The 72,089-nt window shown below is 45.9% G+C and overlaps 1 protein-coding gene and 1 pseudogene across 1 annotated transcript; both read left to right on the top strand.

The window, feature by feature from the left end:
- The first annotated feature begins 21,400 nt into the window (after positions 1–21,400).
- On the top strand, positions 21,401–22,375 carry LOC147697247 (uncharacterized; annotated as a pseudogene).
- Positions 22,376–23,600: 1,225 nt separating this feature from the next.
- LOC147697248 (uncharacterized) lies at positions 23,601–27,025 on the top strand. Its single transcript, XM_086933317.1, has one exon. The coding sequence runs from the start codon at positions 23,601–23,603 to the stop codon at positions 26,214–26,216; it is 2,616 nt and encodes an 871-aa protein (XP_086789443.1). The 3' UTR covers positions 26,217–27,025.
- Positions 27,026–72,089: the final 45,064 nt, after the last annotated feature.

Consider the following 72,089-nt stretch of genomic DNA (forward strand, 5'->3'; position numbering starts at 1 on the left):
TGATCACAAGGGTGCAGTCAGACAGAGAAACAACCTTCCAACCGTGTCACTGCCACTGCGCCCAAATAATAGATCAATTAGCTACAGTTCCAACCATAATTACCGAATTATTGGGGGTTATTAGGGTTACCCCTTCAAAAATCAACTCACCAGCAGAGAGATCAAAAGAAACACAGAGGGAAGAGGATCAGGCCCGCCTGAGCCCTTGCAAGGAGGAAAATGTAGGAGTCGCAGAGATTAATGCAGCACAAACACCGGGTATTACCAACATACTACAGCAATCAAATTTTACGGACAAGAGACACTCCTTGGCAGTTCCACAAGCGGATAACTGTCACGAGAGAAAGGCAAACCAAACAAAAAGCATGGCACCTCTAAGCAAGCGAGAGAGAAAATGCCTGAGAAAGGCCAGAAAGGGAAAAAGGATAAGACAGGCCCAAAACGTAAACTACACCACGTTAGAGCCAGAAGCGACACAATACGAAGCTAATGCTACAAGCACAACCACTGAGAACGCAGGCCCAGTGGCTCATCCGACCGTATCAACTCAAAAGCCCATCACCTCGAAAAATCTGAGTCAATCAACAACGGAAAATTGCCAGATAGCATATTTAAGCCTTTAGAGAAGGGAAAGAAACGGCTCTCAACAACTCAGGCTACATAAACTATTAGAACATCACCCCCACTAGGGCCTAGTATGATGGAATCTACCGCAACCAGCATTAAAGGAGTCAACCTGCCTAAGGAGGGCGACAAAGAGGAGGAGGGGAGTAACCTTGAACTTACAAATAGACACCATATGGGAAGTCGCCTGACACCACCGGCTAAGGCCATTGACATGCATTTACAAAGAAATACATGTAATGTACAGCAATTTTGTGGAACGTCCTCGAAGCGTATTGCGGAGGTGAAACAAAGTGAAATCAGCACAGATCGCAAACAAAGGCCGGACAAGGTCGACAATAACATTAAGTTGGAATTTATCCCCCACTATGTCTCGAGGGGAACTCAAGATATCCTCAACAGAGGCGTACTATTAAAATTATTTAAGGCACTTCCTTCACTGAGTCATATCGACACCTGTAATTTGGAAAGTATAGAATTCAGACACAGTTCAGACTTAACGGGCCATGAAATCACTAGAGCTACTTTTTCCAATATTTCCATCGCTGAGCAGATTTGGCAGCAACAAGACGCATTTGCCAAATGGGGTATAGAGATAAAAAAGCTTGCTCCGCCCCATTACCCAACACCGTTACAACTACCAAACCTACAGAAGGGTATGCTGAGAGGTGCGAAAGGTCTGCATCAACCTAGCCCAAGCAATGACATAGTTCAAACCGGTAGGAAAATTACCATCACCATCGTTCACCCCGCAGCGGACAATCCCCTGGCACACGGGCAGAGGAATCAAACTGGAACCAATTACGGTATGGCATGAATAAACCCATCCAAAGCATTAAAACCAGCTAATTACTGCATCATCTGCTCTTGGAATGTTAATGACCTAAGCGTAAAATTAGAAGTTCCAGACTTCTTGGAATTCATTACTCAACATGACCTACTCATCCTCCAAGAGACATGGCAGACAAATCCAACATCAATTGTGGTATATAAAGAGTATCTCAATCCAGCTAAGAGGGATTCCAAATATGGCAGAGCAAAAGGAGGTCTCTCCAACTTTGTTTCGACTGACCTTTCTTGGGAAGTCTCCGTAGTAGATCTCGACTCGACCTGGATGTCATGTATCAAATTAGTGGCTACATCCTCTTTTAGCTTTATTATATTGAATATTTACATCCATCCATCATTCAAACAAAAGATGTCAAGGATAGAGAAACTAACAGAAACAATAGCCACTCTTAAACTTGCGCATCCACGTGTTAACATCATTTTGTCCGGAGACTTCAACATGAACCTTTTAAATGTCAGGAAAGGAAAATCAACAGGCTACATACAACGAAGCAAACGAAGCAACACACACGGTGACAGATGTGCACTCCTGCTGAAAAAGCTTTCATTGTGTGCGCTCAATGGATGAGTTCCGTTAGAAGGCTCCCCAGCATACACCAGGGTTACTCAAAAATCAGGCTCTATCCTTGACTACACATTTATAGATCAGGACATTCTTCCATATATTGCAAACTATTTAATAAAAGAGAGAGCTGAAAGTGATCACTTCCCCCAAACTTTCACCTTGCTTATAAGCATGGCAAACCCCAAAACAGACAATGCAATGTCTCTACCAACGCAATGTTACAATCTAAAACGACTTACTTGGAACAAGGGGAAAATAGATGACCTCATGGCTACATGCATTACTCTTCTCGAGAATTTCAAAACTGAACCATTGTGTCCAAAGGCTTGGGCATCCTTCACTTACGACCTAAACAATGAATTCTCAAGAAAAGGTAATGGACGCAAAGGAGGAAGACCAGTAGGGGCTGCTTGGTTCACGAATAGCCTAAGGAAACAAAAAAGACAACTAAACAAATATTTAAGACAACTCCGACTCCGAGGCCCAAATCCCTATCGCGACATCTTTGCCCTAATTTCAAAAACAAGAAAAGAGCTAAAAAGAGACATCAAGGTGGCCAAGAATGATTATAGTGAAAATCTCTGGGCAAAACTTTTCTACGCCAGTAAGCAGAGAGACTCTAAGCTGTTCTGGGAAGTTATCAACCAGTTATCAAATGGCAAGAACCGGCACTTCAACTCAGACATAACGGAATATACCTGGAGAGACCATATTGATCAGACATATAACGCCACTCCACACTTAGGTGCAATAAAGCAGAAAGTTCCCACACCAGAAATCACGTACAAAACACAAAAGTCCGAATCTTCAGAACCTCCGTTACAGATTACACAAGACCAGGTTCTTAAAATTATAAAAAATGTAAGATCTGAAGGAGCACCAGGTCCTAATGGCTTGCCAAATGCACTCTTCCGGCACGACCCTTCATTTTGGACTGGCATTCTAACTACATTGTTTATGCACACGTTAACAACTGGCTTGATCCCTGACTCCTGGCGAGGAAGCATTTTAAATCCTATATACAAAACGGGTTCACGCGCAGACCCCTGAACTATAGATTGATTGCACTGATCGATGTGGAGGCCAAGATATATGCTGCAAATCTTTTGGCAGATCTAGAGGATTGGGTCAAATGCATAAACCTGATACCGAACACCCAAACTGGATTCCGGGCCGGAATGGGCACCCTTACCAATATTTCTGCTGTGACACTACCAGCCAATCAAGCCTACGCAAAATCTCGAACCTTGTACGCATGCTTTATCGACCTTAAAGCAGCGTTCAACAAGGTTCCGAGAAAGAAGCTGTGGGCCAAAATGCAAACCTGGGGGGCACCACCCAAACTTTTAGAGGCAATAATCAATCTTTACTCAAACACGTGGGTGCAGATAAGGAAAGGAGATGGCCGCACCATAACAAACAAGATCCCAACATCAAATGGTCTTAAACAGGGGTGTGTGTTGGCCCCCTGTTTATTCAACATCTACACAGCCGATCGTGAGAAGTACCTCCAACAAGTGCAAATTGACCCACCAAAATTAGGCAAAACACCGATCAGGAGCCTTCAATACGCAGATGATATTGTGCTCCTAGCACAAACACCAATAGGCCTGCAGCGTTCAATGACACAACTAGGATCTTATATCACTTCTGCTCAATTAATAATAAACCTTAAGAAAACCAAGGTATTATGCTTTAGTAGTCATCATAAAATAGGGTCAAAGGGGAAATTCACCTGGAAACAAATACCTAGGGTTCCAACTTGACAACACACTTAAATATAAGCAACACTTGGACCAAGGGAATACTAAAGCAAAACAACTCCTGTATGCTTTCAAAATTTTACAGAAGAAGCTAAAAGATGGTCCAACAGGCCAGTTGCTTAAGAAAATCGCAGCAAAATTTTTACCCTCAATATCATATGGGTTGGAAATTATGAATACCAAAGATGCAGCCGCCTTAAACCTAGCCCAATCGAGTTTTTTCAAGCGCCTGTTTTTAATTCCTCGATTTAGAAAAGGGGGTGGTGATGAACAGAGCGTCTGAGTTAAACAGACCACTCTTACCCAGTCCAAAGATCAGGGCTTGATCCATCACCGTTATTTATCTCACTGCCCCATCCCAGCTCAGAACCTGGCTATATGCAAATCAGTCTGTCCCTGGCCCAGTGCATCATGGGAACAGGGCAGACTAAACTACCAAGCCAATTCTTCACCAGAAAGGAGACAAGCTACCGGGGACCGGTTTCTGGCATTTCAGCCTTCTTCGGCCCGGCTTGCTTGAATCCTGATGGAGCAGTGAGAAAGGGACTCATGTCTGAGTATACCCTGCCACACCTATAGTGGCCAAAAACGATTTAGAAAAGGGGGTGGTGATGAACAGAGCGTCTGAGTTAAACAGACCACTCTTACCCAGTCCAAAGATCAGGGCTTGATCCATCACCGTTATTTATCTCACTGCCCCATCCCAGCTCAGAACCTGGCTATATGCAAATCAGTCTGTCCCTGGCACAGTGCATCATAGGAACAGGGCAGACTAAACTACCAAGCCAATTCTTCACCAGAAAGGAGACAAGCTACCGGGGACCGGTTTCTGGCATTTCAGCCTTCTTCGGCCCGGCTTGCTTGAATCCTGATGGAGCAGTGAGAAAGGGACTCATGTCTGAGTATACCCTGCCACACCTATAGTGGCCAAAAACGATTTAGAAAAGGGGGTGGTGATGAACAGAGCGTCTGAGTTAAACAGACCACTCTTACCCAGTCCAAAGATCAGGGCTTGATCCATCACCGTTATTTATCTCACTGCCCCATCCCAGCTCAGAACCTGGCTATATGCAAATCAGTCTGTCCCTGGCCCAGTGCATCATGGGAACAGGGCAGACTAAACTACCAAGCCAATTCTTCACCAGAAAGGAGACAAGCTACCGTTCCCATCATGCACTGGGACAGGAACAGACTAATTTGCATACAGCCAGGTTCTGAAACTGGGATGGTGCAGTGAGCTAAAAAACGGTGTTGGATCTAGCCCTGATCTCTTGACTGGGTGAGAGTATTCTGTTTAATTCAGAGACTCTGTCCCTCACCACCCCTTGTTGTAAATATTTTTGTCCACCCTAAGCGTGGAAGGGTATACTCAGATGTGAGTCCCTTGCTCATTGCACCATCAGGATTCAAGCAAGCCGGGCCGAAGACGGCTGAAATGCCAGAAACCGGTCCCCAGTAGCTTGTTTCCTTCCCAGTGTAAGAATTGGCTTTTGTAGTTTGGTTTGCCCTGTTCCCATCATGCACTGGGACAGGAACAGACTAATTTGCATACAGCAAGGTTCTGAAACTGGGATGGTGCAGTGAGCTAAAAAACGGTGTTGGATCTAGCCCTGATCTCTTGACTGGGTGAGAGTATTCGTTTAATTCAGAGACTCTGTCCCTCACCACCCCTTGTTGTAAATATTTTTGTCCACCCTAAGCGTGGAAGGGTATACTCAGATGTGAGTCCCTTGCTCATTGCACCATCAGGATTCAAGCAAGCCGGGCCGAAGACGGCTGAAATGCCAGAAACCGGTCCCCGGTAGCTTGTTTCCTTCCCAGTGTAAGAATTGGCTTTTGTAGTTTGGTTTGCCCTGTTCCCATCATGCACTGGGACAGGAACAGACTAATTTGCATACAGCCAGGTTCTGAAACTGGGATGGTGCAGTGAGCTAAAAAACGGTGTTGGATCTAGCCCTGATCTCTTGACTGGGTGAGAGTATTCTGTTTAATTCAGAGACTCTGTCCCTCACCACCCCTTGTTGTAAATATTTTTGTCCACCCTAAGCGTGGAAGGGTATACTCAGATGTGAGTCCCTTGCTCATTGCACCATCAGGATTCAAGCAAGCCGGGCCGAAGACGGCTGAAATGCCAGAAACCGGTCCCCGGTAGCTTGTTTCCTTCCCAGTGTAAGAATTGGCTTTTGTAGTTTGGTTTGCCCTGTTCCCATCATGCACTGGGACAGGAACAGACTAATTTGCATACAGCCAGGTTCTGAAACTGGGAAGGTGCAGTGAGCTAAAAAACGGTGTTGGATCTAGCCCTGATCTCTTGACTGGGTGAGAGTATTCTGTTTAATTCAGAGACTCTGTCCCTCACCACCCCTTGTTGTAAATATTTTTGTCCACCCTAAGCGTGGAAGGGTATACTCAGATGTGAGTCCCTTGCTCATTGCACCATCAGGATTCAAGCAAGCCGGGCTGAAGACGGCTGAAATGCCAGAAACCGGTCCCCGGTAGCTTGTTTCCTTCCCAGTGTAAGAATTGGCTTTTGTAGTTTGGTTTGCCCTGTTCCCATCATGCACTGGGACAGGAACAGACTAATTTGCATGCAGCCAGGTTCTGAAACTGGGATGGTGCAGTGAGCTAAAAAACGGTGTTGGATCTAGCCCTGATCTCTTGACTGGGTGAGAGTATTCTGTTTAATTCAGAGACTCTGTCCCTCACCACCCCTTGTTGTAAATATTTTTGTCCACCCTAAGCGTGGAAGGGTATACTCAGATGTGAGTCCCTTGCTCATTGCACCATCAGGATTCAAGCAAGCCGGGCCGAAGACGGCTGAAATGCCAGAAACCGGTCCCCGGTAGCTTGTTTCCTTCCCAGTGTAAGAATTGGCTTTTGTAGTTTGGTTTGCCCAGTTCCCATCATGCACTGGGACAGGAACAGACTAATTTGCATACAGCCAGGTTCTGAAACTGGGATGGTGCAGTGAGCTAAAAAACGGTGTTGGATCTAGCCCTGATCTCTTGACTGGGTGAGAGTATTCTGTTTAATTCAGAGACTCTGTCCCTCACCACCCCTTGTTGTAAATATTTTTGTCCACCCTAAGCGTGGAAGGGTATACTCAGATGTGAGTCCCTTGCTCATTGCACCATCAGGATTCAAGCAAGCCGGGCCGAAGACGGCTGAAATGCCAGAAACCGGTCCCCGGTAGCTTGTTTCCTTCCCAGTGTAAGAATTGGCTTTTGTAGTTTGGTTTGCCCTGTTCCCATCATGCACTGGGACAGGAACAGACTAATTTGCATACAGCCAGGTTCTGAAACTAGGATGGTGCAGTGAGCTAAAAAACGGTGTTGGATCTAGCCCTGATCTCTTGACTGGGTGAGAGTATTCTGTTTAATTCAGAGACTCTGTCCCTCACCACCCCTTGTTGTAAATGTTTTTAATTCCTCAGCACATTTCTCAGGCACAAGTTCGACTGGAATACGGGCTGAAAAATCAGAAACCTGCCAGACAAGGGGCGATGGTAAAATATTACTGGCGGATGACGCAAGCGGAAGACGACACTTTAGCCCACTGCTGTTGGGAAGAAATCAAAAATCAGGCGAGGCAAAAAAACTCCATTGTTGCAGTCCTAAAAGAATCACTCGTTGATTTACATCTTGAAGAGGCATGGCATACAACAACATCATATTCCGGGTTCAAAAATATGGTAAACGGGGGGGCGTGGCTAGCGGCCAACATGGCGACAGCTTAAAGTGAGAGCTCCTGAAGGCACTGCGGCCTAATTACTAATCCGACGCACTTATCCGCTACATCACCCACCCGAAGCGGCAGCGACCGGGTCCGGGGCCGGAGCGGCACCACCGGGTTGAATTCTGGCGAAAACCGGAGGCCGGAACCCACCGAACCACGCACTGGCGCATTGGGGCCTGTAACTAAGAAGGAAGCAACGACCTTGAGTGATCCGCCGGCCCCGGCAGAAGTGAGACCGGGCCGGCCTGAAGGGAGAGGCACTTCCCGGCGCCCCACTGGGAACACTCAACCGGCCAAAACGTACACCGGAGCAGCGGAGGCGCCCTCTGAGAAGCGGCCGACGAAGATATTCCCCATTACACCTGCCGGCGGCGAGAAAGAAAGGAGCGGACTCAGAGACGGAGGCAGGGCGGAGCGGCCGCGGAGCACTGCGAAACGGTGAGCCCCCCCCTGGGAGTACGCGATCAATCCAAGACGTCCGGGGCTAAAGTCTGGCAGCCACGTCAGGAGAAACTCACCCCACTTACCCCCCGGGATAGTGCGTCTGAGCGCACCAGCGGGAGTCCGATTGCCGAGAAGGTGAGTGCCCCCGGGGGACAGAGTAAAGCAGCATCAAAACACATGAGAACGCGGGGGTAACCGGCAGCACCCGACCACACGAAGCAATAGTGGCTGTCCTGACCCACTAATAGTAGCACGATCTCCACAGCCACAGTAAAAGACACCCTGAAGAGACCTCGACCGCGCCATTAATATCAACACCATAAGGGGCACATAGAGGGAATTGAGTGCAACCGATAGGATACTCTACCTGGCCGACTTGACCCTACCTGAGAGACCTAACATGAGTCCATCCTGTCTAAGACGCAACCAATGACTGACAGCGACATAGTGCATTAGCCACTAGAAGTAGAGGATTGAAGCACCGCAGTCACTACGGCCGCTGCAGCAGCCTTCCAGACGGCGACAGCGCAAGGATACGTACTTACTGGCCGGAGGCGTCCTGCACTAGGGTCGGTGTGACGACAGTGAGGGGGTGAGAGGGACATCTTCCCAGGCAAGCATAATATCAGAGTGCACACCCATCCACGGTCCCCTGACCTACACGCCAGGGAAAGTACTAATCATCCAACGCAATCCACAGCACAGAGAGGGGCGGCCCCAGTCTCCACAAGTCGCGACGCCATGGCGGGCAAAGGAACCAGGAGTGGCTCCACACAGGCCAAACTGGATAAATTTGCATACAGCCAGCACGGACAACCGCAAAACAGTGGGCGCAACTCCACAGGTGCTACCCCGGAAACAGAAGGGACCAAAAAGATAACGCTTGAGGACCTTATGAAAACCCTTACTGAAGTCAAAACAACAGTGGGCTCCATCTCCTCTGAAGTCACGCTGCTACGTGCGGACTTCCAAAAAATGACTGAAAGAGTATCCCAAGTGGAGGTGGTCACGAAATCTCTGGTGGAAGACACGTCAGAACTACAAATAGCCATGGAACGCATGGAGAAAGTCACCAGACTCCTGCAGGAAAAGTTGGACGACCAAGAAGGGCGTTCTCGAAGGAATAATGTACGCATACTTGGACTTCCGGAAACGGAAGGGAAGGGGGCTATGGACCTCTATGTCGAAGACCTCATCAAGACCAAACTGCAACCCAAAGGACGATCCCACTTCTTTTCAGTTGAAAAAGCACACAGGGTTCCGGGCAGAGCGCCCAAGCCAGGGGCAACACCGCGGCCTGTGCTGGCAAGACTCTTCAATTTTAGAGACAGGGATGCAATCCTACAAGCAGCGAGGGTCTCCCCACCTGTTAAGATTCAAAACACAACCTTATCCTTCTTCCCGGATTACACGGCGGAGGGGGCCAGATGCCGCAAATCATTCACGGAGGTAAAAAAACCACTACGAGACAGAGAATTGCCATACTCCATGCTATTTCCCGCCAAGCTACGGATAGTAGCTGATGGGAAGGCGTGGTTCTTCGACACACCAGAAGCGGCCCGCGACTGGGTGGAGGGTTGGAGGCCAGTGGGGCAACGTCAACGTCCACACAAGGATCGGACTAATCACCGCAACGGCACGCAAATGGACAGCCGGACCAGCCACCCGTCTCATCAGGATGGCACGACGGCAACGGAGTCCGACTCGACACAGGATCCGCTGGACTCTGGGCGAACAGCACCGATCTGAAGATTGACTATAAATGAGAAGACCTGAGGGTGCCGCGGTGGACCCTGGACTTGGTGCGGCTGAGTAAGGTGGACGCAATTAGTGCCTGAAGGGGACTCACCTACCCCACAAGCAAGTAAGATAGTTGGGGGAGGACTAAAGCACTCTGCGATGTTGGGGAAACGGGCGGGATTTTGTCCGTGGAGCAGGGGAGCAGGGAGGGGGGATGGGGATACAGTTTTATTGTTCACGTTTTTGTTTATGGTCATCACTCACTTCACACGTAATGCTACCACCCTAGATAGTGGCATACTCCTAGGCCTCATCACGAAAGACACCGACACGTTGCTCACGCCACTATTCCAACGACTACATGGCCAACCCACTTCAGGCCGCACCCACTGAGAGTGCCACGGTAGCGGTAGGGGTGCCCCCTTTGCGTATGTTAACTTGGAACGTCAGAGGCCTGGGAGACAAAATAAAAAGGGGCCTGGTGCTGCAGGCTATTAAACGCCAGAGCCCGGATGTGGTTCTGCTCCAAGAAACACACCTTGCAGGGACGACATGCAAAGCGCTTGATAGGCGCGGATATAAAATGGCAACACATGCAGACTTCACTTCTGGTTCCAGGGGGACAGGGATACTACTAAAAAAGTCATCACCCTTTATAATTACACAACATGCGACAGACGACCAGGGACGATTCGCAGCGATACATGGCCAGTGGGAGGGTAAGCCGCTTAATGTGGTGTCAGTATACATCCCCCGGCACTGCACTCCGTAGCGTTACCTGCACTGGGCAAATTCCTCCTGGACCTCCCTGAAGGTGACACAATCATTGGGGGTGACCTAAATGCAATAATAGACTCTGCGTTGGACGCCTTTCCCACCAGGGCCCGCACAAGAGGAACTACACCACTCCCTGACTTTTTAGACGCACTGGGCATTGTGGATGTATGGCGGCATCAGCACCCCGCAGCGACCCAATACACTTTTTACTCCGCCGTCCAAAACAGCCTGTCTCGCATAGATTACTTTTTGTTCCTGGGGGTGGGACTAGGTTCGGTAGACAAGGTTGACATCCTACCCAGAGGCATATCTGACCACTCACCAATCCTTCTCACCCTTACCACTAGAGAACAGAAATGCGCTAGGATCTACCCAATTTACCCCAATTATTTAAAAGTCCCTAAAATATGAAAGAAACTAAAACTAGCGACGACACACTACTTTGCAGAAAACGATGGGACGGTGGCCTCACCGTCAATTCTATGGGAGGCTTACAAGACCGTCCTACGAGGGGCTGCAATAGCAGCCATCACGGGACACAAACGGGATTCCCGGAAAGAACTTACAGAACTAGAACTGGTACTCCACGATGCAAACACGGCGCATATGGCAGACCCCTCCCCGACTACGACACACACACTGCAACTACGGCAACAACAGTACCAGGCCCACCTCAAAACAACAGTGCAGGGCTACATCGCAAACACTAACCATAGAATTTATGATGTGGGCGACAAGGCAGGGAAAATGCTGGCATGGCTAGATAAGAGAGAGGGAGGCGTAAGAGGTATTCAGAGGCTAAGTACTACAGACGGCCAAGTACTAACACACCCGGAAGACATTGTGCGCACTTTAGCAAACCACTTTCAAACCATATACACCCCGGATCATATCATCACTGCACAAATGGCGACAATCTCACTAGCAGACATTGTCATCCCCAGCATAACACCAGAGACTGCACGAGACTTAGAGGCAGATCCTTCAGAAGAAGAAATCCAACTGGCGATACAATCGCTACAATCAGGCAAAGCACTAGGGCCTAATGGACTGCCTGTGGAATGGTATAAAACAATGGCCTCAGAACTCAGTAGACCCCTATTGGACATGTATATGGAGAGTAGGGAACGGGCAGAACTGCCGCTGGATCAATGCACTGCCACGATAGTGGCGATACCTAAGCCGGGTAAACCCCCAGCCGAATGCACCTCATATCGCCCGATATCATTACTAAATGTGGAAGCCAAGGTGCTGGCTAAACTTTTAGCCAATCGTCTGATGCCGCACCTGCACACCCTGATCCACCCCGACCAATCAGGCTTTATGCCCCATAGAAGTACGGCGCTGAACCTCCGGAGGGTTCATGGGGTACTGGCTCGGTCGTGCCTCCTCTCAGAGAAGGCGGTGATCCTCTCCCTTGACGCCAAAATGGCTTTTGACCTAGTAGAATGGGAATACCTCTTTGAGGTGCTTGCGCGTATGGGCTTTGGGTCGAAATATATAGCCTGGATACGACTACTCTACACAAAACCAGTGGCGCAGGTGTTGGAGTAAGAATTTTTACCTGCACAGCTATCCAGGGACACACCTGTCACCTGCACAACATAACCCCTGTGTAGGCCCTGCTGTTTAGAGGTTACAGGCCTCAGTTACATTGCCCTGGGCACTGCCATTTTCTCTTAGCTTAAACAGAAGCAGAAAGCAAGTCTGACCCAAGATTCACCCAGCTGCTCTTGCCTGCAAGGACCCGCACCCCTACCAGGCCCCACCTCATTGTATATTTCTCACAAACAGCAGAAGTCAAGTTCCTCTATAAATCTTGCAACATACCCCACGTCCCCCACCTAAGGCATGAATAGAATAAGGGAAGTTCCCACCACAGCTACGTCAAGCCAGATATCCGATAAACTGAGGCTAAGGGTGGCGAAATAATATCGCAGACTGCCTGACTGACACATGAATAGGACCCCTCGAAGCAATACTAACACATTTCTGTCGTCTATTGATAGTTTATTCTTAAACTTCCAGTCAAATGGCAGGTCTCAGTCTAGACTGAAGTATGTACCACAATTACAGGAAAAAGGCCATACCTAACCCTATGGGTGGGAAAGGTAGAGAGCAGTCCAGTAAATGGACAATGGACAATGGACGGGTATGTGATACGTGGTGGCGTGGGATGACGTAATTATCGTCTCACGGGTTTTAGACAGTATAAGAAGGAGCCCCGCAAGAACATCAGCGGGCAACTCCTCGTCTGTTTGTAGGTATTCAGACCGAGAGTTGTCTCCAAGGGCCCTTGATCAAATGTTCATACTTTTGTGCATGTAAATATTTTACTTATGTTATGTTTTAAACTGCTTTTTAGATAAAGACATTTTATATCTGCATATGTACTTTTTAACTTGTTCTCTACATTTAAGCATGTATACTGTGGTCTTAGGACAACTCACTGATATAGCATTTTGAGTGTACCTAATGATAAATAACATGTACTCTGCATTCTAATGTATCTTGCAGGATTAACACTTATGAGCAAATGTGAGTATTCATCTATGTGAACAAGCACAACCGTTTTTAATCTGCCTCAGTACTCATAGGTGCACTCCAAGCAAAATCTCTCTCTCTCTCTTAGCCATAGCAAATGTTGAACTGTACGTTGTAAAATTAATCTGGTCCATGTGACTTTCAAGAGAATGCTGGGTACAGGACCAAGTACTATATGATTTTTATGTTATCACTGATTATTTCTAGAAGCTGTGTCTTCAAATAAATTGTACAACTCCAAGCTTCAGTCTCCAAAAGCTCATATGTATGTTTTTTCCTGTTTTAGAGCAAGAGGTCCAGGACAGCCCCGGTGCACTTGAAGCCACCCTATTCCCCTTAGTTTTCACTCACGGTCTCGTCAGCGCGGCTTCTGAAAGCTGTGCACTGAGTCCCCCTGGCCCCTCCTGTCCCTAATAAATCATCCCCTTCAACAAGTGGTGACCTTTCGACGTGATAATAAGGAGTTAAACTGACAGGATGCAGCTGGTTCCTAAGGAGGAAGTACTAAACTGCTAAACGACTCTGCAGCCATCCTGCTGGACCATTGTGAGGGAAACACTGCGCTGAGGGTAAGCATACATATTATTGTGTCTGCCCGCCGCTGCGCTGTCTCTCTCTCTTGGGTTTGGCCGAATGGTGGGCTTTGTTGTGATACAGTGGTACATCTGCCAAATGGTCCAGGGGTTTCCTGTCTATTAACCTTGTTATTTGATTCCGCGCAAAGGAAGGGATTGTGTGCTATTTGGAGATTGAACCTGACAGTTGGGTAATTACTGAGATACATGTGCTTTTTTTTGCTAAAAGTAGCTTCATGTTTTTGCTGTTTCTTCTGTGATTGCTAAGAAGGATTGTAGCAGTCGAATTGTCAAGGCTTATTCTATATTTACTCTTAAGCGCGGTGCCTCTCTAGAGGGAGGGGACCTTTAATACATATTTTAGGCTTTTTTAAGTGACCCTCTGAAGTTTCAGGGAAGGAGGACCGCACGTGGCAGGTCTCTCAGCTATTGTGAGCCTCTCCGCAGGGGGAGGGCCTTTGATACATCTGCAACAGGGTGTCAAGGAAGGAAAGGGTTGCGTCTAGCATCTTTTTCAGTATATTCATGCAAGAGATCCTCTGTTTGATAGGAGTGACAGAGACGAGGTAATCTCTCATGTCAGTAGTCCATGAGAAAGAAGGAGTTTCAGCAGGTCCGATTAGCTACCGTGACCTTTGATCTTTCCTTAAATTTAGCGGTGATATCCCCTACTGTATGTCAAGGGAAGAGTTCTGTGCGGGACTAAGAAGTTTATATGCTCATGTTGTAGGCATTATATTTTTTGTCAAGCTAGACGTGGTTTATTAATTATTTTTGGTTTGCCTCACGTGTATAAAGAGCACTCTAGCACACTCTAGTGGCCATAGAGCGTGATTTTTGTAAAAGAATTGTTGAAGTGTTTACATTTTATTTTTCTTTTTTAGATACCTGTTCAGGCACAGACCTGTATGATAGCGCCTAGTGTTTAAATGTTGAATATATTTCTAGGTTCATAGAACTAACTTATGTGATCCTTGCTGTTTTCATGGTCTCTTTTGTTAGGAGTCACTGGCTGGCACAGAGGCTGACTATAGCGAGACTATACTATTGATACCTAAGTGCATTGTGATCGTTCATCTTTCCTTGACTGATTATAAACTGTGAACATCGAATTTCTGTAACAATTGCTGCTAGTATATTTTGTGACCATCACTTGAGAACTGTTCTTTTAGCGAGATTCAATAACTAGGGAGATTGCAAATGCATTTCTGTGTTTCCTATGTATATTGATCTGCCACTGACTAACTGAAGAGAGTCTATAAGCTACGGCATTTCGAGCCCCACGGTTGTCACATATATACATATTTATTGTTTTCCTTTTTTTCTTGCTGCTATTAAACTGCGTGCACTTCTGGCATTCAGGATTTCCCCTTCCCTCTACAAGCAACTGCAGGCTTCACAAGGGAAGTCTCAGGGAATTGCTCTGCGTTATTTTTAGACTACAGATCGTTTAGAAAAAAAATAAGAAATGTTTCTTTTTTAGCTGCATTCCACGTTAGGAATAGGATACATGAGTATAAGAGGTATCCAGTCATTATAGAAGCATTGTGCTTGTGGTAAACTGCCCGACCCCGAAAACAACTGACAGAAGGTCAGCCTGTTTCGAATACATATATACACATATAAACAAAAGAAGTACAGATGAGCCAAAGTGGGCAGAATCAGATTGAGGTGGTCCTGCACATATTGGACGATAAGATAGTGGCAATACAGAACACTGACGCGCGAACTATAACTAAACTTGACAGACGCCAGATCCCCTTGGTAGCTAAGGCGTGGACACTGCTGGGACTCCCACTCACGCAAGGCACAGAGATAAAAATATCTACACTACATCTGACGCGCCTGTGCCTCCCAGTGCAGACTCAGACACCCCTCGTTGACAATAGTCAACTCGTGCGTGAAGTGTCACAGAATTCCACTTCATTGGTAGAGACACCACACATACCCTTGCAAGTGTCACAAGTGTCCCCACCAGTACCACATACTGTTGAGGAAAACTCTATAGAATTAAGTCATTCAGTGGAGAGTTTAGTGAGTTGCAGAACTATTGACCTCACCGTCCCGCCCTTGGTGACCTCATCGTCCCTGAGCACAAGCTGCCAGGGAAGACAGGAAGACCCACACGTTTTCCGTACCTCATCAGACTGCGAATTCTACACATTGCTCCTACAGGGACTGTCCATTCCCGACTTGCCCCTGGCCTGTGAGCAACACGCCCAAGAGCTGCACGTGCAGCTGGGGCAGCAGCCTTCACCCAGCATTGTTGAGCAACTGCAGAGACTCCCCTTCACAACACATTGCCCTTTATTGTGGGCATATTTACAAAATCGCATAGTAAGCAGTGAGCACAGTTGTCAGACTTCTCCGCCACCACTTGCCCGCCCCCCAAGATAACTCTAGGATATGAACAAACAGCCCGCACAAAATAATAGATTTGACATCACAATACATTTAGAGAACGGGCGCGTTACTACCATTACTGAGGATCCTTCAGTATCCTCAGCCCAGGTCCCACCCCTAGTGGGTACAGTTATATTGGCACTAATATCTACTCTGGGAATAGACACAACAGATTTACAGACGGTGACTCTGACTTTAGCCCCCAGTGGAGGTACACCTTTTATCACTTTCCCACCCCACGCTGAGTAACAATGACAACGCCCCTGGAACACGTGATAAAAAACTTTACAGACCAGGAAAAGCGCATTAAAAAACATTGTAATGAATTGCATGAACTTACACGAAATGCGCCACATTCCTGGCCCAGAGAAGGGACTTTTGACAAAATAGTGCTAGACCATGCGAGAACTTTCTTGGAAGGTAAATACTCTGGTAATAGACTCAAAAAGCGTAAGGACACCCTCGCTATGTGGGCTGTCTTTAGGGAAAATGACACAAGTACCCGAACACCTGAAGCACCCACAGCCCAAGAACCCACAGCCCAAGCACCCACAGCCCAAGAACCCACAGCCCAAGCACCCACAGCCCAAACACCCGAAACGCCCACAGCACCCCCACCTGCCTACTCTGAATCTCGAATTTATCCCGAACTGGTTCTTAAAACAGACCTAGAACAAACTACAAATGATAGGGCAGCCGTAGGCTATGAAGATATCTCTGTCCCAGACCGTGATGCCCTCTCCCCAGACTTTTTAAATGGTCTGCAAGGAAGTAGACAAGATAGTGCGCAAATGCACCAACCGCTGAGACCCCAAGTCCAAGTGATGCAGGGTGCCACATCTGGAACATCAGGTCAGATTGCAGGACAGATTGATGCACAGTTTACTATAAAGATGACTCCTGCATCCAGTACCCCAGGCCCCCAGCTAGATGAAGATGGAGAGAGTGATAGGATCTCAGGTGGTTCACAGCACAGCTCTCACATGCCTCTCCCCAGACCTCACGGCCCAGCCCCGATGTCCATTAGAAGGGAACACAGCACATCTGAGGCCAGAATTAGACATTATGGCCCGTTTCTGACCCCCATTCAGCAGAATAGCGAAGCACAAACACTCCAAGAGGAGTGGCGACCCCTTAATACTAGTCCCAATAGACAGGAAGAGCGCCAGATACAGTTTCTTGAAGAGAACAGGGATGGCGAACAACGTATCCCTGGCATAATGAATGAAAGAGATATTGTTAGGTGGAGGACAGAACAGGACTTATACCATGAAGCAGGTAGAACAGTTGGGGACATGCCACTCGAGCATTGCTTAGGAAACGCCACTGACAGTGCACTAACTTATCAGCAAAGGCCCTTACGAAATGATAGAAAAATTGAAAGAATGACAGAACTGATGGGTGGGTTGGGCCAGCTGAGTGAAAGGCAACAACCACCGACACTCAATGAATTGGCAAGAGGTGCAAATGATGCAAGGCAACACAGTGGTGGGATCCTAACAACAAGGCCACAGCAAAGGCCATGGATACAATTAGACTATGAGGCCCAGGGTGAGGCCCCACCACAGAGCAACACAGCAGCTAACATAACACAAGCCCCTCGCGCATTCCCTAACTACAACCCCCAGAGGTCACTACCACAGACACCTGTGCGCCAGGCATCACCTCCTGTAGCCGCACCACGCAGGGCCCAACTCAGAGAGGTAGACATTGATAACTTAGGACTGTCCAATGTGCTTGAACGGGCAGAAAGGAGGTACAGGCAAAGAAGGACAGAGGTAGAGAATCTCGCGGTGTTAGGTAACCATGGGAGACCTGACGACATCCCAGAAGAATATGATGTAACAGGTAAAGCACGCCTGCGCACCACCAGATCTGGAGCACTGTACAAGATGGCCGTTAGTAGGCCAGGACGGGTGTCACCTGAAGATCTGACACCATATGAGATAGTGGTGCTAGGAGAAGGGAGTAACTATTATGCCGACAAATTCACAGATGACTTGGCAGAATGGACAGAAAGTAAAGATCCCCAAATGATGGTGTGGCCTCGAGAAGGGTCTTTCCACCCTGAGGACATGGCAACAGCTGAAGACTGTATCTTGAGGGGGGAGGGACATGAAGACTGGGATTACAATTACATGCGCAGAGGCTTGAGAATATGGCAGAAATACGCACGCAGGTATGACAGCACAAGGCCAAGAGGGGTGCTGCGCCAGCTGCCACTGCTATATAAAAATATCGAGGACCGTCCCATCTACACCCCTTGGTCCCTTATGGACAAGGACAATTTAAAAAAGCAACTTCCGCCCCTCACAGAGGGTGCTGGGAAGTGGATACAAGCCTTTGAGAAAAACACTGCAGGGGTGCCATTGGCTGCTGGAGATGTGAAAAGTCTGCTTGTTTCCCTGATTGGAGAGGATGCAGAGGAAATGTTCACACGCATTGACCACAGACTTTCCATCACAAATTTGGAATTGGATGGCAATCCTTTTAATACAATAAGGTCTGCCCTGTGGAGTGAGCTGCGTAGAAAATTCCCTGATATCCCAGATATCGGGTCCCTAATGTCTCAGACATGCAAAGCAATGAAGATCCTGCACAGTACATTACTAGAATGAAGGAAAAGTGGCAGCAGGAGTTAGGAGAGAAATGGGATATAACAGGAGGTAATTGTAGGTTCTTCTACCATACAATTAAGAAGGGACTGCCAACTGCTGTGCAAGAAAAATTAGATGGAATAGTAGCAATGGAATGCAAACCATGGGCAGAAATACAACACCACATCATTCACTACTGTAAAAAGGAGCAAGAGCAGGAGAAGAAGAGGCAGGTGGCAATTGAAAATGCGGCAGCTAAGTTGGTGCAACAGAAATTAAAGAAAAAGGAGGCTGTGGACACAATAATGGTAGCCACACCAGTGAGTCAAATGACTACTGTCACCCAATTTCCACAAAATGCCCAGAGCGCATTACAAGGAGACACGCAGGCAGCAGTCCAGCAGACACAGGCACAGCACCCCAGAAACAATCAGAGGCAACAACAGTATTATGATAACAGACAAACAAGGTCATCAGGAATGCGAGGAAGAGGTAGGGGGATGGGCTATCAAAGACCCACACAGCAGCCAGGACCCCCACTGTGCTACCACTGTCAGCGACCAGGACACATGATAAGGGAATGCCGCACTAAAATGTATGAAGAATTAGCAGGCAGAGGCCAACCACAGCAAGTCCAGGTACCAGTGCAATACGTTCAGCAGCAGACACAGCCACTGCAGCCCAACGTAGTGTACACCTACCCGTCTGCAGGACAGCAACAGCCAATGTTGCAGCAAGTACAATTACAGACACCAGTCCAACAGATACAGCCACAACTGGTTCAACAACAGGGGCCTGTGTACCAAATGGTGCCACAGACACAGGTTCTTGTACCTCAGGGAGCCACAGTACTGCAGCCCGCCAATCCGGTTCTGCAGGGTACTATCCAGCAACATCAGGCTGGAAGGTACACCAGCTAGGATAGCCCACAGAAGACCCTAGTGTGTCCCTTGTTGTCGTGCCTCACAAATATTAGAGAGGACCCAGTTGTGTATGTCACGATCAACAACAAAACGTATAAATTTCTGATTGACACAGGTGCAACATTTTCCTGTATAACAGAGGGAGCACTGCCTATTTCCAATCAAAGTGTAGACACACAGGGTTTCTCTGGGGCAATTACAAGGGTCCCTTTCACCAAGCCAGTACCAATGAAAATAGGAGGCAAAAGCATTCAGCAACGACTGCTTTACTCGACAGAATCCCCCGTAAATTTATTGGGCCGTGATCTTATGGCCAAATTAAACATGACAATTCATTTTGATGAAAAAGGCACAATGACTTGCTCCATCCCTGGCACATCACTGACAAGAATGATGGCTGTCACTGTGGACTCTTCCATGAGAGACCAAATTAGAGCTCGCCCAGTGGATGAACTAGCATTCTTCACAGCTGTGCAAATGGTCATTGCCAACTCACCAGAGATGGCGGGGCGCACTGTACAGCTACCCAAAGAATTTCTTTTCCGTCCTCAATTACAGGACATGCCAGGCCCAGACAAAAATATGATCCTAGGAATACAATGCTTTAACATGACACCAACATATGGTGTCTTTATAGCATGTGATGACTATGGCCAGTCATGGGCCTGTGTCATTTTTATTGAGCCTGGACATCGGGTAAGAGACATTACAGATCAGGAATTATTTGGTGATAGAGAAGACATTGTATACCAGATTCCAGTCCCCGTGTCAGTGACAGTTGAAATCAGAACACCAACACAACCCACAGTAATTGATACAGCACGTGACTCAGACCTAGCTCAGGTGCCCAACATCCTTTGGACTACAGGTCCCAATGATGTGGGGCTCATTCGATCAGCAGAACCATTCAAAGTGACGCTGAAACCTGACGCCATTCTTCCCAGAGTGCGCCAGTACCCTTTGTCCAAAGAAGCCGAAGAAGGAATAGCCCCAACAATTCAAGCATTACTGGATCAAGGTGTGATATATCCTTGTATCTCACCTTGCAACACCTGTCTTTTTCCTGTGAGGAAGCAACAAACAAATCAATGGAGGCTAGTACATGATCTTCGCTCGATTAACAGCATAGTGATACCTGAGTTTCCCATCGTCCCTGACCCTTCAGTGATCCTTACTAACATCCCACAAAATGCAAAGTACTTTTCCGTCATTGACCTGAAAAATGCTTTTTTCAGTGTCCCACTGCATCCTGAAAGCCAGTACCTATTCGCATTTTCATTCAGACATAGGCAATTTTCGTACAAAAGGCTCCCTCAAGGCTATTGTGAGTCCCCCAGTGTGTTTAACAGAGTTGTCAAGGATGACTTATCAAATTTCCAATGTGACAGCACCTTGCTGCAATATGTCGATGACATACTCCTCTGCAGTGCGACAGAGCAAGAGTGCAGAAAAGATACAATTGCTCTGCTTACAACATTAGCACATAGAGGATACAAAGTAGACAAGCAAAAACTACAATACTGTCAGGAAGAAGTACAGTATTTAGGTCAACTGATTTCAGCATCAGGAAGAAGAGTTACACCAGGAAGAGTAGAAGCAATAAGGAATACTCCAGAACCACAGACAGTTAAGGACATGCAAAAGTTCCTGGGACTAGTGAACTATGTCAGACAGTGGATCTTTGATTATGCTACTATAACTGGACCACTCTTGAAAGCTGTCAAAATGGCTAAGGACAGGCATAACAAGATTGACTGGACACCTGAAATGACATCAGCCTTTGTAAAATTAAAAGATGAGATTACAAATGCACCAGTGTTGGGATCTCCTGATTATACAAAGGAATTCTATCTGTTCACACATTGTAATGGACAGGTCATGACAGCAGTCCTCACCCAGAAATACCCCTTGGGTCCCAAACCAATTGCATACTTCAGTGGCATGTTAGACTCAGTGATGAAAGGCCACTATCCTTGCGAACAGGCTCTTTCAACAGCAGCATTTGCCGTTGAGAAAAGCACCCCCATAGTCATGGGCTCCCCTCTGACGCTGTACACTGAGCATGCTGTCTTTGCAATAATACAGAAAGCTAAAACAACTCTTACCACACAGAGAGTATCAGGATATGAAGTCATACTGTCATTGCCTTCATTGAAGGTTGTAAAATGCCACACTGTGAATCCAGCCACGTTCTTTGCACATCCGATTGCGACAGCTGACGATGACACCCATGATTGTGCCACATACTGCCCAGATGAGTCAGGCACAGCAAAGGAAGACCCATTACCAGACAGTGTAATTTACTTTGTTGATGGTTCTTCTACGATTGATCAAGAGACAGGGATCAGGCATACAGGGGCAGCTGTAGTCAGAGCACAACAGAATAACTCCTCAGACACTCTGGACATTGTACAGCAGATCACATTACCACCCCATTACTCAGCCCAGGCAGCTGAGTTGGTGGCATTAATAGCCGCCTTGAAGCATGGAGCTAATGAAAGAATTACTGTGTACTCTGATTCAGCATATGTCACCACAACAACGCATTCCAGCATATTGAGATGGAAAAGGCGCGGGTTTCTTAAAACAGATGGCACGCCTGTAATGCACAAACAGTTACTTGCAGAACTAATTGACTCCTTGACACTGCCAGCAGAAGTAGCAGTAGTGAAATGTGCAGCACACACGAACGGCCAAGACTTTGTTTCCAGAGGAAATGCAATGGCTGATTGGGCTGCTAAAGCAGCAGCAAAAGGCCAAAGTTGTACACAACAACCATCCCCGACACAGACTGACTGCACCCCCATCTTGCTTGCCAAAAATACACCCCCAATAGCGCAGGAAGATATGCAAAACACAGATGAGGACACCAGTAAGTCACCACTCCCAGATACACCCGACCCAACACTTCCATATACAATTGATGACACACAGCAGTTTGACATCATTGCACAGTTGCACCTCAGAGAGATACAAGAAAGTGCCCAAGCTGAAGAAAAAGAGTTATGGAAGAAGAGGGGAGTACAACAGGATGCCTCAGATTTTATTTACAGACAGACAATGACGGGGAAGCCTGTCATGCCACAGGCTCTTTTGCAAATAGCACTTACCCAGCTGCACCTTCCTACACATGTCCCTCGTGATATCATGTCCTCTAACTTGCAGGCAGAATGGTTCATCCCCAATGCACATGAGCAGATACAACTCTTTGTCCATCAGTGCCTTATCTGTCAGCAGTATTCACCCAACCCAGCTATGAAAACAGTTGCTTCAACAATACCAAGGCCTAAGGGTCCCTTCAGGGAACTCCACATTGACTATGTGGACATGCTTGACAGATGTAACAACTACCGATACCTCGTCGTGGTAGTATGTCCCTTCTCACGATGGATTGAGGCTGGACCATGTGTCCATTGTGACGCTAAGGCCGCAGCTACCTTCCTACTTCGTGAGGTCATATGTCGCTGGGGATTACCAGAATCTATCCGCAGTGACAATGGCGGGCATTTTTCAAACTCCATCTTTGAGACGATAGCCACCATGTTAGGACTAAAACATAAACTTACTTCAGCCTATCACCCACAGAGCAATGGTATTTGTGAGCGCCTCAACGGATTGCTCAAAGCCAAGATCAGCAAAATAAGTGCCACTATTGGAAAGAAATGGCTCTATTGCCTCCCAATTGCTTTGTTTGCACTCAGGAACAGCCCTAGCTCTGATCATCACCTCACACCTCACCAGCTTGTCACTGGCAGATCAATGAATATGGTTGTTCCTTCCACCAGACCTAAAGTAGACAATGAAACGTCTTCTGAGATTGTGAAAGCTGAATTATTTGATTATTTGTGTGCCCTAACCCGTGCTGCTAGGTTTCTTTCCATTCAGACATCCAAGACAAAGAAAAAGGACGGCACAATTTCCGATGAACTTTTGCCTATCCGCCCTGGAACACAGATCTTCATAAAGAAGCAAGTACGGAAGTGGAGAGACCCTAAGTACGAGGGACCATACCTGGTCATTGACTCTTCACCCACTGCGGTCCGAATTGCCGAACGCAAAGCATGGGTTCATCTGAACCCCGTGAGGATCCACCCGGCACCAACAGAGACTTGAACTTCAACAGGAAGGAGGGCATCTTATTTCCTATGACTATCCAAGACCGTGAATATGGAGATCGAATGAGGGTCTATGGAATAAGAGACAGTAACAGACCAACGCCTCTTACCAAGATTTCAGTTAAAAAGATATGTACAATAACTCTTATATTATTTGTTATGTTCGTTGCTTCAATGGCTATATTACATTGGCTTGCATTACAAGCAGAGAGAGAGAAGGCTATATCAAGCCAAGTTAGGCCTACCATCTCAATAGGATATCACATGCCTAAAACAAGTCCTGGTAACATACTAGATGAGGAATACACCAGCAATGGCTGCACCACCCCTGTACCCACGACACCTTCCACACCCTCTGTAGACCACACCGAGTGGGACAGGGTACTTGATATCACTGTGAATGCCCCTGGGAAAGGTGTCCCTAGACGTTTCTGTCAGCATAAAAGGAGTGTCAGGTATAAAATGGGTCGCAATAAAACACCAAGGAGATATACCCCTCGCACACAACGTAAGGAGAAAGACACAGAACAAATATCAAACTGGGTTAGTGATCTCCAGGACACAGTTGTGTACACATTCGAACAACACTCTATGCCTGATTTTTTCTCCCAGCGCCCTGGTATGTCAGTACAGAATGATGGTACCCATAATGCATTGTTAGATAATATGTGGTACAGAGACATGAGGGAGGTGGGGAGGAAAGCCACGAATGATTCCTGCTTTGTGTGCTCATACATTCCACATGCTGTAGGTGCAGACAAATTGCTCATTCCCAAAGAGATTCCACCGGCCACTGCCAAATGTCTCCTACACCTGTTCCTTTGCCGCATACATGGTCAGATACAGCTCCAGTCAGCAAAAATTAATACAGCATTTGTGAACGTCTCAGACTGGGACAACAAGTATGTTACGTTCACTGTTGTTTCTGACCCAGTAGAATTTGAGAGAAGAATGGAAGTTTACCATGAGATGGGAGTACCTGCCAATATGATACAGGTCTGGGAATATCAGTTTAGAAAATTAGGATACTTCACCTTCCCAACACCCCCATCAAAATGCCACTCACCCGAATCCCAACAGACTAACCATACCCATAACGCATGCCCTTGTCAGTGGAGACCCATTCTGCGCCTGAGGGCCAATATATATTTTAATAACAGATGGAATGGGCCACATGATTTAATATGCAAGGCAGCATCCTTAGGTAGCCCGGTTGAAGGTCAGGAGCATAAGCATTATACAAATGAGACTATTGGGAGGGAATGTGCTGAGATATGGGCACAGGAAACTAGAAGATATACTCTCAATGAGGGTACAAAGTACAAACCTAAAAGAGCATACAAACTTAAGTCTCCTCTCCTTTGCTTCCTAGGTACCGGAACAGTGCCTGTGGGCCGAAACACAAATTGCAGTCACACAGTGTTTAATTTTGACCTCCAGCACGGTACCTCTAGTCTCATGGACATCTACTGGGCATGCGGTGATCACATCTACCTGCAGCTGCCCCCCCACTGGCAAGGACTATGTTCCATTGTGACAATGCATGAACTACATCTTGTTGTCCCTGCAGCGAACATTTCCCACATCCACACACACCCAATGGCAGATGACGTTACCCTGCTTCATCATGGGAAGAGAGAAATAATGAAATACTTCTCAGATGGCCCTTTTCAGAAAATACCTCAGGATTACAGACTCTTCAATGATGCCGAACTTTTCTTTGGGGGAGTTATCCCCATGTTCCAGACTAAAGCCAATGCTCGCTGGCTGCAAGTGACCAGATATGAACTAATGCAGCTTATCAACAACACCCGGGATGGGTTCAACGCCGTGAAAGAAGAACTTCGACCTCTACGACTTATGGTTCTAGAGCACAGATATGTTCTAGACCAGCTAACAGCAATGAATGGTGGTGTGTGCGCCAAGGTGGGAAAATCCTGCTGCACGTTTATTTTAGCGAACGACGCTGACAACGGAACACTCACGAAGGCCATCGAGGATTTGGACAACTTGGGGAAAGAGATGCATGAGGAAGGAGGTGCTGAAGCAGATCTCTTAAATGGCTGGTTCAATTTGGACTGGATGCCTTCATGGCTGTCTGCAGTGCTTAAATTATTAATGCCAATTTTCTGTGTACTGTTATTGTTGTGTTTTGGATCACAGGTACTGATATACTGTGTAAAGAAATTTAGTTCTAAAATGATAGGGATGAATTATGCAGGCTCAGGTTCATATACTGGAATTCGTAGGACTAAGGGAGATGATGGAGAGACGACAATGATGAGCATAGTGGAGTTGACCATTCCTGACTCCCGCCCATTGCCAGACATTCCTGTAATTAGTCAATATCAGGCCCAGGTGCATAGAGTCCCACCACGTTCATCACAGGGGGACTTGACGCGTCCCTATGAGACAATGTGTGATAACTTAGGGAAGACAGATGCAGATTCAGGAAAAGTGCAGGACAAAGATTCAGAGGAACAGCCTCTTTGCGACTCGCCCTGGCCTCTTCCCCCATCTCCAGCTAAGTATGCAGTTCGAATGGTGTTTAAAGATGTTTGATTAAGTTCGAGATTTCGAACTTGAGGGGGGAATGTTGGAGTAAGAATTTTTACCTGCACAGCTATCCAGGGACACACCTGTCACCTGCACAACATAACCCCTGTGTAGGCCCTGCTGTTTAGAGGTTACAGGCCTCAGTTACATTGCCCTGGGCACTGCCATTTTCTCTTAGCTTAAACAGAAGCAGAAAGCAAGTCTGACCCAAGATTCACCCAGCTGCTCTTGCCTGCAAGGACCCGCACCCCTACCAGGCCCCACCTCATTGTATATTTCTCACAAACAGCAGAAGTCAAGTTCCTCTATACATCTTGCAACATACCCCACGTCCCCCACCTAAGGCATGAATAGAATAAGGGAAGTTCCCACCACAGCTACGTCAAGCCAGATATCCGATAAACTGAGGCTAAGGGTGGCGAAATAATATCGCAGACTGCCTGACTGACACATGAATAGGACCCCTAGAAAGAAATACTAACACATTTCTGTCGTCTATTGATAGTTTATTCTTAAACTTCCAGTCAAATGGCAGGTCTCAGTCTAGACTGAAGTATGTACCACAATTACAGGAAAAAGGCCATACCTAACCCTATGGGTGGGAAAGGTAGAGAGCAGTCCAGTAAATGGACAATGGACAATGGACGGGTATGTGATACGTGGTGGCGTGGGATGACGTAATTATCGTCTCACGGGTTTTAGACAGTATAAGAAGGAGCCCCGCAAGAACATCAGCGGGCAACTCCTCGTCTGTTTGTAGGTATTCAGACCGAGAGTTGTCTCCAAGGGCCCTTGATCAAATGTTCATACTTTTGTGCATGTAAATATTTTACTTATGTTATGTTTTAAACTGCTTTTTAGATAAAGACATTTTATATCTGCATATGTACTTTTTAACTTGTTCTCTACATTTAAGCATGTATACTGTGGTCTTAGGACAACTCACTGATATAGCATTTTGAGTGTACCTAATGATAAATAACATGTACTCTGCATTCTAATGTATCTTGCAGGATTAACACTTATGAGCAAATGTGAGTATTCATCTATGTGAACAAGCACAACCGTTTTTAATCTGCCTCAGTACTCATAGGTGCACTCCAAGCAAAATCTCGCTCTCTCTCTTAGCCATAGCAAATGTTGAACTGTACGTTGTAAAATTAATCTGGTCCATGTGACTTTCAAGAGAATGCTGGGTACAGGACCAAGTACTATATGATTTTTATGTTATCACTGATTATTTCTAGAAGCTGTGTCTTCAAATAAATTGTACAACTCCAAGCTTCAGTCTCCAAAAGCTCATATGTATGTTTTTTCCTGTTTTAGAGCAAGAGGTCCAGGACAGCCCCGGTGCACTTTAAGCCACCCTATTCCCCTTAGTTTTCACTCACGGTCTCGTCAGCGCGGCTTCTGAAAGCTGTGCACTGAGTCCCCCTGGCCCCTCCTGTCCCTAATAAATCATCCCCTTCAACACAGGTGGTGACTAATGGCCACATCTCACCGGTGTTCCCGTTTGGCAGAGGGACCAGACAGGGGTGCCCTTTGTCACCCTTAATATTCGCGTTGGTGCTCGAACCCTTAGCAATCCTGATCAGACAAACGCCCTTATTTAAGGGCATTAAATGGGAGGAGGGGTGGGAGGACAAGGTCTCCCTATATGCTGACGACATGCTCATTTACATGGTTGACCCCGACAACGGAATCCCAGCCCTGCTGGAACTTTGTAACGAGCATGGGAAATCGTCAGGCTATACCCTGAACTGGTCAAAATCGGTGGTCTACACGTTAAAGGGTCCGGCACCGAGACTACAGGAAAACTGCCCCCTAGTGGCGCCGAAGACCTCCTTCAAATATCTGGGCATTGTCATCGCACATTCTGAAGCAGATTTCTTCGCTAACAACCTCAAACCACCTATGGATCGCCTACGTGCAGACGTTAAGCACTGGGCGACCTTGCCCCTCACCCTCCTGGGAAGGGCAGCCTTATATAAGATGATGGCACTCCCCAGATTTCTGTACATATCAGAAAACACCCCACATCCTGTCCCTCCGCGCTACTTCAAACAGATTGCGGCGTTGGTCTCCAACCTACTCTGGAACAATGGCCCAGCGCGAATAGCCTATGACAAATTTGTGAAAAGTTGGTATGAGGGGGGGATTGCGCTTCCCAATATCCAGCTATATTACTGGGCAGCTCAACTCAAAGTAATTAACCAATGGATCCACGCCCCGAGAAACGACCCAGAGTACAGGGCAGACTGGTCGCAATTAGGGACGGACTGCATGCTCTCGGTACTGTATAATAAATCGCAACTCAAAAACCGACACGGTCCGACACTACACACAGCAACCCTCTGGCATATAGCACAGGCACGACTGGGCTGGAAAGGAAGGATCACCAAAATGACACCATTATGGGACACGAAGTCACTGGGGAACCTTAGAGCATGCAAAGGGTTTGCGCAGTGGGACTCTATAGGAATCTCCACGGTGGGGGACCTCTGGGACAAAGACACGGTAATACCATTTGCACAACTCCAGCAACAATATGGCCTCAGACCCACTGAAACATTTAGATACGTACAAATTAGGCACGCACTACTTCAGGCAATCCCAACGGGCACTGATCTGCCGGACTCCTCACCACTTGAGGACAGACTATTGACAGACTTCATGCAGCAGAGCGCCACTTCCCTCACATACAAAAAACTGGTCAACAACTTAGAGGACCCCACGATGAAACTTAAGGGACGATGGGAAGGGGCAATCGGTATGATGGATGAATCAGAGTGGAATGAAGCCTTGGCCTCCCCAAGAGAGGTAGGCATCTCGGCAAAATTTAGACTGGTGCAACTAAAAATATTACACCGCATCTACTACACCAGGACACTACTCCACAAAATACATAGAGCGCCCCATCCCTTTTGCTTGAGAGGTTGTGGGGAGGAGGGAACACTGCTCCATACACTATGGGACTGCCCACACGTACAGGAATTCTGGAGGCAAATAATGCGTACCGTCTCCCAGACACTCAGGGTCTCCACTTTACCAGAACCACGTAAGTGCCTTTTAAACGTCTGGGACCCCAATGACCTAGATAGATACGGAATAATTTGGGCCACGCTGGCCATGACAGTCGCTAAGCGTGATATTGCACAAAAATGGGGGGCTCCGGACTTGCCCACTGCAAACAGATGGGCTAAAAACATGGACATCCTGATGGTCACGTAGAGAACTGTGTATGTCCTTCGGGCTGCCCCCCGCAAATGGAACAAGGTGTGGACAGCATGGAATGTTTATAGGGGTGAGCTCTGTGAACCCTTACCAGAGGGAGACGAACTGGACTCCGAGGGGGAGGAGGAGTGATGGATGGGACTGGGGGTGTATGTTTACTCGTGCTAAACGCAGCAACGTGTTGGAATAACTTACCTGGGGGAAGACAATGGGGCAAGGAGACCTGCTGATGGGAGGAGAAGTGTGCAACATAAATAAAAGTGATGACCCAAGTTTGGGGGGGGGGAGACTTTCTCTTGGAGTTATACGAGAGTTTCCCATGTTGGGTACCACAGAGCGGGAGAAAATTGTTAAATTCTGATAGCATATGTAAGAATATATGGAAGAGCATATACAGAGTTTAGAGAGGGAGAACGAGATTAGACTACAGCACAGGTGCTGCCGAATAAGATTCCAGAAATGTATTATACGAATGTGATTATACAAGCTTGAAAGTATCATAATAACTGTATATTATGCCTTCATGTCAATAAAGATTTAAAAAAAAAAAAATATGGTAAACAGCGCAATAAAGCGAACTTCGCTACTAATTGATAAAGCTGCCTTTGCTAAGAAAAATCATGCATGGGCAGTGATTCAATCATATCAGTTTCTGAAACCCCAACCGTACTTGTCCGGACACTTCTCGCATCACAAAAAGCACTATTTGAAGCTGTTGCGGTTGGGTTCGTTCCCCACAAAGGATTTAACCCCGAAATGGAAGTCAACATGGCCTACTAAAGAATGTCGACTGCGTGAACAAGGAGAAGAGTCGTTATTACACCTTTTATGCATCTGCCCCATGCTATTGGAACCTCGAAAAATTGTTCTTCGGGAGATTTTTAGGAAGCACCAATTGAGATCGTGCAGAGCTGCAGTGACACAATGCCTTGGTGGACTGTCAATTCAGCTGTCATGTCGAGCCATCACCTTTTGGAAAATAGCAGCCAAAGAACTGGACAAAAAAGACAATAGTCCACATGGCAAAGGTATATGACTGACTGGTCACTCCCTTTCTGCACAGACATCAAATATCGTTCTTTTCATATCGAACTGCAATGAAATTCTTACAATGTTATCCTTTTAACTGTTGTTGCGACCAAAGCTTGCAAAAGGATAATGGTTTTTACTTGTCTACATTTTCATAGATTTTAACTTCAGTTAATTATTATGTAATATGTGTTTTTCTCATGCTTTTATGATTTTTAACGAAATCAAATAAAAGTATTACTTACTTACTTACTTACAGTCACATACACACTTCCACCAGCTTTCAACTTTGCCCTCAGAGCTTCACACCAAGGAGCACTCACAGACCCCTGCCTTCACCACCTTTTCAGCCTTGGGAACAAAGATATCAGCTGCGTACTCACCTCCATCCTCAAAGCATCCATCACCAAGGCTGCTTTCCCCGAAGGATTAAAACATGTAGAGATCAACCCCTCCTCAAGAACTACTACCCCATCTCGCTGCTCCCCGTCCCTGCCAAAGTCCTCCAGAAAGCCATCAACTGCCAGCTCGCCGAAGGCCTGCAGAGAAACAACCTGATGGATGCCTCCCAATCTGGGTTGCACACCAACCAACGCACCAAGACAGCCCTGATCGGCGCCATAGATGACGTTGGAATCCTCCTCAATCAGGGTGAAACAGTGGCCCCGATCCTTCTCAACCTCTCAGCGGTGTTCTATTTTATATCCCACCACACCCTCATCAAAAGATTACACCACGCCGGGATCCAGGGAAATGTCCTCAAATGGATTGCATCTTTCCTCACAGGATGCACCCAGAGAGTCTGCCTACCACCCTTCACTCCGGAACCCAAGAGCATCATCTGTGGCATCCCTCAACATGTACATGATGCCACTGGCTAACATTATCAGACCCTATGGCCTCAACATCATATCCTACACTGATGACACCCAGCTCATCCTCTCACTCTCGAAACACCCATCCAGCATCATAAAGTATTTCCGAAACTGCTTGACGAGTGTCGCCAATTAGAAGGAAGATAAATTGTCTAAAGCTCAACCCTGATAAGACTGAGTTGCAGATTTTGTGAAACAACACCTGCCTGTGGAATGACACTTGGTGGTTCACTGAACTCAGACCCACACCGACAGACGACGTCCACAACCTCTGCATCCTCCTGGACAACAAACTCACCATGAATCATCTGATACATGCAGTCTCCTCTGCCTGCTTCCATACCCTCCATATGCTGCTCCGGAGGAACTTCAGATTGCTCTCCATTAGCACCAGAAAGATCATCACTCATGCCTTAGTCGGCTGGATTACAACTATGCAATCTACGCTGTAATCACTACCCAGCTCCTCAAAAGTCTCTAGATGATACAGAACTCAGCATCCAGACTCAAACTCATCCTCCCCATTCCCATCCAAGAACTCATGATAACACCACTTCGCGTATTCCCAATGACCAGCCAGATCGGCGATGCAGGCTAAAAACAGGCAATAAGGCACGTTAGCAGCAGGGACTTAAGACATGCTTTTTTCTGGTCTTAAGTAGGATGAAAACCTGCAGTATAAAGGGAGCCCAGCCCAGAGCCACATCTGAAGATCAGCAGATGCTATAGAGTGACTAATCATGCAACTCGGAGACCCACGAGGGCCACAACACCCACCGTCACCACCCCCAGGACCACCCCGAACTACCACTGAAGCAGCGCAGAACAAGACAGCCGACCTTCCGAAAATGAACCAGCCTCAGAGTCCTAACCCCAGAGGATGTCACAGCCTGCGCATGTGCATTCCTGTCGAGGAATGCGCACGCGCAGGCTCCCGCGCATGCACAGTTTCAAAGAAGAAGCCGCGATGGGAAGTTTGCAGGTCAATAAGGTAAGTTTTATTTAACTTTATTTGTAGCCTGTAAATCTAATTTAATAAGGCGGGCGGGAAGCGGGAGGCGGGTGGGCGGCCAACTTCCGTTCCGGCCAAGAATGTGCGATAATTTGCCCCGTTTTCCGCCTTCTTTGTGGAAAGTGCAAATTATCACCCATTCCGTTGGTGGAACGGAAATGTCCGCCCACCCTTAGGCGGCGCCCCTCTCCCTGTCACAAGGCCACCTCCATTACTGGTTATGCCAGTGCGATCCTGTGCGCCTGCTGCACCCCAGCCTGCTGGTCCCCAGACCCTTCCGACGCCCAGCGGTGATTGCTCGCCCCTGCGCACCCAGGCCTCACTGCTCACCTGCCGCCACCAGCGTGTCTCTAAGAGGGCCCACCATGTGGCGGTGCAATCCTCAAGCCCGAGGCCCGCAAGCTTGACAGTCTCCTCAGCCAATCGCTGGCTTCTGCTCAACAGACCCTCAGCGCACCCAGCGGCACTGCTCTGAATTCTGTGTGTGCTGACTGCTCCCTTCGGCCTACACTGGGGTCCAGCAGGTCTCAGATAAATCCATTCCATTCTGGTCCAACAGGCCTACTGCCTAATCACAGGCTGCACACCTGCTCAGCTCTTCAGGTGCCACTACCTCAGTGCACCACAAGTCATCGTCATGTGGTGGTAGGCCCATGTCGAACGCAGTGCCTCAAGTGCCACTACCTCAGTGCACCACAAGAGACTGTCCAGCCTCCAGGCCACTGCATCATTGCAGGCTACACACCCGCTCAGCTCTTATGGTGGGCCTACCTCAGAGCACCGCAAGTCATCGTCACATGGGTCTACCCCACAAGTCTGCCTCCAGCAGCCAAGAGCATGTCCTCTGTACCGTTACTGGAGCCTTCACAGTCATGGGGCCACCCCGTCCCAGGCAGGATGCTAGAAAGCCTGGGTGGAACATCTGAAGACGTACTCCAAAGCGCACGACATCTCAGCGCCGCGGCGGCGGCCCATGCGTATGCATGTGAGGAGTGTGAAGAAATGGCCCTGGGCTCTGGGCCTGGTTGGGCTCAGGGCATGGTCCAGTTCTGGGCTCAGGGCATGGTTTACTTTAGGGCTGGCCACAAAAGTAACTATGGCATGTGTCTCTGCTGTAGCGTCAGCGCTACCCGGCCCCTAATCGACAATGTTGCAATGTAGCATGCACCCGGAGGACAGTCTCGCCCGAATGGCTAAATAAAAGAACGCAAGACCGTTTGGGGTCTTGGCTCATACATGCCAACTGTTGTGTGTGTATCTTTATTGCAGCAGCATAAGTCAAAGGCCTAACCTCAGTCGCAGCACAAGTTCAGCCAGGCTTGAACTCTACATCTATGTAAGCTCTATCCTTACCATAGGCCTACACAGACGTGCCGCCCACCTTCAATGGCCCACATTACAGTGTTGTTGTCAGGCTTGCGGACATGCGCAGACAGGCATGACAATGGTGTGCCGTAGGAGTGCAAGTGATGCAGCCGCTCAGCGCGCACAGGTAGATAGGCTCGGGGGAGGGAGGAGCAGCTGTGAGGCTATGTAATACACATTGATCCCACACATTTGCCAGAAGCAATACATTGCAAACATGAATCTCAAAGTCACACAAATCACATGCCACAAAACCTCAGTCTGCCAACACAGCATACAGAACCACCAATTAACACTAACCTCACTTACCTCTCACAGGTGATCAAGGATATGCACTCTGCCCGTGGATGATGACAATCCCTCTGAGCTCCGAACACCCGGGCCCGGAGGCAGTACAATCTGGGCCACAAACGCACCAGGGGCATTGTTAAGCACACATTTGGCGTGTTAAAGCCATGTTTCAGGTGCCTGGACATCACAGGTGGAAGACCCCTGTATAGCTCAGAAATAGTGTGCAAGATAATCATTGCATGTTGTGTATTGCACAACATATGTGTATGCAGCAAAGCCCCAATGATTCAGATGCCAGATGCACCGGACGATGATGAGGAAGATAAGGTAGGTGGACCACACCCCACTGCAGCTGCAGCAGGAATAGCCTGAAGGAACACAATCATTAACAATGTCTTCGCATGAACACGTCACATTGTGACCGTCCTTAGCAATCATGGAACGGTACAAAATGACCACAGGAACAGCATGTGCAAATAAATTCATTGCAACACACATTTCCTGTGTGCATGTCAGTCCTCTCCATTACAACATCACTTTGACAAGTGTAAGTGCAACATTAAGTGCTAACAGTTTCACGAATAGCAAAAAGATGGTGGGTATGTCACCTCTGTACGGAGAGGTTGTTTAGGGTGTCACGTATTCAAAATGCCATTTCAGGGTATTAAATGTAGTACGTAATCCCACTCATCAGCGTATCACATGTGTACAAAAACATCACATGAAGGCTGTCATTGGTTTCCAAAATAAGACAAGAGGGTGTCATTTGGGGTAAAATACGACATTTCGGTGTCATTTGGGGTCATATATGATCCGCCCTGATGCAGAGATGCACCCTGTGACTCAAGTCCCTCAACATGAGCAACATAGACGTAAGGGGAAAATGTCAGGGGTTGTTTGCTCATGTGGATGTGTCAGAGTGTGACCTGCTCCTTTACGGATGTGGTCCACACTCAGTCACCTCAGTGTTGTGGCGTGCACAATGTCATGATAATTGTACTGCAGCCAGGCTAATTGTCATGCAGTGTCACTTTTATTGTCAGTGTGGCTCATGGACACGCAGCTTTGCTGGGTTCAACAGACGTGCAGGGGTTTGTAGTGAGATTAGTGATGTGTGGGGAGGGCCACCTCTGGGCACATTGTCGACGGGGGCCTACTTGCTTTTTATGTGTGCTGCAGTTTGCCAAGGAGATCAGCGACATGATCCAGAGTCATTGTGGGTGTGCACTGTGCTATACTTAATTGTGCGTGTGTGTCATTGTGCCCATCTCCCCCCGCCCCCACAGCCCCTGGTCGTTACTCACCCTGTTGCTGTTGGGTCAGGTCATGTAGAGCAGTGTCCTGTCCCCCAACTCCTGCCACCGTCTCTCCACTGATGACTGTGGACACCATTTCCTCCATCTCATCCTTTTCCTGCTGTGTCGCAGGACTCCCACTTCCAATCTGCATTTCTGCTTTCCGGTTGTTAGCTCGTTTCAGCTTAGTTTTGCGCTTCACATCATTCCAGCGCTTCTTGGCACTTCACTCCGACTGCATTCACCTTGGCCAAGATGGACTACCATATTGTGTTTTTAGTTGCCAATGACACGTTGCAGTTGATGAACAGTTGTTGGTGGTGTTCTATCACCTCTGTAATCAGTATCTTGTTTTCCTGTGGACTGAATTGTGGGTTCCTCTTCTTCTTCTCCTTGCCCTTCTCCTTCCCCGGGGGGTTTGTGGGGTTCTGGTTGGCCTCTGTAGTTCCTCCAGTTTCCTCCATGGTGCATCTCAGTTCTTTTGGATCTTTCTTTGTTTTTGGCAGCTTACCAGGCCACAAAATGTTCCAAGCTGTTTCCAATCTTGCCATTCTTTTTTTCTCCTTTCTTGACTGAAAATGACTGCAGAATGCTTCAAGCGAGAAAAAGGGGCAAGTGCAATGCGACCGCCATAACAAATGCAGTACTGGCGACTTTAACATGGTTGGCTCTGCTGCATCCGCTTCCCAATTCAATTATCGACCTTCGGTTATTTGTACTGAAGCTCAATTATGTACATGAAATACACCGTAATCCCTACAAGAGAGTGTGCCAGCAGTCCAAATTTTGCTGTGGGAGAGAACACGATGTTCCAATGAGGGCCGTAATAAGTCACCAATTATCACGATCAGAAAGAGGAAGTATTTGATAATCTCCCCCGTCCCTCATAGGACATGTACATAATTGAGCCTCAGTACAAATCAACGAAGGTCGATAATTGAAGTGAACCAGTATACAGTGTGGACTCATACCTACTTGGAACAATCAGTATTGTTATTATCTATTCACACCTATCTCGATTCGTGTTTTGTCACTTTCGAACGAACGGAATTGACTTATCCATCATGCTTTTTGCCATGACGCGTTGGCTGTCCTGTGTACTTTTTAACCACGAAGAATAATAAAAGAAATTTCACAAATACTTCATGCTCTAATTTGTGACAACATACCTGGTGCTGCCTCCACTCTGTTGGAAGTTTTTAGTCTGGAAATCCAGTAGGGTCAGAACACAGCAGGTCCCGGAGGCTTTTTGCACAGAACTTAAGATAACCTTGGGACTTTAAGATTGAGGTGCTCAACATGTTGTCAGCTGTGGTTGGAATCTTTCTATTGTGTGATTAGTTTTAGGTGTGTGTTGTGGTGTTTTTAGGTATAAATGGTGTGAAGGGTGGGAACTAATTAATTTTTAATTGATGAATTATTAATTAGTTGTTAATTAATTTAAATTAATTAATTAGAAATTAATTATGGTAATTGTGCAAATAATTTTAGGTGTGTGTTGTAGATATTATAGTGTTAAAGCATTAGTATTTAATGAATGTGTATTATTTGTACTAATAATATTTTTTAAATTGATTAATAATTATGTTAATTATGGATATACATGTAAATAAAACTTTTGAAGATTTTTTTATTGGTTTGGTGTTATAAAGTAGGAAATAAAATAAATACATTTGTGCTTAAACTAATTTTTTTGTTTGTTAATATTTGCTCCTTTTGAATAATTATTGTTTATAAATGTATTTATTTAAATATTTATTTTATATAATATTTGTAGCTTTTTGTTATATGTAATGTATATTATAATATGTTTTCTTTTTATTTGTTTAATATATTTAATTGTATATCTTTCTAATATTGTTTATTTATTGTTATGATTTTTAAAATGTGTTCTATTATTTAAATGTTATTAGTAATTTTGTTTCTCTGCTATCCAACACTTTCCTAATGTTGCACTCAGTGGAATGGGAATCGTAATTTTTACCCCTCCACTATCCAGCACTTTCCCTACTGTTGCACTCACTGGAGTGGGAATAGTAATTTTGACCCCTCCTCTACCTAGCACTTTCTCTACTGTTGCACTCACTGGATTGGGAATAGTCATTTTTACCCCTCCACTATCCAACATTTTCCCTACTGTTGCACTAACTGGAGTTGGAATAGTAAATGTAATTCCTCTGCTGTCCAACGTTTACCCTACTTTTGCACTCACGGGAGTGGGAATAGTAATTTGTACCCCTCTGCTATCCAACACTTTCCCTAATGTTGCACTCAGTGGAGTGGGAATAGTAATTTTTACCCCTCCACTATCTAGCACTTTCCCTACTGTTGCACTCACTGGAGTGGGAATATTAATTGTTATCCGTCCTCTACATAGCACATTATCTACTGTTGCAATCACTGGAATGGGAATAGTAATTTTTACCCCTCCGCTATCCAATATTTTCCCTACTATTGCACTCATTGGAGTGGGAATAGTAATTTTTACCCCTCCTATACCTAGCACTTTCTCTACTGTTGCACTCACTGGATTGGAAATAGTCATTTTTACCCCTCCGCTATCCAACATTTTCCCTACTGTTGCACTCACTGGAGTTGGAATAGTAAATGTAATTCCTCTGCTGTCCAACGTTTACCCTACGGTTGCACTCACTGGAGTGGGAATATTAATTTTTGCCCCTCCTCTATTGTGACGGGGTGGGTCGTTCTCCCAAGGGACAAGACAAGATACTGCAATGGTGGTCAGTCCCACTCTCACCGGCTTCTGTCCCCTCTCAACAGCATCCTAAGCCGTATCCAAACAAGGAATGGTTTCCGGGTAATCAGCCACTATGGAGTCAGAAGGAACAAAATGAACAAGGCTCCTTTGATTGTGGATTCCACGCAGGCAAAACTCCTCCCCTGGTTGACATCATCGCACAGAGCCCGTCAAAAGAAGGAGGAACCAGGAAGAAACGGTGTTTCCCTGGAGGAAGAAGGCGATCGCGAGAGGAGGAGAAGAGAGAACCCGAAAGACCCAGGAGGAAGAAACAGATGAGACGTGCAAGGCTTGGAGCAACATCAGCGACCACGACAAGCCAGGAGGCCAACGATCCCACGAGCCGCCCTGCCACGTTCCCACGGGAGAAGCGTGGCTTGAACAGGTACGGGTCAGGGTAGCGGGTTGGGTGGGATGACGTAACCAGCCTGCCATTTAAAAGCCTGCCTGTACATAGCTGTAAATAGTTTGTAGAATCTGCACCCCCTACCCTCTTCACGAGCACATGAACACAACAGCCGGACTCGTGTGAGCACTTGAGCACTCAGTTTCCTTCACTCCCGGCCCAGTCATACTTCTAACCAGGAAGCCCGTCCTAATCCCTGTGTTTGTTTTTTTTGTGTTTCCGGTTTGGTATCGACTACTGAGGGAGATCCCTGAACTACGGAGGGCCTAACATATCATCTGCAGCACCTACAGTCTGGATCCCCTAAGAAATACCAAAACGTACCCAACGGCGTTCGCCAGAGAAAGACTTACAAGCCGACGAAGAAAAGTGTTTATAAAAATAAAGCAGCCACTTAAACATATCACTAAGACCTCTGACTCAGTTGCTCCGCAACAGCTATCCAAAACTTTCCCTACTGTTGTACGCACTAGAGTTGGAGTAGTAAATTTAATTATTTTGCTATACAGCATTTTCCCTACTGTTGCATTTATTGTAGTGCAAAATGTAAGTTATAATTTTTGTGTAAATAATTTAATGTTTACTTTATTATAGAATGATTCTATTTTATTTTAAATTATTGAGATATTTATATATTTTTAATATAATTTTAAAGTTTAAAAATTTTAAAAATAATAGTTAAATATACGCATATGTATACATTATTGTTTGTTTATATTTTTATTTAGTTAAAATGTGTATTAGATGTAATTTATGTTGTTAAGAATAATATTAATATTTAATATATTTATTATATTTTATTTTATATACATTTTTAAATCAATATTATTTACTTCGATATTTGTGATCCAATATTTTTGTACTTACCTGTTTAAGTATAGGGAGTTGATATTTTTGAATTCTCTATTTTTTATCAATATTTTTTAAATCAATATTTTTACCATCCATATTTTGTCAGTGAACCAGCCCTTGGAGCCATTATGGTGGTCCTGGGTTCAAATGCAGGTCCAGAATTTCTCAATCAGGCAGCAGTGCAATCCTTCTTGCAGCAGAGCAGCACAGCAGTCCTACATCTCAGTCATCCACAAGTACAGAGGTGTACTGAAGACTTGTGTCTGAGGGTCCGATATTTTTACTTGGTGCCAGCTTTGAAGTGGGAGAAACTTCTAGAGTTTTCCACCCTCAAAGGTATCTGGAATTTTCTTCCTCTCTACCCTGGCCCAAGCTTGTCTCAAGACACAAAAGACTAGTGCAAAACTGTAGGAAATTGGGTTACTGGTTGGGTGGGTGAAACCCAACTCAATCAGCAACTACAATACTTGTTAGGGTGAAACACAAGCAACCCCAAATTAACCTGTGCCTAACCCTCTGGTAGCTTGGCTCAAAAGACGTCAGGCTTAACTTAGTGGCAGTGTGTAAAGAATTAATGGAGCACATCAAACAGGAAAAAAGTGAAAATACAACACAAGAAAAATCCCACACCAATTTAGAACAATAGAGTATAACTGATTAAATGTTTTGAGACCAAAACAACAAAAATCCAATTAGTATACCCGGATATGCAATTTGAAAGATTTCAGTGAAAATTGTGCCTTAAAGTACAAACCATCAACTGTTGTAATCTGGTTATGCCAGACCAGGACAAAGCCACAAGTTCAGGCCACCCTCGATGTAGTGTGGGACGCATACTGGGACCATGTTAGGCCCGCTGCACAAAGCACCTTAAATCCAGGTTACGGAGAGTTTGGAGATCCTGCATTGATGATGCATTTCTGAGGGAGCTGTGGTGCTGTGATTTGGAGTCCTGCATTGCTGTTGAATAGGCTGTAGACAAGGGGTGTGTAATGCAAAATCCTGCACTGAGGATGCATTGCGCACCGACATTTCAGAGGAAGCTGCGGGCTGTGATGAGAAGTCCTGTGTTGTTGTCGACCATGATGTTGACAAGGGGCTTGCAATGTGAAGGCCTGTGTTGAGGATGCAGTGGTTCTGAGGAAGCTGCAGGATGCAATGCGAGGTCCTGTGTGGCATGGAGATGCGACATACTGAATCAGTTCTGATCACAGGGCCACTGTTAGGCTGGCAGAACAGTCCATGTGCTGGGTTCAAGGTGGTTGGAGCCTTTTCTGTCTGTGAGGCTCTCATCAGGAGGCCAGCCAATTATTCCTTGGAGTCAATTTGGTGGTCTTGGGTTCAAGACGCACTTCCAATTTTCTCACTCAAGCAACAGGCCAACAAAGTAGCACTCCTTCTTCGAAAGCAGTTCTCCCACAGGTCCAGCGATCTCCTGAAAATTTGCGTCTGTGAGGTGTCTGTAATTTCCTACCTCCCTTCTTGGTACCAGTTTGTCTGGGGTCACAAAATACTACTGTAATACCCTTTGTGAGTGTAAATATGCAAAGACTTTGTGATAGGTAGGCGTGGTAAGTAACTACTCCTCCCCCTCACCAACTCAGAGATTGGGTAAGCATGGTAGGTGACAGCTCCTCCTCCTCATCAACTCGGAGGTGATTCATCCTGCCAACAGCTATTCTCCCTTTGTCTCGCGATCTGGAACAATATGTAAAAACCAACTGCCAGCTATACCTAGTCATATGACCTAGGGGAGCCCATCTTTGAACTTACCTGCTGTTTTGTTGTCCCGTGGTCATCCTATTACCAATGGCCAGCACTTCAAAGATTTGAGCAGAGGAGGGAGAGCAAGCTGATGCGGAGGCTGGGGGAAGATTACATTTCCCAGAGCCCCAAGCTGCGTCGCACGCCACCCATGCCCCCAACTGCGCGCCAGGAGGTGCATTTAACGTGCCAGAGCACCCGCAGCACACGAGCCCATCTTCGAACTTACCTGCTGTTTTGTTGTCCTGTGGTCTTCCTATTACCAGTGGCCAGCAATGTGAGGATTTCAGGAGAGGAGGGAGAGCGAGCTGACGCGGACGCCGGGGTAAGACTACATTTCCCAGAGCCCATAGCGGCATTGCGCGCCACCCACGCCCCCACCAGCGTGCCAGGAGGCGCATTTAATGGGGCCAGGGCACCTGTAGCTCGGGCCACAGGCGGGCCCATCCGCGCCCGTCAGCGGCAGTTAGAGGCTGGGCTGGGCCACCCCTCCAACATCTTCACTGGAATTTAAGTAAGCCTGTGCAATTGACTTTGACTTTGGATATAAGGGGGTATTCTTCTGTGCTGTAACGAGAGACTTGTTGAAGGGAAACGTTGTTATTAACGTCAATTTCCTAAACTGTATTTTGACCAAGTTTACACCTGAGGTCATGAGCAAAACTATACATAAGGGGGGGACAGGGGAAGGAGTGGCGGGGACTCAAGATGCCTTCCTTTTGCGGGCCGATCCCGTGTTAATACACGAGATTGAGCTCACAGAACGGAGGCTTTCTTTAGATCCATTCACAAAGCAAGTACCAGTGCCAGAGTCTTCTGTCACTGTAGATATGAGCCCCCAAACCTCTCTTAGGATCACAGCTAGTCCTGAGCAGGGCACTCTCCATCCTTCTCATGTGGTTAATTTGACTTGCCCAACCCCACCCTCCCTGCTGAATATCCGTAGCAGGAACCAAAGGTCATCACAAGCCCCTAAAGGTAATGATCAGTCTAAGAAAAGGAAAGCGCATAGTGCTTCCAAAGCTAGTCATCAGGTCTCAAAGCAGGAAAAGAGCAGGAATATAGGTCATGGGATGAGAGGGTTCACAGCTTTACCCACCGATTTTGATAACATTAAGGGGGCTGAGGTCAGCACTAATCCACCTGTCTTGGCGAATGACCACTCTGATCCCCCAAGGGTTCAATCTGATTTCATAAAACAGCTGGAAGAAAAGCTTTTAACCCTGATTAACCTCGTAATGTCGAAATTAGAAGCAGCTGACCAAAGATTGAGTAATATTGAGCAGTACATATCTAAGGATCAGCTTGCCAACCCTGAGAATAGACAAGTAGAAGATTCAACCGCTAGTGAGACGAGAACTTTAGTTAGATCACCACGTTCTAACGTGGCCCGCCCCTCATCTTCTGTGGTAATCCCTCCGAATCCCCCTACATCCCGTGCATCGATTTGCAGGGAAGGGCCAATGGGCCCAGTAGGGAGACTACAGGGCTTGGGAGGCGCTCCACCTGCAGCAGTCTCCTTACATCTTCCACCCGAGGCGACCCCACACACCATTATACTAGCAAATGTCCCGAAACTCCAACTTCAAGAATAGGAGCATAGATCCTCACTTAAGAACAAGGCCCTCCACTTTTTGAACACTAAGACAGGGCTTAGGAACCATCTCTTTAGTGAGTTTAAGATGGTGAGAAGGGTTGCTTGGGTAGGGCATTCTCATAAAGGTTTGGATAGGACTTTGTTGTCTTAAGTTTCGGGACTCCGAATATGGTTCGGTGCATCTTGGATCGGGCAGCCCCCCTTCGGATAAGTGCAGAGGCCATCAGTGTTCTCCCGCTGGGATACTTTTATCAATCTGGTATACATCCCTGGGCTGCAAGGGCGAGGACAACCTGGAACCCGCCAGGACACATTAATTGTGCAGCCCCGATCGCCAATAGATTTGAGGTGCTTAGCACACTGGAAGAAAACGATTGACTGCTTCCAAAAACAGACCTCAAATATATGGGGAAAGTACAACCAAGGGCCTTAGAGAGAATAAAAATACAATGAATAACCAGAGCCAATGGGCTCTTTGTTAACAACATCCGATGCACCAAAGGGCATCAATAATTGGGAAGATCATTCAGGGGTGGCAAATAGTACAAATAAGGTCACAAAGGCTGTTGTGTGTCCAGTGTTGGGCAAAACTGTTCCCAGTAAACCCTGCCTGCAGAAAATTGTCTTTGGTCTCATGGAACATCGCAGGGTTAAAAAGTAAACTAATGTCACTTGATTTGCTCTCATTCATAGATAAAAATGATGTTATAATACTTCAGGAAACATGGTTAGTGGAGCCGGAGTACAGACAAGGCTATCTAAATTTCTTTAAGCCTGCCACTCCCAGCCAGTTGGGCAGACCCATTGGGGGTTTAACCTCTTGGGTTAGATAGGATGACAGTTATAAAGTTAAACAGATGGACTCCGAGAGTAGCAACATTTTAATAATTAAAATCCAAATCCCGGAGTCTAAGGACCTTTTCATTTTTAACATCTATGCAAGGGGGAAGCCTTGGGGTAAAGCTTCGGACATTGTTGCCTTGTTAGATTTGTATCTTGGCCATTATAATGGGAAGGGGAATATCTTAGTAGCGGGAGATTTTAATTGCTACTTTGAACCCCTCGATAGTAACGATGTAGATCTTACCTTGGAGGAAGACCTTTCTTGGGATATTCCGCAACTGTCCCTACCTCCCATCAAGAAGAGGACTGAGGCTGCTTTGCAGCTCAGAGTACTATGCCTGGAACAGAGGTTAAGGGCGCTGAATGGGAGAATGGAATCCGATAAGCAGGGTGCTCCCACATTCAATAATGGATTGCGTTGTAGTTGCATAGACTACATATTTTTAACAAGGAAAACTGGTCTTTTATCAAGGATATGGTCTTAATGGAAAGTGTGGAAAGTGACCATAACCCCCTTGTATTGTCTCTTTACCTGCTTGGAAGTCACCCTTTAGAAACTTGCTCAGTGGGTATTGACAAACACCTTAGAAATGACACAAGAAGAGTAAAATGGCGAATTGCCTTCTCAAAGAGGACCATTTAGCTGCTTTGAGTGAGTTGGCTTTCGAGGCTACAGCAGACCTCCAAAACTGTGTTACGCAGCAGGATATGGTGTCTAAAATTATTAGTATCCATACTGAATTTTTTAACAAGCTCAAGGGTTTTTCATAAATAATTAACAAAATCCCAGGAACAGGCCTAATTCCAGGGCGGAAACATGGTATGGCAAATCATGTAGGGATGCTTACAAAGCATTAGCAAGGGTGATAAGAACTAAGAAAAGGGACAAGATTAAAAAGGCAAGGGCGGAATACAAGAAAGTACAACACGATGCAAAAAGGGACTGGGATGAGCAGCACTGGATTGAGTTGTATCATGCCAGAAGAGATAGGAACATGGTTGCATTTTAGAATTTGGTCAAATGGGATAAGAGGAAGTCTAGGGAACAACCATCCAATCATGTAGCACCCGAGCTGTGGGTATCGCATTTTATGACTCAGTTTGCTTCCCCAGATCAAGACTCAGAGCTGTGCCCTGGTTTGCACAATATCCCCACAGACATCACACCCCTCACTAAGATGGAGGTCGAAAAAGCGCTCAACGCGGTCCCGAGGGGTAGAGCGCCCGGGTTTGACTGTGTACCAGCTGACCTGTTTCTACACAATAAGGAAGTATGGGTGACTTATATTCAGTCCCTGGCTAATGCTATTGCAAAAGGCTCCCCTATACCTGATAGTTGGAAGGGTGCTGAGATCATCCTGATTTTTAAAAGGGGGGATCGTTCAGATCCTGGAAATTACAGTCCCAGAAGCGTAATTGATTGCATTCAGAAGGTGACCACTAGGCTCGTGCTGAGCAGAATCCAAGACTGGATTGAAGAGCAGGATATTCTGTCTCCTTTACAGGTTGGGTTCCGCTCACATATGAGCACTATTGATCAGGTTTTTAGATTTGTTTTAATGGGTGGGGACAGCAAGGGAAAGTAACTGATAGGTTTCCCATTGCCAGAGGTGTTCGACAAGGGTGTGTACTTGCACCAACACTCTTCTCCTTGTACAATAGTAGGGTGATTCAGTATTTTAAGAACCATCCTACTGACGCCCCTAAACTCGATGGTAGGAAGATCCCTCTGCTAATGTTTGCAGATGACACCATGTTAATTTCTAAAATGCAGCAAGGTCTCCAGAAGGCTATTGTGCGATTTGAGGTGTTCTGCAAGGACCATGGTCTTATTATCAATGTTACCCTAGAACTGACCCACGTTTTTTCCTAACTCGGTATAACACTAGGTTCTAAATTAGATTGGAAACCTCAGAACAACCAGTTGGCTATTAAACATGCACAACTATCTGTGCCTTAACAAAGAAACACCGCCTTTCAGCTACAAAACCGATTGCCCCACTGCTTAAAATTTACAATACTGAAATTAGTGTGTCAGTCCTCTATGGGGCTGAACTCTGGGGGTTTAGTAATTTAGCAGCACTAACGAGCTCCCAAAATAAGTTTGTGAGGGGAATAACTGGCCTACCTCCATCTACGCCAGTATTGCCCCTCTTTTATGATCTGGGATGCCAACGCATAGAGGATGTAGCACGTTTTAGACCTGTGGCCTACTGGAGGAGACTGCGGGTTACCCCTGAGCTCTCCCAGTACGCTCAGGCTTTTCTTGAGGTTAGAGATGCTGATAGCGCTTGTAAAATTCCATGGATGAAAGAGGCCGAGGCAGTTTACACCGCAATGGGCTTAAATTCTCTGTGGGAGAACCCCGCATGCTAATCTCTTTCCGCCCAGAAAGGCCTTCAAGGAGTTATACTGGAACATGGTCTCTATGAAATGTTTCAGGATCTGTGATAAGAAACAATACCACCAATTCAGGGTGGGAACGCTTCCAGTCAATTCATTTACCGGCAAATGGCATTCTAAAACTAGCACAAGTTGCCCATTTTGTCCATCTCAGTCGGAAAGTATAGCGCACATTCTGTTTATCTGTCCAGTGTATAAACACCCTAGGCACACTTGGCTGAAGCCTATCTGCCTGTTGAAGGGCATTAACACTGGCACAGAGGCGTTAAGGATACTCAAAACTGATTGTTCAGAACCTACTGTCATTGCTGTTGCTAAATTTCTACATTTGATGTGGGCAATTCGTGCGCGTAAGCTAAGCCGGAACTAAAAGTGTTTATTCTATACATACATCAATACAAATATATTAATTCGGTGATGCTCACTATACCTTGGGCCGGGATTTTCTACGTTTTTATAGTTCTTATCCTGTTTTTAGACTAAATTATTGTGTACTTGAATGGAGTAACTTGATGATGTATTCTTCTGCTGTGTTAGTTTTCTTATTCTTACGAGAATGGAATGTCCAATTTTCTTAACTTTTTTAATTCTAATGTATTGTCTTTTATGATATGTGCATCGCAATAAAGACTGTCGCACTGCGTTAACAAGAGAAAAAGATTCCTTGAAAGTACACCTCTTCATCACATTTTATCAATTTTATCGTTGTTTACCAATCATTCTATCAATCCTTATTTCATCCATTTTCCTTTATATTTAATCACTCCATAGACAGCATGGTTGCGCCAGAATGCTTTATTCCACAGTTTCAGATGCCTCCTGCTGCCAATCCAGGATTTTAACAGCGTCATGTAAGGTCAAACATATTTCAACGCAGACTCTTTCAATTACCCAATGCATTTCGAGTTATTATGACTCTTCCTCAGGGGTCACTGTAACAGATGAAAAAAGCATCTCAACTGGCTGCTCAAAATAATCAAAATCTGTGCCATGTAATGCTTATGTGCCCCAATGCCTTTGCCCTTTTTAACCAAACCCATCATGTGCTCAACTCAATATACATCCCTTCCCCAATTCAAAACCACAACACTTTCTTAAAATTATATGCATGAACAATATGCCTCTAATGTGAAAAAACAATGCTTCAACTAATATTTAAAAGTGCAAATCCAACCCTCTAACTTCCTTATAACCCTTCTATCCATTGTGAATCTCCCGTATAACTCAAACGCCTCAACCCCACCTTTCTTACAAATCAGTAGTACCCATGTTCTGAAAAAACTCAGTAATTTACCTCTTGAAAACCACGACCATCAGTCTGACCTTGTGCTTCCCTTCACACTCTCCAATCCATAAGCTCTATCCCTGCTCGGTCCATTGTTTAAAATATGTTATCCCTCGTGTTCACAGTCACTACTGCTGATTTGCTGATTCAAATTAACCCTGTGACCTAATTATCCTATAACTAAGCTTCGGTGTGAAAATGTCTACAACAAACTATAAATCCCACAATGCACTTACTCAATATCAGAATCCCAAAACCCAATCACTCACCCGCACCACATTGTCAACCCACATCTGTAAAATTATAAACATCGACTGTGGGGGTGGGCACTGTTCCTCCATCCCATCCTGCCAATGAAGGCCCGTCCAGGCACACCTAAGCTCTCTATTGTTTTTGTCTGTCAAGGATGAATACACAAAGCCCAGACAATAGGCACTAAATGGCTGAGGCAGGAAATAGTCAACTTTCTAAAAGGTGTATTTTCAAAGTTGTAATGTAAAATCCAACTTTACCATTATCATAGAGGATTTTTCATTACAATTTTATCCATACCAAACATGAAATGATTATCTGTCTTCTATGAAAAGCTAACACTTATCAAATGTAATAAAGCAACCCTATATTATCCTATTGGACAGATAGGCCTCACAACAGTGAAAAACAAATGTAGGAGTTTTTTACTAACAGACCATTTAAAACTTAAAAGTACATGTCCAACCATTTGATTACTGAATGGGCTGTGGTCTGCTTCATACAAAAGGGCTTACTTATAACATCCATATTGTCAGTGCAGCCAGCTTGGAGTCAGGCTGGGGAGTTAGGAAATTCTATTCACTTCATTGAAGAAACCTCTAAAAACGTATTCAGAACATTCTTCTCTGCAGCAGCAAATCCTGTTCAGCGGTCTTTTGCCAAAGGGGTATCTGAGACCATGGAACTTTCCTCGGCAACAGCCTCCTGCCTAGTCCCGCTGGAGATTTTCAACTTCCGAAAAAGCTACTTAGGGTCTAATTACTATTTTGGTGGGCAGGGTTACTTAGTCACAAACATGATGGAGCTCCTGTTCGCCAAAATATAATTCCATTATATTATATGGAACTAGTAATAATGAAGCAGATGGGATATCCGTCATGTTTGTGACGGAGTATCCCATCCACCAAACTCATAATCAGGCCTTAAGTCTGAACTTAGACATCTACACTGAGGCTTTGACCCAAGGCTCCCCTAAGATGAAGCTACTTCCTTGGACACCATATGCAGCCCTGCCTCTCTGAACTTTACCTTCTCAGAAAATGTTTCTCAAAATTTCTCCTAAGTCCTAAGGTAGGCGCTGACCAGGCCCAATCAACTTCTTGTATTCGCCCCTTGCTCCATTATGGTCAGCCACATTTTTCAACTTTGACCCAGACCTGAGTGACTAGAAGACCGCAGTTGGCGCTTTCAACATTTTGGCGCTAGTTTTTGCTAAACAATTTAACAGTTGGTAACTTTGGTTCTACTGATTAGATTTTTGTCACTTTGGTGTCAAATAATTTATTAAAATGTACTCTATTTTTTAAAATGGTGTGCCATTTTTCTTGTGTTGTGTTTCACCCTAATAATAGTTTATGTGCTGCATAAAAACTTTATAAATTTCCTCTAAGTTAAGCTTGACTGCTTTCTGTGCCATGCTACACAGGGTTCACCCTGCCAGAGATTGTGGCATTTGCTTAACTGGGGCTCACATCACAGTCAACCTACAACCCAATTTCTCCCAAGCACAATTGGTAACTGTGGTCAACACCTTCTGGGCACAGCCAAACGTCTTGTGCAATGGGGGTTTACTGTCTGTTACAAGATTTGAAGCAGCAAGGTATACAAAAAAATGATGGACGAAATGCTTGAATTAATCTCAGCCACTGGTAATCACTCAGACCGCATCCCGGTACATCGTTCTCTTACACACTAGGCCATCTCAGTTTCGACCCAGCATTATGCAAATTAGTCTCGACCCTGCTTCAGTAAGAACAGTCCAACCCAAACTGCCAGGCTGGTCTGCCCTGATCCAGAGAACAAGCAACCGATGACCTGTTGGGCACAAGGACTGGACATTTCCCGCTTCCTGTGTCCTACCCCCACTTTGTATGGCAAAGGCCATGTGCTGCAGGGCATATATGATCATGGTTGGTTGAGCTCAGGGAACTTTTGCATCTGGTGTATTAGAAAAAAAGTACAAAATCGCTAAAACAAAAAAGATTGAAATAAAGCTAATGCTACCTTTTTGTTATAACACTTTAACATACATTTGAAAATAAAGTCACTTAAAAAAACACAGTTAAAGGGCAGTTATGATTATTTTGTAGGCAATACTTTACTGTATGTGTTTAATTGAAACCATTACACTTGTTTAAAAAAATAACATATACAGAGTTAAATGAATCGTGAGTCATAAGAACACACACAGGTGAAAATGTCACAATAGCTGAAACAATCGTTATGGAGCCATAACAAATTATGTGGTAGATTTAAGTACTAGTGCAAAAAAAATTAGGCAGAAATTACACAATCAGGCATGGCTATTCAGGTGAAGTTACTTAGCGGATAGGACGGTCATCTGGTTGTATGGGGATGATGACAGGGAGACACCTGGGCCAAGATTGAGTACGGTGGATTTTTCAGGTGGGAGAAGCTATTTCGCAAAGTGCTAGTACGATAGATAATAGCAGTGAATTTTTCATAAAAAGCGCTGTTTAATTACATATCACTCACATGTATTGAAAAACACATAGGGGCACATTAGGATGGCGGGCGGACTTTGTCCGCCGCCATCCCGTCGTACAAAGGGACCGCTCACCATAAGGGTGGGGGTCCCGTGGCTGCAATTAGGATGCGCCTGCCACAGTGCCGGGCACATCCTACATTCCCAACATTGTGGCGGGCGGTGCACTCAGCACCGCCCGTCACAATGCCAGGAAGGCATGTTGTGCACTTCCATGCACATGACAGGCACCGTGCGGTGCCTGCCATGTTGTACATGGAACTGCAGGGAGGTACCTTAGGTACCCCACATGTGCACCCCCCACCCCCTGGACTCCCTGGGGGCCCGCAATGTAGCAGCAATACTTTCAGACACCGCCACCATATAGAACCCTTTTCCACCCGGTCGACATGTCGACCGGGTAGAAAAGCGGCGGACGGTCTTTCCGTCCACCACGGAATCCCCAGCCATTGCAATATAGCAGGGGGGTCATTTCTGCATGGATGGCGGGCAGATCTCCCCCGCCGGTCGGCCGTGACTACCACCGGCCTGGTGGGGGGGATCCGCCCGCCATCCTTATGGGGCCCTTAGAGTTGAATAAGTGCCAACAGTCCCTTGGATGGGAGAAACTATCTCGCAGCATCCGGCAAAAAAAAAGAAGACAACCAATACCTGATGTTGATGACTGGGGTTAAGAATGACTGCGAAGGAAGAAAATACAATCTCAAAGTGTTTGAGGTAAAAGGGGAATACAGTCATGCTAATGGATGTACTAGTGTCCATGAGATAAAAAACTACTGTTAAACAGGTAAGAGAAACAATCTTGCAGTTGCAGGGGAGTGTGTGCGATGGCTTTACGTGCCAGGGGACCCTCCCGGCTAGACCAAGCCAGTTGATAGAATGCCTGGGGCAGAAGCAAAATCCCCTGGTGGCACCCCTATACGGCTAAGCCTTTTGATGAATTTGGTCACCTTGATGTTTAAAAAGGTGTTATCTAGGTTGGGGAAAGTGATGATAGCCTGCAGACACGAACATACTCCCAGATTGTTTCACTTTCGCTTTAGTAGTCTGTCAGAGAATAAATCCTTTTATTGAATCCAGTTTTTTTGTGTGAAAATGACTATTTAAATACTCAGAGTTTGTCAGAGCAAAAAATAAAAATAGAAAGCAAGATGTTTGTAACACAGAAAACACACGTTTCGCCCCCTTACAGTTGGCCTTTCAGCCTGGGGCTTCCTCAGAGCGAGGAACAATCATAAATCGGTGATCCTTCAATGGTTCAAAGGAATCCGAAGCAACGTCCTACTCGTATTCTAGTATTGGGATAAGTTTGCAATGGATTGCCTGGAAAAGTCTTCAAACGGCCTGCGCCAAAAGTCTCTGAGAATATAAACAGTCTTTTTCACACACAAAAAATTGATTCAATAAAAGGATTTACAGCCTGATTCATCAACGGGCCGTTTTGCGAGCCCCTAATAGCGAATCATAGCGATTCGCTATTAAGGACTCGCAAAACGGTAATCGTGTAGGAATCGCATAATAGAATGCGATTCCTACATATTCCTTATTTGCGATTAGCAAATTGCTAATCGCAAATAAGGAATAACTTGCCATTCATTCCTATGGGCCAAAAGGCCCATAGGAATGAATGGGGAGTATTCCTTATTTGCGATTAGCAATTAGCTAATCGCAAATAAGATTGCGATTTGAAGGGTGCCAGGGGTGTCCACAGGACACCCTGTAGCACCCCTCAAATGAAATTTCACACAGGTGTTGCACACACACATGTCCAAAGGACATGTGTGTGTGCAACATGCAACTTAGAAAAATGCTTTTAAAAGCATTTTTCTAAGTTTTTGCTATTTACCGAGAGGTCTGACCTCTCGGTAAATAACGGCCCGAAATTGAGAATTAGCAATTTAAAAATGGTTGATGAATTGCATTTAAGGAATCTCAAATCAAGATTCCTTAAATGTAATTCCTCGCAATTTAGCGAATTAGCAATTACCGATTTTTGCATTTGGGATGATGAATCCCAAATGCAAAAATAGCGCTCGCAAAGGGCCAGATTCTCAGAATCTGACCCTTTGCGAGCCGATTTCAGCTTGATGAATCAGGCTGTTAATCCCTGACAGACCATAAATATTTGTACTTGTTCTGACACTTCTCTCAGTCTCAAAACAAATGGGGAAGGGATCTCCCATTGCCGGGGACAAGTAGTCTATAAAAAATATCATCAATCTAACGCAGGAGTGCATATTACCAGGGCCCATTACCCATTCTTTCTTTCTCCACTCTTGCTTTAGCCTGATTTTAAGCTCATCCAGCAAAGTAGGCAGAGGCACCCAACATGTTCAAGAGATTCCTCGCACTGGCCAACACCCTACAGGTTGTTCCTTCCAAAGGTCAAAGCAAACTGGTGAGATGTTTCAAGAACGGCCACTCCCCAAGCCTAGGGGCCATTAATCCTGCCTTCAAATGGTTGGAGTATGTGCAGGCGAGCTAGGGTGAGAGGGATGTTGGCTTGTATGTATTGATGACCAACCAGGCATGTTTGCTCTTGGCTAGGGTATCCCTGTCAGAGTGATATGACCAGAGGCAAATGCATTGGTTGATACCCAGTTTAAAGGAATACTGGTTCAAGTTGGTAGCCAAAAGTTCATTCACATCCAAAGATGCTCACAGTCCTCAAGGAACTGATGATGTGTTTGACTTGGGCCTCTGGTGTTGATTTCGGACGACAACAGTGCCTCTAAGAAGCCCCCCCTAGCCACCTGCAATTTGTGGCACATGTTAAGAGAGGCACCTGCGCTATCTGCCCGCTGGTTAGGGAGGCCAGGTCCAGCCTGATCTGGCCAGCGGATGAAGATCTTGGTAGGCGAAGGACACTTTTGTGTATCCTTATGGCAAGTTTGTTCAATAAGCTGCTGTCTTTGCCCAGTAATATTTCACTCCCATAGGACAGTGAGTGTGAGATTTTAGTCCTCATAACTTCCAGGAAGGGGGAAAGACTTGGCCCCAGTAGTGATTTTGGCAGTTTTGATAGAGTCACCTGGAGAGCCAAGGCCTTAGCTCCGACTGCCTTCCGTTGCCTTGCAAAGAGGCATCTTGCATAAATATAAACCCCCCAAGTACTCGGATGATTGGTCCACTGTAATCCTTTTGTAGTCGTAGAATCAGCAACCACCAGTATTTTTTCCTTCCGAATGTTACTACCGTTGTGTTCTTTGGGTTGACCTCCAGGTTGTTGGTGATTGTGTAGAAATGCAGCTGGTTTAGCAAACTTTGTAGCCCTACTCTTGTGAAGCTGAAAAAGGGGGGTCATCGGCATATAACAAGTTACGGATCCGTTCACCACCTATCTTGGGGGGATGACTGTTAATGGCATCAGCGGATTATGACAGATCAGCATTAAACAGATGAAAGAGAAGTGGGGCTAACATGCACCCTTGCTTTACACCCCACATTGTGGGAATTTTTCTGCCCATATAGGCACCATCACCTAGTTTGAAGCAGTGCAGCTGTATTATAGGCTCCAGAAGCTTTGGAAGGATTCCCCATTTTATTTGTTTGGACCAGAGTGACCCCTTGGTACACAGTTGAATGCTGCTTTGAAGTCAAGAAAGCAGCAGTTCAGCAGAGAATGTGAAGAGCTTGCTTTATCCACCAGGATTGATATTTCTAACAAGTTGGATAATATGACGGATTTTGCCGTGAAACTTGTTTTTTTTTTTGGAATGACCCCCTTTGACTCCACGCACAGACACAGGTCTTCAGGAGCGAACTAGAGTGGAATTTGGCTTCGTTGTCAGGAAGCACAATTAATCTATTGTTGCTCGTATGAGATCTGGAGCCCCCTTTGTGAATCAGGTGGATTATGGCCCAATGCCAAGATTCGGATCCAAAGAGCAAAGAAAGCATTCCTTCTGAAAACAGAATGTCCTGTTTGAGGAGGGCCTGGGGAAGGATGTTGGACTCAGAGGCCCCATCAATCTTTTCCTTTGTTATTATGTGATCTCATCAGAAGAGATATGTCAGCGGCAGGGGAGGGTAGGCAATGTTGATCTTGGAATGAGACCAAGATGACAGTTACTTTTTTGGCTTGGGGAGCCCCTGTCCAGTGTACAGTCTACATCCCCAGTCGCCAAGAAGTACCTGGACAGGAAGGGTTCCCATTACGGCTCAGAAGTGTTCACACATCTGGACCTCACAAAAGTTACACCAGAAAATATGAACAGCTAAAAGCAAAATGCTATTAAACAACAAAATATACTTAAACCAGTAATTTATGCTGAATTCATAGCTGTCTAAGTGCAATGTGTAACCTAATGTGGTGTGTAATATCATCTGTAAAATGATTTACATTTCTAATTGCCTCTGTTTCATTAGGGTGTGGTCTTGAGTTTTGCATTTTTATGTGCGCCTTATGGTGTGCATAGCCATTGTGGAAGTTATGTTTTGTGGGAGGTGCAAAGTAGGAGAAATATTTTGATTTCACCTCAGATTTCATAAATTGCAAGTGTGCTGCACTATATAACAAACATCCACTGTTTGAAACTGTATGAAATGCTTTTAAAAATGTTTAGGTATGGGATTTTGTTCTGGAAGCCTACCCTCCCAGTACAAAAGCTAGACAGGACACATACACCTATTATGATGATGTGAAAGTATGAGTGTAATGCTAGGCAACCATAAGAAGTGTCAGCGCAGGGGAAGAAAGACATATTTAGTAAATATGGCTGTTTGCTGCTCTATCCACCTAGTGCAATACAAAACAGCAACTTTGGACATTGTGCTGCGTTGTGCTATTTTTTCTGCAGCAGGAATTTGTACTGCAAGTGTATGCTTCCAGTACTGCAGTTTGTTTACCTTTGCCTTTCATGAGCAGTGGTGCTTTAAATAAAAATCTGTTGATCAAGACTGATTTGCATATGGCGGGGTCTGAAATGGGGTCGCGATGTGAGCTGAAGAGCTGGACTCAACCCAGATCTGTGATTGGGGGTGAGTGTCTGAAAAGTTTCAGTGCCCCTTCCATCATCTCCTTGTGTTTGCTTTGTTTGCCCTAAGTTGGCAGAGGATGCCCAGATGTGAGTTCCTTGCTTACTCTGCCACTGGATTCAAGCTAGCCTGGCTGATGAGCGGTATTACCCCAAACCCTGTCACAGGATGCTTGTTTCTGGTCCAGAAAAGACCTGCTTGGCACTTCGGGCTGGACTGTTCCCACAAGGAACAGGGTCACAACTGATTTGCATATTGCTGGGTCTGAACTTGGGCGGGGAAGTGTGCTAAATAAAGACGATGATTCAACCGAGATCTGTGACTGGGAGTGAGTGTCTGACAAGTTTCAGCGCTTCGTCCATTATCTCCTTGTGTTTGCTTTATTTGCCCTAAGTTGGCAGTGTATGCTCAGACGTGGGTCCTTTGCTCACTTTGTCACTGGATTCAAGCTGGTGAGGGATGTTACCCCGAAACCGGTCCCAGGATGCTTGTTTCCAGTCCAGGGAAGACCTGTCTTGGCAGTTCGGGCTGGAGCATTCCGATAAGGAACAGGGTCAAGACTGATTTGAATATGGATGCGTCTGAACTGGGGTGGCAAAGTGAGCTAAAGAACAATGATAGATTCAACCCACATCTGTGACTGGGATTAAGTGAGGGAAAAGTTTCAGCGCTCCAGCCATTATCTACTTGTGTTTGCTTTGTTTACCATATGTTGACAGGTTATGCCCAGACGTCGGTCCCTTGCTCACTTTGCCACTGGATTCAAGATAGCCTGGCTGATATGGGGTGTTACTCTAAAACAGGTCCTAGGATGCTTGTTTCCGGTCCAGGGAAGACCTGGCTTGGCAATTCAGGCTGGACTGTTCCGATAAGGCGCAGAGTCAAGACTGATTTGCATAGGGCTGGGTCTAAAGTGGGGTGGTAAAGTGAGCTAAAAAACGATTACGGGTTCAACCCAATTCTGTGACTGGGGGTGAGTGTCTGGAAAGTTTCATCGTTCTGTCCATCATCTCCTTGAGTTAGATATGGTACTGGTGCCAAAGCAATTTTGCACTGTCATTGATGATCAGTGCAAAATGTTGACCTTGCACTGGGAAATCACTGCAAATGTAATTTTTTCACTTGTCAACGGTGTACATGTCTAAAAGATGCACACAGCTGAAGTTGGTTAGAGGAGAAGTAGGAGAGTCTTAATCAAGCTACCTAGCAATGATCATCTTAAATAATATTTTAAGCAGCCTTAAAATTTTAAGGTTCGATCTTACCTATCTAAATTTGTAATTGCTTTAAAAAAATGGACCTAGAGAGATACTCTGTGTATGAACATTTCAATTCCAAAAGGCAATTCATTTAAATCATCGTTAGAAAGGGGGCTGATGACAAAGAAAGGAGACTAGTCTGTGAAAATGTACTGTTTTACATGCTAGTATTTCTGAATTTCTATTAAACAGTCAATACTTGCAAATTCTTTATTCCTCCATTCCTCTGAGTACAGTGAGCTGTGAAGTACAAAAGGAGTCCTCATTGTCTCCCTTTCTTTAAATTACATTTGGATTCTTAAGCCTGTCTGCAGGGATTTTTCCATTTGCATCTTAAACGTCTGGGGGCAAAATCCAGATTTGACTTCGCCCAATGGAGAGGAAATCCTCCTTTTCCAAACAGTCAGCCAGCCTGTTTCCTTACACTAGATTCCTGGGGCAAGCAAGTCACCTGCAGATTAATTCATCAAACATTGCAGTAGTGCTGTTTGAAAGCAGTCCTCATCTTTAATTCGTTAATCTCTGGTTTTCCCAGATGAAATGTGTCCTAAACCACTTCACTTTGATCTAGATTTAGGCTTTGTTATTGACAAGAACCAGCAACTAGCTCCCCAGTCGATGGCGAGTTTCACTTGTTCCTTCCACTTTATAATTTTGTTTCAGAATATTGATATTTTAACATTTTTAAAATGGTATCTGACCCTACACTGAGCAGTGACAGAATGTTTGTTCCATTCACTGAGTACTTTAACAAGAGGAGAAAGTTAAACTGAAAGTATAGCACAGAATTACATAAATGCGTTTTCCTTAGAAAGTAATGACAACATCTGCTTCCAGAGCCCAGTGTAAGGAAAATCAGACCACAGGCAAAATGAAAGTGTTTGCACCTACTCTGAACAAGCATTTGCAATGCAATCCGTCTTGCCTTTGGGACCTTACATGTATTTAGCTATTCAACACATTAGCCTGGGTGCTGAAACATCTGCTGTTCTTTAAAATGGAGGGAAAGCAAGCACCAAACTGTGTAACACACCAGGTATGGTAACACAGGGAGAGAAATATTGCATTTCAGCGGGAAATGGTATAGTCCTAAGCTCTGTTTTTAATATAAAATCAGGGCCTTTGGTTGTCAAATCACTGAACATACAAGATTTGAAAGAAATATTATTGTCTACGGGTGCTTGTGGAAGACAATTTCTATGGACTAGAATCTAAAGAATGCTAAAGTAAATCTTGTATTTTACTGACCTCTGGTTGTCGTTTTCTATCAAGTAAGTTAAATAGAGGCAGTTGCCAGAAAAATTAAAAAAAGAAAGTCCCTCAGCAGAAAGCAATTCTAGTATTTTACTGACCTCTACTGCTCGTTTTCTATCAAGACAGTTAAATAGTGGCAGTTGAACAAGCAGACCCCTTTCTCACTGCTGTTCAGTGTTAAAGTGCAAGTACTCCTATTGTAAATTGTATTTTGGATTGATGTTTCCATGATTGGCATATTTGATTTACTGGTAAGTCCCTAGAAAAGTGCACTGAGAGTGCCAGGGCCTGTAAATCAAATGCAGCTAGTGGGCCTGCAGCAGTGATTCGGCCGGGAGGAGTACTGCCCCTTTGCTGTGCTGTTGTTTTGTTGGGTTTGCCTGCAGTCGCTACTTTTTCCTTGGGCAGTGAAAGGACTGGACTGAACTATCTTCACTTGTCGCTCAATATCTCCAAGGGCGTGAAATAGAGCTTGCCTCCTTTTCATGAAGTCTCAGGGACAGCAAAGACCCTACTTACCTCTGGTTACCACCTCTGGAACTGTGGGTTTCAGTTGCCACAGAGGGAGATAAGCAGCCAACACTGTCACTGACACCTCTGTTGGCTCCGTGTTCTGAAGGCATCACAGAGGGCACTGCCACACTTCGCACCGCAACTCTGTTATGTTATGTTATGTTATGTTAAAGGTATTTAGTACCGCGCACATACACCAATTGGTTCTCTTGGCGCTCAGAGACCAGTGGGAAAAGGAAACAGGGAAGTAGAAGCGGCTAGTCGTGAGCAAGACAGAACAGATAAGTTTTCAAGGATTTGCGGAAGGTAGAATAGTCTGGTGTAAGCCGGATTGAGAGAGGAAAGGAGTTCCAGGTAGCTGGAGCGAGAAAGGAGAAACAGGCACTACCGTGCTTCTTACGTTTGAACCTAGGAGTGATCAAGAGGTTGTGGGCAGAAGATCTGAGGTGTCGAGGGGGGACGTGGGGGTGCAGACAGAGAGAAATAAAGGCGGGAGCAGAGGTAGATAGAGATTTGAAAATGGTGCATCCCATTTTAAAGATGCAACGTTGCGCAACTCTGGTCTCACCGATGACAACGACCACCACTGAGACGCTGTGTTCAACAACAACCTGTGGGCACCGCAATCTACACCACCTTGCTTCACTCTGCTACCTTGGTCTCACCGACGACGTTGCTCCATGCTGACCTCGACACCAGTGACTGCAGGGGTGGTTAGGAGGCACCGCTCGTAAGTCACACGACGCACTGCCCCATCCCACACCCCAGTCTAGGGCAACCTATGCCAACTCCCATCAACCGGCAATGCCGCTTGCACCTTGACCAGCCAGCACAACAACTAATACTGCCACCCTTCGCACTGCAGCCCTGGTGTCGCGGACGCCACTGGATGACCATCACCGAGCTGATGCCTGCACCACGACTTGGGGGCACCACACACCATACTGCTGTTTCACATCACAACCACTATGCAGACCCCCCAGGATATAGCGGCATGGGCTAGCAAATTTAGCGGCACAAAAATGGAAATTTAGCGGCACAAATATGAAAATTTAGCGGCAATTTTGCGGCATTTTATTTGGCCATTTTTCCTACAACAAACACAGATATTTTCGTTTTTTTCGTTATTTAACAACATGAAGCTATGTAGGTATACTAATGTAAGCATTTCTCCCTAGAAACACTCTTGATTGTGGGTTTAAGTAATTCCCTTTTCCTACAGCTTGACAGTTACACGAAATGAATGTCCACAATGTAGTGGTAAAGCTCTGGTTTAGGGGTTACTTTTTGTTAAAACCTCCTGAACCTCCATCTCTCCCTTCATTCTATGCTCAACCTGCCCTTCTTTCTGTACTTGGCCTTTCCATCCTACCTTCTCTCTTCCTTCCTCCTTTCCTCTCCTCTCCCATCCCCTACCCCTCTTCTCCTCTCCTCCTCTGCCGGTCACCCTCCCCAGCCCAGCTCGCCCCTCCTCTCCTTAGCTCCACTTCCTTCATGTACTCTCCTCCCCTTCTCTACCCTTCCCACTACCCTGCTCTCCTTCCCTACCCTCAATTCTCCTCTCTCTACTCTTCTCTCTCTTCTCTCCTTCTCCTCCCTCCCTCCCATCCTGTTCCCTCCCCTCCTCAGCTCTTCTCTCCTTCTCTTCCCTTCCTTTCTTCCCGTTTCCAGAAGGGGCCCTGGCACTCGTCTCGCAGGCCTCAGTCAGTTTTCCAGGCCTCCTCCTAATGTTCCGTTTCGCGCTGACACGAGTTTTATCTTTAGAGGTGCGAGCCGGCAATTAGTCTGCACGAGTGTTGCAATGAAGGACAACATAAATAGAATAACTTCAAGTGTGGCGTTTATTGCAAGATAGAAAAGTTGAGGTGGTCACAGTGACGACGTGACGAAGCCAGCCAGCAGTCAGACTCAGCAGACAGTCACTGAACTCACTACACGCCAGCACAAGGTCTAGCGTGACTCTGTGTTCGCCGGTGACGTGCTGCACTGCGCCTGGGGGGGCACAGTTAGTATTCGCCCTGATCGCCCATCAGGGCCTTTCTTTCCCATACTTATTGACCCTCGGCTCCAGGGGAGAGGGCAGGGCCTCGCCCCAGTCACCGGGAGGGTCTCCAGCGGAGACCCAGGCGCGGGAGGGGCACTTCAAAGCCCTTCACAGTGAGCTGCTAATGCCCCATTAAGCTGCCCCATTAAGCCCGGAAAGTTATTCTTTTGTGTCCTTCCCGCCCGCCCCAATAAACAACGTAAGTGGGCCCCCAGGATATAGCGGCTTTTGAAAAAATGCCGCGATTCCTACAAGAGTGCCAATTTCGCGGGCACTTTTGTAAAAATCGCGGCATTTTTATGAAAGTGCCGATTTCGCGGCAAATCGCGAAATCGCGAAATCGCGATATCCTGGAGGCTTGAAGGAACTGCATTTTAAAGTGATTCTTGCAAAGGGCATATTTTTGATCACTGTATGTTGGTCTTGTATCGTTTTGGTCTTGTTTGCACAGATAATTATTGGTTATTTTTCTAAAACTTGTGTGGTGTCTTTTTGTAGTGTTTTCACTGTATTACTGTGTGCTACGTGCAAATGATTTACATAGTTCCTCTGAAATAAGCCTGATTGGTCATGCCAGGCTACCAAGCGGGTAAGCAGGGGGGTATATTTGAAGTGTATTCCCCCTTATCCTGACTAGAAGGAAGGGTCCCTATTTGGACAAATGTGAAAACCATTGCCAACTAGAGACCCCCATTTCTGACAGCCACCTATTCTGAAGATAAAACTCACAGGGCATTAGTCGTAATTTCTTGTTTGACCTCTGCAATTCTCTGCTTTTGTAGTTACCTCAGGTAGGGCTTTATTTACGATTCTTGAAATTCATTAAAAATAAACTGTTTCTGAAATAAGTACAAAGACTTGTTGACTGTGTTGGTAAGCAGCACAAAGTTCCATTGAATGCCAATGCAACATATTATGCATGAGGAGATCCTTCCTTCACATAGGTCAATGGATGTGTAACCTATAAGCTGCTAGCCTACCTGTTTTCCAGAGTCTGCACACAACCCACATGAAGCTATGTGACTTTTTATTAAATAAAGGTAGAAAATATGCATGATTATAATAATTAATTTGTTAGATTCAAGGACCTGCTCCAACATTGGTTATGAGTGGCCCTGCAAAAACGATTTGGAATGTGTCCTTCATTATTGACCCTTCACTTTCGCTTCCATATGTGCATTAATTAGACATAAGTGGAAGTAAGAATACATTTATGATTGACTTTGTGTCTGTCAATCATCCTCATCAACAGCAATAAACAGGAGCTCAATTATTTGAATTATTCATTGCCATTGATATGTCCGTTCAATCATTACTGATGTAAGATATGGCAGAAACTGGAATAATAAGCTTGTCCCCACTACAATCTGTGTCCTTGCCTATAGATTTTCAAATATGCCCATATTCCCATAGTAGGTCAAACATGGGTTCAGTAGAAACACTGGTCAATGGTCAGTGTACAAGTCACATAGTAAAGCTGTCTTTACTGTAAATAGAAGGGTGTAAGCTGCTTTCCTATGAAATGCCATAAGCTATGTTTTCCGCTTGATGATCAGTGCAATAGTCAATCCATTAAAATCTATATTGAGATGCACACTGCTTACATATACATACAACTTGAATTTCTTGGAGCCCGCGTGAAACCAAAGACATTATAGTAACTTAATTCTTGGATTCCTGAACAAACAACCACACATTGCTCCCATCCAAACTCGAAGAACAAGCAGTCGAAAGGTAAATTAACTGCTACCATTTACCACCACCGGATTACCCAAGAAGACCTTGTGCAGGTGAAGAACATGTCATGGTAGCATAGATTTGGCGGGTTGATGGAACCCAAGTGAGATCCCCATCATTGGATTATAGTTGCTTTAGACGGTTTGTGTCCTCTTTTTGCTACTTGACCCTCGGATGTTCTTCATAACAAGTATATTTGTAGAGCGAAGTTCCCCCAAATGGCTTCTCAGCGATCTGAGTTCAATATTATTGACAAGGAACTTGTTTATTGTTACCCAAGAAAATTTTCCTCAATTCATCAAACTAGGAAACATAAAATACTCTGTAATTCCACTGGGATTCGATCCTGTGACTGGGGACCAAGGGTCAATGAGGAGAAGCACAGATGAATGCTGAATTGAATGAATGAATGAATTAATGCTGAATTGTAGAGTGCGCAAGCCACCACAAAGTGTATCACATCTCTAGCGGAACAACTACAGAGAAGGAAGGACAAAGGAGACAACACACATCAAGAGTAAAAGACTGAGTAGCAGAGCCTAAGATAACTTTATCTTCTGTGCAAACCATCAAAGAGTCAAGTTTTCGAGGATTTCATAAATGTCCTATATTTAAATTTTGAATTTCCTATTTTAACTGAAGGAGATAAATAATGCCAGAATCTTGCAATGTGGATGAACATGGCTATCACCATGAACTGGGTCTTTTGGATTTTGTGATTTTTTTAAAAACCATTCAGTTTTAGATCTTAAACATCGAGCAGATATGTATTTTTCTCGTTTTCGCTTAAGTAGCTGTAGCCAGAATAACAGAAGGAGCAATGTGTCAAGCAAAAACATTTGAAATTCATTTGTTTCTAGAATGGCAAAACATGCAATTTAGAGAGATGTTGGCTAACGGTTCTGTCCAAGTAACTCCTAAAATTAGTCTCAGAGGCATATTCTTTATCTGGACTATTTGAAATCTGATCCATAAGTATTTAGTTAGTCCATTATAGAGAGAACTACCATAATCTAGGCCGGACATGATGGCCACTCGAACATCTACTCCTAGAGTTAGACAGCTGAGAGGAAGAAGTTTCCTTAGGGTTATTAGCACTCCAAAGCAAGCAGCTGTAAATTTAAAGGAGATTTACAAGCACTTTGCGCTGGGTTTGCATCATAAAAGTGATGCTAAAAAGCACAAAATGTTTTTGGGGGTATTTACTTTCCAGCACAAAACTTCTTTTGCGCTAGAAAGCACCTTCAAAGTAATGCAAAGCAGCGCAAAGCACTGCTTTGCTTTACTTAGTGACGAGGGGGCATTATATGGGTGGGACATGGGCGTCCCCATGCAACCACCCATTCCTTTTACTGTAAAACCATATTTACAAGGATTTGTAGACATGGTTTTGCGCCATAAATTAACACCCCTTCAAAGGGGGCACTAACAAGAGAAATGCTTTCCTTGCTTTCATTTCTCCGTGCTTTTCCGATTTTGCATACGTGCTGCACTGTGCAGCACACATACTGAGTGGGAAAAGTTTTGCATTGTGTCTGGACATCATATTTTGTACAGGAAGGATGCCTTGAAGTACAAAACCTAGACTAGGCTAATGCACACACACTCGTGTTACAGCGCTAAGGTGTGTGCATGGCGCACTGCAGCTGAAGTCAGTGCTGGCGCAGGGTAAAGGAGAAGAGAGAGTCATATCTCTGGGGATATGGCGTTCTCCTGTTCCCTTTCTGTCGTGCAACGCAGCACAACCTCACTGGGTCTGCGTTGCGTTGCACAATTGTTTTGTAAATATCTTCCTATCCTCCTTGTACTCAGACAGCTCATCACAACACCCACCCAATCTGCCGGCCACACGGTTGACCCCATCTCCTCCGCAAGCTCCCACGTCTCCTTCAGGCACACCACCGAACTCCATTGAACTGACCATTGCTGCATCCACTTCACCTTCCGGAAACCCACCACGCACTACCGTACCCAAGAGATCTCCCGCCGCTGCTGGAGCAAAGTCAACGAAGACCAGCTAACCACCACCCTCGCCCGCAGCCCACCCGCTGACCCTACCAACCCCGACACCGCCACCCGCAACATCAGACAGTGGATCGACCACTGGGCCAACGCTCTTGCCCTGATCAAGAAATCCTCCAACAGACACACCAACAAGAAAGTCAGCTGGTTCACTGAGGACCACCAGGCCTCTAACCATAACTACCGAAAACTAGAGAAGAAATGGCACCGTGAACAGACACCAGACAGCTACGCAGCCCACAAGAACGTCACCCGCAGACTCCATCACCTCATCAGATCCGCTAAAAGGGCCTCCTTCAAAGACCACCTAGACAACAATGCACACAACAGCAAAGAGCTCTTCAACATCGTGAAGGAACTCTCCAACCCCAGCTCCAACACCAACGACATCCCATCCTCACAAAACCTGTGCGACTCCCTCGCCACCTTCTTCCACGGCAAGATCACAGACATCCACAACAGCTTCAACACTACAACCGCCGACAACCACCGAGACCTCCGAGCTCACGGCCCCAATCCACACCAATCCCCTTTTCACCTGGACCAACATAAACGACGATGACACCATGAAAATCATGAATACCATCCACTCCGGCTCTCCGTCAGACCCATGCCCACACCACATCTTCAACATAGCCAGCGCCACCATTGCACCCCAGCTCCGCAAGGCCATCAACATCTCCTTTGAGACTGCAACCTTCCCAGAGAGCTGGAAGCACGCAGAGATCAATGCCCTACTCAAAAAACCCAAGGCCGATCCAAAGGACCTCAAGAACTTCTGACCCATCTCCCTGTTCCCTTTCCCGGTGAAGGTCATCGAGAAGACCGTCAACAGACAACTGATCCACTACCTCGAAGAGAACAGCATTCTGGACCCATCCCATTCCGGGTTCCGCAGCAACCACAGCACCGAAACTGCCTTCATCGCCACCACCGATGACATCAGGGCCTTGCTGGACAACGGTGAAACCGTGGCGCTCATCCTCCTAGACCTGTCAGCCGCCTTCGACACTGTCTGCCACTGCACCTTACACACACGCCTCCACGATGCTGGGATGCAAGACATGGCTCAGGAATGGACCACCTCCTTCCTCTCCGGCAGAACCCAGAGCATCCGACTACCCCCTTTCTGTTCTGAAGACACCAAAATCACCTGAGGTGTACCCCAAAGGTCATCCCTCATCCCGACATTGTTCAACATCTACATGGCACTGCTCGCACACGTCGCCCGACTGCACGACCTCAACATCATCTCCTACGCCGACGACACCCAGCTGATCCTCTCCCTCACCAGGGACCCCCTCACCGTCAAAACCAATCTCCATGAAGGAATGAAAGCTGTCACCGAGTGGATGAAGAACATCCGTCTGAAGCTGAACTCGGACAAGACAGAAGTCCTCATCCTCGGCTCCACCCCCTCACCCTGGGACGACTCCTGGTTGCCGACTGCAATGGGAACTGCACCAACACCCACTGACCATGAATGCAACCTGGGGTTCATCCTCAACTCTACTCTCTCCATGACAAAGCAGGGCTACGCCGTCTTGTCCTCCTGCTTTAACACTCTCCGCATGCTCCGAAAGATCTACAGGAGGATCCCCACTGAAACAAGAAGAACAGTAACCCAGGCCCTCGTCAGCAACAGGCTGGACTACGGAAACGCCCTCTACGCACGAGCTTCAGCCAAACTCCTGAAACGACTTCAACGCATACAGAACGCCTCTGCACCCTTGATCCTTTACAACCCTTGCCGCAGCCACATCACACCACTTCTGAGAGACCTGCACTGGCTCCTCATCAACAAGAGGTTCACCTTCAAGCTCCTCACCCACGCACACAATGCACTCCACAACACCGGACTGGCATACCTTCACAGAAGTCTCATCTTCTACACCCCCAACCGCCAGCTCCGCTCAGTTGACCTCGCCCTCGCAACCGTCCCCCGCATCCAAAGAGCCACCTCCGGCAGCAGATCGTTCTCATACCTCACCGCCAAGGCCTGGAACACATTCCCAATCCTCCTAAGACAGACCCAGGACCTACTGACCTTCAGAAGACTACTCAAGACCTGGCTGTTCGAGCAGTAGCAGCATTCCCCCCCCCCCCCCCCCCCTCCCAGCGCCTTGAGACCCTCACGGGTGAGTAGTGTGCTTTACAAATGTTCTTATTGATTGATTGATTGATTTATCTGGAGAGCTAAAATGAGCTGGAAGCAAAAGGACACTCCAAAGTTTTTCACTCTTTCGGATAGAGTGGACACTTGGCCATGTTGTCAGGCCACTAGTTATCAGTCCATAGGCTAGACTTGTAATCACCCATTAGTACCTGGGTATTGTAAGCATTCAATTGGAGATCATTCTGCGTCATACAATCAGCCAGACCAGTCACACATTTTTTGAATGTCACATGTATATTTTCAGTCTCTTCATCCAGTTTCTATTTGCATATCACTCTTTTAGCCAAAGAGAGGGAACCCATGTGAATGAATTAAAAATGCTAATGGTCTAGTGTGCACATAACATAACGTGTATTTGTAAAGCATAGGTTCACCAGTAGGCATCCAGGGACTGAATAATAGATGTTCTTTGTTACCCAGTAGTACTCATTTTATCGGCCTCAGATGAATGAAAGGCTAAATGGACCTGTAACCATGAGATGGAACACCGGCCCCTGAAGTGGACGCATCAGTCCACTGAGCCACCAGACCCGGCTAATAAAATTAAAATGATGTTAGGCTAATGACGGAACCTTGGGGCCTCCAAGACAGTTTTTGGGGGAAATAATTTGTAATCACTTACCCATCCAGCTACACTGATTGTGATCTTCCCTTGAGGAAGGGACAGAACCAGCTTAGGACATTGCCTCGTAAATCCTGCCTCATGTAATCTGCATGAAAGCTGTCAATAGGAGATGCCAAAAGTAGCTGAGAGATGCAGCAAAACTGACTCGATGTAGCCAGATCCTATGGACAGCTATTTGCTAGACAAAATGTACCTAAATAGTGGACTGAAGAGAAGCTTCAGCAATCCTGCCTCTTCAGGATACAGTACATACTAACCAACCTGGCATATGACAATCCTGACACCCTGAACTCTTGTTGTCAATGGAAGAAGATAGAATGTACCTCTAGTCTCGAAACAACCGGGGATGAAGGAATGTGGAAATAGCACAAACTGGATGCAACTTGAAGGACTCAAAAGCCAGGTTGTAGGAATTAGAGAGTCTTTGTTTATTCTTCGAAGGAGGCTGTGGAAAATATATGTCCGAAACTTGTTGAGGAGGGTGTGGAAATTCCTGTTGCACTGAAAGTTTTCAAACAGGAGTTTAAAGGTCAAATGCATTATGAGTGGCATGAAAGAATTTCTGCGTAAAGAATAAGCTGACCCAGTTTTGTTGCTGCTACATCAATTTGTAAATAAAGAGACTGGAGCAATAAGTGTCTCACCATTTGAAAGACTTTTCAATGACCCGAGTGGAATATATAAGGACTGATGATTGTTATTGAACGTCTCTAATGATACTTTTTTACTACAAATGAAACAAATGAGCAGTCGATACGATAAACGATAAACAAGATTATACTCCATATGTGCTATATTACAAGGAGTAATGTTGGTGGAAGTCTAACTCATCTTAAAGGAATTGCATGTTCATTAAAGTTATTTACTGACTGCAGTAACGACAGGCTCACACTTATTATTTCTGTATAGTTTTGTCCCATGTCCCTCCATCCTTTTTTAAGAGCAGTGTGAAGGAAATCTGTATTCGAGAAGCACCCAGCAATATAAGTAAGTCACAAGGCAGATATCATCTGAGCAGGTCCCACCTTCAGGCACGATCTGTTTGGTGAGATTGATGTGAGACGTATTTGGGTTATGATATGCAATGATCATTGAGGAGTAAAAATACTGTCAAACCTACCTGGAATTCTATGGGCCTTATTTATGAGGCCTTGAGTCTTTTTTACGCCGCATCAATTCTTGTGACGCTCCGGGGGCATAAAAAATGCGCCATGCACTATATTGCACCCTATTAACAAAGTGACGCATCTAGCCAGATGGGTTACTTTGTAAACCCCTGCGCCACATTATACCTGCACCAGGTATAATGTATGCAGGGTGAGTGTTCCCCCGCGAAAATCCTTGTAGAAGTGGCGCATTGAAATCTATGGCTTCCCCCATGTGAAAGGACACATTGCTGGAGTTGCATCGGTTTTCAGACACTCTCCAGCAATGCATCACTTTTGCGCCTACAGATGCGTCAGAAATACTGATGTATCTGTAAATCCTTGTGACATGTTGTGCCATACAGTAAATATGATGCATCCATCATGTCGCAAGGAGGGCGCACTGAGAAGTGACGCGTCGCTGTTTTCACGTAGCAGTGCGTCACTTCTCACAAATAAGGCCCTATGTTAGCAGCAAGAATGTTTCTGGAATAATGTTTCCAATCCAAGGATGTCTGTATTCAAGATGCATACAGTGAAATTTCATGTCCGCATGCACTCTATAGTCAGCAGACACAAGCATATTCTGCACTTACGTGCAGTGACATTAAATCACACTGACCATGTGTACCCCCATAAGCTGAACTGTAAGGGGATGGGGAAATCCTACAATAAAGGTGTAGCAATCTTGCAACATTGATCGTTGTGACTGCGTGATGCCCAAATGCTGCAGATGGAAGTATTGTGCTTCAAAAGTCAAGTAGAAAGGCAATGTGCACATTTGACAGATGTTCATTTGATCAGGATTCTCAATTTACTCCAGCTGTCAGAGGATGCTGGAACTGAAGTAAAAGTGAACACAATAGCTAGGACTACTAAGAGCATGGTACATTTTAAAAATGGGACAATAGAGTGCAGATTGCATTCCTATCTGCATGAATTTTATGTTTTGTTGACATATTACTTTTTCCGGTCAATCAGGAAGAATCACGAGAATCTCAGATTAAACTTGCATATCATGCATATATTAGACAGTGATATGTGAAAATCGTTTAATTTGCTTTCATGTAATTACACTGAAATTATGATAACATTTTGCAAAAAGACAAAAAATTGTTTGTAATCCAAATTTGTCATTTGTGCAATGTATTTGAGAGTAAAATGCATAATTTTTTTTATTATGAGGACGCTTTTAAATAAAAGTACCATAAACATGCACTCGCGTTCTGTTATTTCCATGCATTTTTACTGCAAATTGCATAATCCTGGTTAATTTTGACCACAAATGGTGTAGAATTGCACAAAGTTACATAAACGCGTAATTTCAGGAATTTAACTTAACAAGTGTAATACAAAGGTTCTGAAATTACACAAATTATGCCTGTTAGACATGGCATCTTTTGGCGGGTTTCCCCTGTCTTTCTGCTTTCTGACCTCCTGGTTTTGACTCTGTTTTTGCTGGTTTAGTGTATTTTGTTTTTCAGTATTGAAAGGATGTCTGTCTCACAGGGTAGAATGGGAGATATTTTGTAACATTTTATAAGTATAACTTCCCATTGGTACAAGACAATGCTTGAAACTCTTCCCTCTTGAGGCGGAAAGCCGGGAGGTAAAGAGGCACGTTGTTTTTAATATTGTGTTGGCTGATCGTCGATTTTGTGACTTTGAGCTTTTAACAAACTGTTTATTACCTACTTCTGCACGCGATTCACACCCGGTGCACAAAGACCTCAGCTGCCCCCCCCGCAGCCGATTAAGGTGCTGCTATGGAGCAGGAACGGAGCAAACAGCCGCCATCTTGGGGGAGGTGTAAGGGGAGCGCTCCAGCTGCCTGGCCCCTCCCGCCTTCTGGCGAGCGCATAAAAACGTCACCTGGTTGCGCAGTGTTAATGCTTGAAACTCTTTCCTCTTGAGGCGGAAAGCCGGGAGGTAAAGAGGCACATTGTTTTTAATATTGTGTTGGCTGATCGTTGATTTTGTGACTTTGAGCTTTTGAAAAACTGTTTATTACCTACTTCTGCACGCGATTCACACCCGGTGCACATAGACCTCAGCTGGCCCCCCCGCAGCCGATTAAGGTGCTGCTACGGGGCAGGAACTGAGCAAACAGCCGCCATCTTGGGGGAGGTGTAAGCGGAGCGCTCCAGCTGCCTGGCCCCTCCCGCCCCCTGGCGAGCCCATAAAAACGTCATCTGGTTGAGCAGTGTTAATGCTTGAAACTCTTCCCTCTTGAGGCAGAAAGCCGGGAGGTAAAGAGGCACGTTGCTTTTAATATTGTGTTGGCTGATCGTCGATTTTGTGACTTTGAGCTTTTTAAAAACTGTTTATTACCTACTTGTGCATGCGATTCACACCCTGTGCACATAGACCTCAGCTGGCCCCCCCCGCAGCCGTTTAAGGTGCTGCTACGGGGCAGGAACCGAGCAAACAGCCGCCATCTTGGGGGAGGTGTAAGGGGAGCGCTCCAGCTGCCTGGCCCCTCCCGCCCTCTTCCACTTCCGCTTTAAATGCCTGACCTTAACCGGAGGCGCAGCAGACGGGCGCAGCGGGCGCGCCGGAAGCGCGCTGAAGGCGCGCCAAAGGCAAGCCCGTCTGTGCCCGTCCGTTACCGACCGGGGCCAGGGGCAGGAACCCCTGTGGGTTTCAGTTTCCGAAAGCATTACATCTCCCTGGAGCTTAGAAACTTATGTCCTCTCACAGACAACACCTGTCTGCACAGTATAATCATTGAGAATGGCGACAAAAAGTGTGTGCACTGTTCCTTTGCCTTAAATAGACAACTTAGGTCTAGGTGCAAGGGAAAGATATTAAATCTCGCCCTTCTAAACTGCCGCTCCCTAGGGAAACATAAGATGGAAGTATATGACTACCTGACGGACGATCAGGTGGATGCATTATTCCTTACGGAGACGTGGCTTAACACCACATCTGCACCTGATGTGCGGGCTGCCCTCCCACCGGGATATGATATAAAGAGAATAGATAGGAAGAAGGGGAAGGGGGGAGGAATTGCAATCATACACAAACAAGATCTGGCCTGCACCCTAGAAGAGATGGATGTTGCAAACAGTGAGACGGGGTTCTTCTCTATCACAGTGCCCCATGGGTACTGTCTCAAGGGATTTTTGATATATCGTGCCCCGGGGCCCGGAGCAAGCTTTGCTACTCAACTGATGGAGATCCTCACTCTCTCTGCCCTCAAACATGATAGACTCCTTCTCCTAGGGGACCTAAACTATCATTTCGACGATCCTCTGAGCGCTGAAGCTCAGGAAATCAGACAGGATCTGGCAGGCATACAGATGCTGTTAAAATCAGAAATGCCCACTCATTGCCAAGGTCATCTTCTGGACCCTATCTACGCTAACTGGGACACCCTGACCGTAGCGCCACCAACTCCGGTGATTTGGTCAGACCATTTTCTAGTCTCTTTTCGTGTAGCGGTCCCGGACAATGGCCCTCAGAATGGGACCAGCACCTCAAACATACGCAGGAAATGGGCAAAGTTTTCCACAGAGGCATTTAATTAAATAATAACACTGGGAGGCCCTCCCGAGGGTGAGGGAATAGATTCTGCCTGTGAAGCATTAGACCTATGAATCCAAAAGGTGCTAGACTACACGGCGCCATGGACTCGGAATGCTCCGGTGAGGAAATCCAAATCTGCCCCCTGGTTCAACACTGAACTGCGGGGACAAAAAGCGAAATGTAAACGCTTAGAGAGAAAATGGAGGAGGTGTTTCTCTGAGACAGAGAGAGCTGAATATAAGAAGGGCTTAAAGGAATATCACGCCCTTATCCGGAAAACTAGAAAAACCTATTACTGTATGAGAATCAAGGATGCGGACAACTCTATGAAGGAAATGTTTATAGTATACAGGGAACTATCAGATCTCGCCCCACTAGCAGCCCCTATAAATGGCTCAGTCAAAGCTTGCAATCAAGTTGCAGAGTTTTTTGCCAGCAAAGTAGACAAAATCTACTCTGCTTTTCCGGAGGCAGCTAGAGTAGGTGATGGCAGGGCGGAAATTCCAGTGACTACACAGGATAGCAATTGCTTCTCTGCATTTCTAGTACCTTCACAGGAAATAATATGCCACATAGCAGGAAGCATTAAATCAGGATCGCTGATTGACCCAGCACCGCCAAAAAGACTCTATGGCAGCATAAACACCCTGGAGCCCTATATCTGTCACTTACTTACTCTCTCCTTCGAATCAGGACAAGTACCTAGCACATGGAAGAAAGCAATAGTCCTTCCTCTGAGAAAAAAACCCAATATTAGTTTAGCGAAACAGAAAAATCTGCGGCCCATCTGCCTTCTCCCCTACTTTGCCAAGATCGCGGAGAAAGCAGTCAT

This window comes from Lissotriton vulgaris, chromosome 8 (genome assembly GCF_964263255.1).
Source record: "Lissotriton vulgaris chromosome 8, aLisVul1.2, whole genome shotgun sequence".
NCBI lineage: Eukaryota > Metazoa > Chordata > Amphibia > Caudata > Salamandridae > Lissotriton > Lissotriton vulgaris.

Bases quoted from the DNA above. Each gene is read 5' to 3' on its own strand.
- LOC147697248 (XM_086933317.1), top strand. From the start codon at position 23,601: ATGGGTTCATCTGAACCCCGTGAGGATCCACCCGGCACCAACAGAGAC.